Raw genomic sequence first — 70,518 nt, 5'->3', positions numbered from 1 at the left:
AAAAAGTACTAAAATATTGATCAATTAAAAAAAGGAAAAAAGAAATTAGGTTAGATTAAAGCTACAAAGAATCCAGACATGGACCAGAAGAGACAGTGTTGGTAAAGGTAGGTGTGAGTGGGGGGCTTTATAATGCAAATCCAGCTCATACAGCTCATACAGATCATACAAAAACTTAACAATTAACTGGATGCCAAGCACTAACAAATCAAGTGGGCAAACTGGGGTGCAATCATGAACATGAAGAACAGAGGACAATGGACCAATCTCTAGCAACAACTTAACACCTTATACTTCTCCAGCTGGGTAGCATTCTCTAGAGTTTTGTACCTGAATTTAGAGTACATTGCCGAGGCAAAAAGAAAGACATAAAAATAAAACTAAAATTTGAGTATGTCATCTGAAATGCTTACAAACAAAGTTCTGTGTTCTAGGTTTCAGTTCTATATTATGTGAATGTATGGTTTGTGTTCTCGCTTTGCAAACCTGAATTTTGATTGCATTACTTGGAAAGAGAAGATGCAAGTAAGAACCTGAATTTTGAGTATAAGACTGTAGTTAATTTCAACACCTAGATCATTCCATTGGTCAGTCATTTTTCATCTAATGATGGAATTACCTTCTATAAGCTATATAAGACTGTAGTTTAGGTAAGTTTTGCAAACTTTACCTGATCCATGGATTTGAGATTGTTTCCAGATGGTTTGCATTGTAAAATTACTTTTTTTTCTTGTGAATTATGTTTCCTTAGCCAAAGCTTTAGAATCAGGGCAGTTCTTGGCAGAAAGCGATGGGTCTCTATCACTCAGATAGGTAAGTCTTCACTTGGGCCTAGTAACAAGATAAGATGCCCAGATCTCATCTGCAGGCGGCGGTGGCTGAATCCAATGTCCTGGTATACGGCTGCATGTCAATTTCACCAAAATCAACAATTGTTAGCAAAGTTAACTAAAAAAAGAAACAAAATTCTTTTTCTTCTTTCGAAGGAAATTATAAAGGATAATCCCTGCTGTACCTTGTCCTCTTTTTAATATAAGTGGTTTATCCACTTTAAAAAAAACTATAAAGGATAAAATTAGAAAAATGGAAAGGAAGGAGCATGGAAAATGATGGACTGAAAAGGAAACATAATCTTATCCAGTCTCATTTTCTTTATTTAAAAAGGCACAACAAAACAATTTCTCCACTTGTGTTGTTTTCCTCTACTTCCGTCTCAGTGCAAAGATACCTTTCAGAAGATAGATTATTTATGCCATGCTACTAGTGTCAAAATTTGTTTTGTTTGATAACATATACAGTCTAGAGTAAGAACTCTTTTTTTATCTTGCTGCTGCTGCAGTAATGATAAAAAAGGAAAATAAGATACTCTAATGTTGTCATGTATATAAGTTAAACAGAAAAGTAAGTAACTACACACCTTCCACCAGGTCTAATATATGCATCCCACATTCTTCTGACCTGAAAATTACAGAGTATGTACATCATAATTGGCAAACTGTTGGAACAACATGAACGATTCAAACAAAATGATCTAATTAATAACAGGAGTAGAATAGTCAAGCGGATGAACATGAAATACCACTAACTAGAAAAAAGATACTGTGGAAAAGGATTCTGTTTACTGGACTCCTGCTTATTTACACCACTGAGCAAATGAACTAAAAGTTGTTTGTAAAATATTGCACGATTCCTGTTGAAAGATTTTTTTTTTTTTTCCTTCATAAATCAATGGATTATTCACTTTGAGGAAATAGGAATCCACAACAAAGGGAGAATCAACCATTTTCTGTTTACCAACAAATGAAAAAAAAACCTAGAACATAATGTAAGCATCATAGATTTAAGTAGGAAACTTTAATAGAAAAAGTAGAATAACCAGTGCATTCACTGTGAAGTATAACTTGCCTCGATTAGGGTTCCCATATCATTGTTGCTTCCGTGATAATAATGGTAGAACTCAAATGGTAAATTTGTCACAGAATCATAGCTTGCAGTTAGTCTTTCCTTTGGGTTCTCATCAGGTGCAGGGCGCACAAATTCATCTACATCTACGTTTCTTTCACTCCCTGTTGCATTGGACCTATCTTGCATAGTGGTTGAGTCACTCTTGTCATGGTTGATATCTTTTTCTTCAGTGATTGGATTCTGGTTAACTTTCCTTGATCCCTCAGCAGCAGCAATAGCATCCTTAGTAGCACACACTTCAGATAGAGCAGCAGCTTGCCGCTCCTCCTCCTCAACTGCAGCACGTACTCGTTCCAGAAATTTGTCATCCTCTTCCGGAAGAAAATGCCCTGCAAAAGAATAAGATTTTAAGAAACCTTATACATCTTCCAATATCCTTTACTGTGCACCACTCTTATGCCCGCATCCATGAGAAAGAGAATTTACAAGAAAAGCGTTTCCCTAATAAGAATTGCAGACAGTTAAAAGAAACAAAAATGAGACATGAAAGCCCTTTAAATGATTTATTATTTAAATCATGTGCACACATGAGTTTAATAAGAAACAATTTATTAGGTAGGCAATCAAGATGTTCAGTGCAATCACATTAATGGTAAAGCAAGAAAATTAGTATCTGATCAGACACCTGCACAAGTCATTTAATCTAGTGAATTGTGAACAATAAACAAATAAACAATAAAATTATTTTTTTTTTTTCAAACACAGTAAAAAAGAAAACTATATCATCCATTTATGAGTTAAATGACTCATCCAGAAAGTGGTGAAATCACATAGATCCTTCAGATACAAGAATTGCAGAGGTGGTGGAGGGATTGCAGATAGGAAAGGAGGAGTTGACACTAATTTGGAATAGGCTCAAATTGATTAAAAATGTATGGTAAATCATATATAGACTTGCACATATGGTTTTTGAAGTCAATCTTATCATAAATACAGAAGAGAACAGCTAATGTCCAATTACAAAGCATACATTACATATAATATAACTACTCCAGATATTAAAACTCAAGTTCGTTTCCAAGTGGCACACAGTTAATGGGCCTCACTCCATGTTTAATGGCACCCACTGGAGGCCTCTCAGATGCAAATTTGATATAAATCTAAACTCCATACACCCAATTGTATAATCAATGATACTATCATACTCATATAATTTCACCCAAAAAAAAAAGCAAGGAATACACAAACACACACACACACACACACACACACACACACACATATATATAACATTTTGGTTGCTGCCCAAGTAAAGAATAAGATCTAAGTTTTAAAATATAAACATAAAAACTTACCTTGTTTCTTCAATTTTTGAATCCTGATGGAACGAAGTTCTTGCAACTTCTCAATAACCAAGATCAGCTCAAGCTGCACATCAAGAATAACATGTCCATCAGGACTGTACAACCATTTGAAACTTCTTCCAAAAATAAACACATGTATAAGTAACCAAAACATTAATCAGATCATACAAATGGGCTCAATATGTTCTGTGACTAAATAAACTTAATTATCTTTGGAACAAGCAGGTCCATGAGAGAAAGCTGTACAAGCGTTCAGCACAAAAATGTGTGTGAAATAGTTCACGAGAACAAAAAACATTTTCCATAGAGGAAACTTACTGACATGAACCAGAAATTTAGCAAATTCTTCAATGACAATTACACACTACTAATATGCAGGTATAACTAAGAGCACACATGAAAAGGGAAGTGTAAAAGAATTTGAGTTCCTCTTTGGGTATGCAAAGATGGGAAAGCCAAAAGGAAGGTGATATAATAAGTTGCCATCAGTTATTTTGTCAAAGAGAAGAACTACTCATTATGGAATCTCCTCATGATTACTGCCATGAATCAAGCAATTTCCAGTCACAATGGGAAGATGTATAGAATGCATATTCAGTAAGACTAAAACCAAAATAGCACAGGCTTCTGCAGACAACTCTCTGTATGAAATTCGAACACAACGAAATTGATTGCTTGTCAACAGCAAGCACTGGAATACTATACAGCATGCCACATTAAAAAGCTTTTAAAAACATGTTAAATTGTCCCATAATACATAGGAGATCAATTATGAATTATAAAGGCCAAGAGAAAGGACCATCAAAAACCATACAGGATAGTCTCTTAGAAACAAATTCAAGATTATCAGACAAAGTGTTCAGGGGCTTAAGTCTCACCTCAGATTCAAGTCTCTTTTTCTCTTCATTAGCTTTAAGCTTCGCAATTGCCTTCATGTCCTCTACCTGGAATTCTCATCATCAGACATATGACAATAAAACAAATTCACAATAATGATGACTTCCGCCAATCAAAAGAAGTCATAGACCTAGGGATAACATGAAATGGAGAACACTAGCAAATTTTACACCGAAAAAACTAACAGCAATACATCTCATGAAATGCTTCTGATTATGGTACACCCAGATTTCTTTTATGTCTGCCTGTCCACATCAGGGACTCATTGACAAGATTAAAAGTAATTGGAAGGACTGTTTATTTTACATTATACGCCCATCCATCTCAACACAAACAGACTATTGATTACTCTTGAACTTTGTAATGTAATCGTTTCTTACTTGGTCCATTCTAACTTTTTCAATCAACCAATTTCACATTTATGATATATCCTATGCAATCATACAATCAACCCATCAAATAAGCCATTAACTCACTAAAAATCGCCCTAAAAGACTGAAGTTACTTATTTCAGCATGATCCAAATAAAAATGCTAGTAATTCTAGGTCATCTTACACAAGAAATACATATTGCATATGTAAAAGACAGTTTCTCATACCTTCCTCTTAGCAATGTCCTTGGCAATCTCCCTAGCCCTCCATTCAGCAACTTCCTTATCAGCTTTATCACAATTTTCACGCTCCTATAGGCAAATTAAAAATCACAGAAAAAGAAAAAAAAAACTCAGTAAATCATCATGAGCATGATTAAATTAAAATTATTTACAAGATGTTTCAATAGCAAACCAAAAGCCAAACATCTGAGAAACCTTGCGCAACATTTCAGCAACACGCTTCCTCTTTTTCTTCTTCCAATGCTTATTCCTCTTATACTTTTGGAATTTTTGCGCCAACTTAACTGTAGCCGATCTTTCTTCCCATGAAGCTAATCCACTAGCAATAGAACTGAAAGGTAGAAGCTGATTCTTCAGAGAGAAAAATAATGATTTTGCAGCATTCAACGAAAGAGATTCCTGAATATCTAAAGAAATCCTCTTTGCTTTAATTGTCTCAAATATTTGCAGATGCATGCCCTGCATCTCATCTCCCTCAGCATCATTTCCACTTAATCTTCGCATTTGATGAACTTCTTCCAGCTCTTTCTCCCTGCCTCAAAAAAGATTACTTTACTTAAAAATCAAAGACACCAATGCCAATACCAATCACAACAAGGTACGCACATTGCTTGTAATAAATCAATGGTTTCTCGCAAGCTCTTCACATGATCATGAACATTTCCAGACTCCCAGAACGAACTCACAACGGATTGAAAAGGTTGCATAGCTTGCAACTGTGGAGCTATTCCCGAAAACAATGGCGTAGGAATCATCCCAAACAATTCAAGCCACTGCAATAGAGAAAATTCCTCACTTCCAAGCAAACAATTCACATAAATCTCCCAATACATAACAGTCCAATCACTGAAGGATCGAGATCATCCATGAACTAAATAATTCGAATTATAATCTAAAAAAAAAAGATCGAAAGAGGAGATGAGAGAGAACTCACGGTGATCCTCACCGGCACCAATGGCGGTTCAAAGCCTCAATCTGGAACTCCCACGATGACGAAGAGGTAAAGCCCTGTTTTCACTCCTTATTGAATCCGACCCGATAATTCAAATCCGATAACGAGACTATCGGATCCTCATTTTACCCGCCCGAAACGAGTTAAACTATATATATATTGAAAAAATATCCACGTGTCCCTCTCTAAATTCTTCCACGTCACTACCTTCCCTCCAGCACCGCCATCCTCCCGCCTCGCAAGCCAAAGCTCAGTCTTTTCAAACCCTCAAATCCCTAGAATCACTGGAGAAGAGGATCGAAGCTTTGGCGGAGTAGAGATGGAGAAGAAGGACGTACTAATCTCGGCCCTCGGCGTTGGACTTGGTGTTGGCACTGGGCTCGGCTTGGCTTCCCGGAAGACTGTCGGTAATTGGACGGCCGCGGGTGATTCATCGCCGATTTTGATGCCGGAGATAGTAGAGGAGGAGCTGATGAGGATGGTCTTTGATGGAAGGGAGAGCAAAGTTGCCTTTCATGAGTTTCCTTGTTACTTGAGGTTATGTTTTCCTTCTTGTAGCTTGGGTGGACTTATTAGATTAGAATCGCTAGATGGTGGAAATGGAGCTTTTTTAGGTTTCTTGAACTTTCTTTGGTGTCACCGATGACTATGAATGCTAGGATTTTTGTTGCCATTCCGGAAACTATGACACTAGATTCCTAAAAAAGTTGGCTTTTTTTAAGGGTTTTTTTTTTAATTGGGATACTTGTTCTCTATTATTTGCTTCTCAGCTTACACTGAGTTGATTCTAATTCGGTGGTCTTTGTTTTTTGTTTTTCCCATTTTTTCCTATGAAGATAACATTCTTGATTTTGATGATAGTGAGCAAACGCGCGTATTATTGGTAAGTGCAGCTTATGTTCATTTGAAGAAAAGGGACTTTTCTAAGTTCACTCGAAATCTCTCTCCTGCTAGTCAGGCCATTTGGCTGTCAGGCTCTGCAGGTAGTTCATTTGGGGTGTCATCTATAAATATATTCTCTGTGCTTAGGACTAACTTTAAGAATCCCATCTAAAGAGCTTTACCAGCAGATGCTTGTGAAGGCTTTAGCACACTACTTCGAGGCCAAGTTTTTGTTGCTTGATGTGACTGAATTTTCACTCAAGGTGAGAAGATGATGTGACTGAATTTTCACTCAAGGTGAGAAGATGATGTGACTGAATTTTCACTCAAGGTGAGAAGATGACATATGGTTATTTGTATTTACTTTGATGGTTTTATTAGTATCATACTCAGTTTCAGTTATAAATTTTACAACAGATACAAAGAAAATATGGAAGTTCCAGCAAAGATACTGTAAGTTGTAGCTATAAGAAGAAATCTTCTTGCCTTGTACATCAAGTTGGGCATCTGCCTGCATTCTTGATGGGAACAAATGCTATTTGTCACAAATACATGGATAATGTCTGTTATTTACAATTATTCCTAGTTTGGATTATCTAGTTTATAATTAGAATGTCATTTGATATCTCTGTTTTGCCATCGTGGTGTATTTCCATGAATCACACTAATACATTGTTTTCTCTTCCAACTTAATTCTTTTACCTTTTTACCTGGGATAAATTTAAGCCTTTAAATGACGTTCCATCTTGAACGTCTCTCTGATTGGATTACTGGGATTTTGTTTTTTGATGCTTGGTATGCTTCATTTCTTAACAGAATCAGCATTCTGTACAAAAGAATATTCTCTGTGGGCTTTCAATAATTTTCATCAGCTAGTGCATCTGTTAAAGTGATTTACCTTCAGTAAAGATTTCTATCTATAAATTTTTCTTTGGCAGTCTTTTACAAGATCAATTTCTGCGGCAGCACTTGAGGGACTATTTAGCCTACTCGGGTCTTTTTCAATCCTTCCCCAGGCAGAACAACCTAAAGATTTTACTCTTGATCCTACATGAATTTGAAACATATATATTGCATGTATGTTTCTTGGTATTTACTTGCTCTGGATTGCCTGACAATTAACCTTTTGATGAACTTTGTGAGACTGATGGTTTTGTTGAATTACGCTATTTTTCTTTTGAACAGATATATGATTATAGAACATGTTATTGATGCAGTGGCACCCTGTAAAGTAAGTCTAATGTTCACGTCCATTTCATGGGTGAAGGGGTAAATGCTGCAAGATAAGATATTTCTATGGCTAGTTATCTGTCTTAAAAAAAGATAGAAAAATTACTTTCTTCATAAGATGGAGGATCTTAAGAAATGATCAAATATATTGGTGTTCAAGTAAACATTGTGGGCATTGTTGTGGCATAAGTGGCAAGTGATTTGCTCTTATGGAGTAGAAAGTCTTGATAGATGCCACATAAGTTGACTTCTTTGTGAATTATCAAGTCCCTCACCATCTAGAGCAGCATATAAGAACTAGCCTTGAATAAACTCATTCATTTAAATACTTCACTAACTGGATGTGATTATTCGATCATGTCTTAATTTTGCGACTAAAGAAAGGACTCTTTAAAGTTTTTATCATGCAAGGTCTTTTGGTGTGGTCATTTTCTGGTCTTTCCAGCTATGAAGAGCAAATCCAAGGCTTACGATGGTCTTGCCCCTCTTCATCCTTTTTATATTAACCTAAATTATGCTGGTGACTGTTGATCAATTGGCACTATAAATTTATTAAAAAAAAAATAAATAAATGTGATTATTTCTGTACAAGAAATGTTTGGATAAATAATATTCTATAATTTTTGCATGGATTTTAGGGGCCATCAGCTTGATCATGATCTTGGAAACCTATCCATCAAATTGCCTTTCAACCATGAATTGAAGATCTTGTATTCTTATCTCTATAACAAGTACTTGTTTGGCTAAATAATATACCTCGATTTTTCTTTTTTCTCACTGGCACTGGCAGGGTCATTGTGTAGGCAGGGTAGTAGTGCGGAAACAGTTTCTAGGTAGCATTCTCAGACAATCATAGATTACCAATTCTACTGTATTCAATCTCATGTATATTGGTGTTTCTTCAGTGGTTCAGAAAGAGTTATCATCGGCTCAAAACTTAGAAGATATGCCTCTGTCTCAACTGATATGAGTGACATTGTTTCACATAGACCTCCTGTGAATCCAGGTAGAATTGCCTCAACCTTTTTTCTCAAAGTATAGAAAAAAAAATTCCTTTTTGTTATTGATATTAATTGTAATTTTTATTCATGAAAACTGATTTTGCGGCTGTTTTTCCTGTTATATGAACTCTAGTTCTTTGAAGATTGACCCAATTTGTATTTATAATCAGGCACACAGGACAATCCAGTTAAGGACATCCGAAGAACTCTAGTTCTTTTTGAAGATTGACACAATTTGTATTTATATTCAGTCAAGGGACATCCACAGGACAATCCATTTTAATATGATGTTGTGTTTAGTTTTATTCCATCCAAACTGCAATAATCAATAGATTGCTGCCAGTTTTGCTGCAGAAGGGTCAATAATGAAGGAGCTGAAGCAGTGGAATGAATCATACAGCGCGGAGGGGGCTCAAGAAAACAACAGTGACTATCATACTTCCTTTAACCCGTATAATTGTATGATAAACAGAAAGATTGTCACGCCCCGAACCTGGCTCCCCAGGCTCAGTGCACTGACAAACGGCCACACACCAACCAAGCTGAGGCCCAGTAGGCATGTAAGGCCTCAAAACCTGTTCTCAATTAATCACAAAAAGTCTAACAGAGGAAAGGCTAGAAACAAGAATGGAGTTCAACACTAAAAAGAAATAACTAAGTTGTCTCTGCACGATTGCTACAAATTTAATCACATAAAAAAACTATGCCCACAACAAACGGGACTTACTACATGCTAAGAAGATTGACGGTGGTCCCAACGATCCCTACTAAAGCTTATCCGTCACCGACCTCTACTCCCCGATCCGAAAGAAAAATAACAACAAAATTTATGAGCTGACAGATTCAAAGTAAGCATCCACTAAAAATATAGGGATCACTTATCAAAAATCATAATTTAATGATTTGCAAAAACCAACCATAAGTTTAATTCACATAACATAGATGTCAAAAAAATTAAGCATATAGGTCCCCAAACAACTATTGCCCAAAACAAATCACAAAAATTCATATATTTACCCTCGTGACCCGAGATAAAACAAAAGTCATATTTTTTTACCCTCGATGACCCGAGCCAAAAATTAACAAAGGCCGATATTCTCGACCGACGGCAAGCAGTGGGAAACTATAGTTTCTAGAACAAAATACGTGTCGACACGGTCAGTGTTTAACCCCCAGTGACAGGGTTGTTGCAAAGTTAGTTGGGGACTAATTTCTATATCAAAGTACCTTGTTCACAAAACGATGAACTAACAAAATTCAAAACAAGCAAAGTATAAAAATTTACAGTAACATGATCCCATTTTTTTGTCATATCAAAATACACCAGTTAATGGAATACAAACATGAACAGATAATAAAAATAATAATACTCTTTAATCAAAAATTAAATAAATACCTGAAATTCAAAATAAATAAATAATACATAATCTGGACTTTAAACCCAAGAATTATTCACAATTTAAACAAATTTCCAAAATTAAGAAATTTTAAATAATTATAATTCAATCACGAGTATGTAAAATTTCGGAAGATATGAAATTTTTAGAAAAAAAGAAAAATTCAGAATTTAAATGAATTATCTTGAAATTCAAAAATTTAAATAAAAATCAAGATTCCACTCGCACATGTAAACACTTCGATTCAAAAGAAGATCATCAATTTGAAATATTAAATAAATTAAAAATAATTTCAAAAAAATAATATTAATTATATAAACAACATTTGAATAGTAAATAGAAACCCTAATTATCACAAAAATAAATAAATTAAATATTGATTTTTCACAAATTTATCTAGTTTCAAAAGGTCTATATACGTATTATAATTTATATGTGGATACTTACCTAAATGTTTCACAACTCCAAGACTCCAAATCAGATTATCCAAAATCAAGCACTCGAAGGATGCCCTAACAAACATAAATCATGTGCATAAATGAATGAATAAACACAAACGTTGGTGAACACATATCAAATTCCTTACGGGTGAAAACTAAGGATGAGAATAAGTAAGATCTCACAACCACAATAAAATTCAAGCACCTACCTTGGATCTTTCGTCACAAAATTCAACGAGAAACAAAATATCAAGAGCCTGCCGCCAAGGTCACCACACGACACAAGAAGAGATAGGGTTTCCTCCGGTTTTCTACTCTCCTCTAATTTTTAAACCAAAACAAATATCGTGTGAGGATCCTCGCTCGGGTGTTACGGAACGATAAATCAGATCTGGGAGGCTGGGATAAGATAAGGGTCTCCTTTTAAAATATAAATAAGTAGATAGATTTAACTAAAAATAATTTAAAATTAATTAAGAGGTTGGGGTCCACAAACTCCTCCCTCCTTTAAAGGAGTTTAGTCCTCTAAACTCTTACCTGAAGTATCATAAAGATACGGATATCTCTCTTTTATCTCAGACTCTAACTCCCAAGTTGCTTCACGCTCTGAATGATTGCTCCATTGAACCTTGACATAAGAAATGACCCGCCTTCTCAATGTTTGCTCCTTAAAATCCACAATCTTTATACGTCGCTCCTCATACGTCAAATCATTGCTAAGCTCAAAGTCATAAAACTGTATCACATGGTCAGGATTCGGAATGAACTTCTTCAGCATAGAAACATGGAACACATCATGTACCCGAGACAATGAAGGTGGTAATGCAAGTCGATATGCCACCTCACCAATGCGTTCTAAGATCTCAAACGGACCAATAAACCGAGGGCTGAGCTTCCCTCTCACACCAAAACGAATAACTCCTTTAGTGGGAGCTACTCTTAGGAACACATGATCACCCACCTGGAACTCCAAGCTTCTTCTCCTATTATCTGCATAACTTTTCTGCCTGCTCTGAGCTATTCGCAGACGATCTCTGATAAGACGAACTTTCTCCACTGTCAACTGCACAATCTCTGACCCTAACAATTTACGTTCTCCTACATCATCCCAACAAATTGGTGACCTACATCTCCTGCCATACAGTGCCTCATAAGGAGTCATTTGAATACTTGACTAATAACTGTTATTATAAGAAAACTCTATCAATGGCAAATGTCGATCCCAAGAAGGCCCAAAATCAAGCATACAAGCCCGAAGCATATCCTCCAGAATCTGAATTGTTCTCTCAGACTGCCCATCAGTTTGCGGATGAAAAGCTGTGCTGAACGTCAATTTGGTTCCTAAGGCCTTATGTAGACTCCTCCAGAAGTGTGCCACGAACCGCGTATCCCGATCAGACACAATAGTAACAGGAACACCATGAAGTCTCACCACCTGATCAATGTACAACTCAGCTAACTTCTCTAAAGTCATGCCAGTCCTGACAGCCAAGAAGTGAGCAGACTTGGTCAGCCTGTCCACCACCACCCACACACTGTCGAAGCCTTTACTGGTTCGAGGAAACCCAGACACAAAATCCATAGCAATGTTCTCCCACTTCCACTCAGGAATGGGAAGAGGGTGCAGAAGTCCCGCTGGCCTCTAATGCTACACCTTGACCTGCTGACAGGTCAAGCACTGTGCCACGAACTGTGCGACATCTCTCTTCATGTTGTTCCACCAAAAGATATCCTTCAAATCCTTGTACATTTTGGTGCTTCCAGGATGCACTGAGTAGCTGGTATAATGAGCTTCCTCCATGATTTCCTTTTTCAATTCTGAATTATTTGGAACACAAATCCGATCACCGAATCTTACTGAGCCATCTTCATGAATTCTAAACTGAACTTGGGTGCCCCTTTCCACTTCTTGCCGAATCTTCTGCAGATAACCATCCACTTCTTGTGCTGCTTTAATCCTCTCAGATAGAGTAGGTCTCACCACTAAACCTGCCAAATACACGCCGGGTGTCCTTTAACACCACTTGTAGGTCCATTCGTCTCAAATCCTCCAAGATAGGCTTCGGGAGGTGATTAATGTAGCAACACTCATCGAAAGATTTCCTACTAAGGGCATCGCCTACCACATTTGCCTTTCCGGGATGATAGCCGATGGTCAAATCATAGTCTTTCAATAACTCCAACCATCTCCTCCTGCTCTCATATTCGACTCCTTACGGTGAAAAATGTATTTAAGGCTCTTGTGATCCAGTAAACACCTCACAAGTCTCCCCATACAGGTAATGCCTCCATATCTTCAGGGCAAAAATCACTGCAGCTAACTCCAGATCATGAGTAGGATAGTTCACCTAGAATGGTTTCAACTGTCTAGAAGCATAAGCCACCACATGACCATTCTGCATCAAAACACACCCAAGACCAGTTTTACAAGCATCGCTATAAATGGTAAACCTTTTACCAGGAGATGGAAGTGTGAGAATAGGTGCAGACACCAACCGGTGTTTCAACTCTTGGAAACTTTGTTCACACTTATCTGACCACTGAAAACTTGCTCCTTTCCTAGTGAGTTTGGTCAATGGTGCCGCCAACACTGAAAACCCTTCCACAAATCGTCTATAATAACCGGCTAGCCCCAGGAAACTGCGAATCTCTGCCACATTAGTAGGTCTCTTCCACTCAACAAAAGCTTCTATCTTCTTGGGATCAACAGAAATCCCATCCTTAGTTATCACATGACCAAGGAAAGCTACCCTGTCCAACCAGAACTAACACTTAGAGAATTTCTCAAACAGTTTCTTCTCTCTCAAGATGCCTAGCACAATCCTCAAGTGCTCTTCATGCTCTTCCCGACTCTTCGAATATACCAAAATATCATCAATAAAAACCACTACGAACCTATCCAAGAAAGGTTTAAATGTTCTATTCATCGGATCCATAAAAAGCATGTACCGGCGTTCGTCGACCCAAAAAGGCATTACAAGAAACTCATAATACCCATAATGAGTCCAAATGCGGACTTTCGACACATCCCCGCTTTGATCTTCATTTGGTGATATCTTGACTCGAGATCAATTTTTGAAAAACACCGAGAACCACGCATTGATCAAAAGGTCATCGATCCGAGGCAATGGATATCGATTCTTTACTGTTACCTTGTTCAACTCTCGGTAGTCAATGCATAATCGCATACTGCCATCCTTCTTCTTCACGAACAAAACTGGAGCGCCCCACGGAGAAACACTTGGGCGAATAAATCCCTTCTCAAGCAGTTCCTCAAGTTGCTTCTTTAACTCCTTAAGTTCTGCAGGTGCCATCCTGTAAGGAGCCTTAGATATGTGGCTCGCTCCCAGAATCAAATCAATAGTAAATTCAACTTCTCTATCTGGTGGCAAACCAGGAAGATCTTTAGGGAAAACATCAGAAAATTCATTGACCACCTGAATATCCTTTAACACTGGCCCTTCTGATTCAACTTCCACCAATGTTGCAAGAAACCCCGAGCACCCACCCAAGAGTAATTTCCAAGCTTGTAAAGCGGAAATCACACAAGGCGGTGATACAGACTCATTTCCCTGAAAGGTGAACTCAGCTTCACCAGGGATTTTAAATAATACCCTTTTTGTATAACAATCAACTACAGCATGAAATCTAGACAGAAAATCCATTCCCAAAATGACATCATAGTCAGTCATACCCATAACATGAAGACAAGCTAGCAACTCATGACCGGCAACAATAATGGGACAGTTCTCACATACTCTACTAAGAACAATATCAACTCCCAATGGGGTGGCAACACACAAATCATACTCAAAAGTAGTAACAGGCAAAACATGCTTCCGAATAAAAGTAAACGAGATAAACGAATGTGTAGCTCCAGAATCAAATAAGACACAGGCATATGTGGAATAAACTGATAGTATACCTGACACTACTGCATTTGAGGCATGAGCATCCTCTTGAGTCAATGCATAAACTCGTCCTTGTGTCTTCGGCCTTTCAACTTTATGCTGAGTGGAGGATGAGGGTTGCTCACTGACCCACAGAACCCTGAGGTTTAGGTGTTGGTTCATGCCTAGAATTTTGAACTGTAGAGGATCTTTGTGCTCCAGAAAACTGCATCTGTGGACACTCAGCAATATGGTGCTCCAGACTGCCACACTTGTAACATGCCCTTGTAACCCGCCTGCAATCCTTAGAGTCATGCACACCACCACAAGTAGAGCATTTCTTCTGGCCAGAACGAGAAGAAGCAGGTGGCAATCCTCGAGATCTCTGAGCTGGCGGCTCACCCACTGTTTGAGACTTATTCGCAACCACATCGGACTTGGATCTTCCTCCATTCCCAGTATTACGGTCTCCCTTGTTATCAAAACTTCTATCTCTCTTCTTCTGAAATCTTCTACTTTGATCCCTGGTGTCACCCCAAACGAGTGTCCAATGACTTAGCGCCCTACCACCTCTGCAGATAGTCGGGTCGGTAAAGCGGCTAAACCCCTCCGAATATGTGCCTGCAAGCCTCCCTCAAAGCGTCGGGCCCTGCTTTGATCATCATCAACCAACTTCGGAGCATACCTAGAAAGCCTGTCGAATTCCATCTCATACTCATCAGCGACATACTCCCTCGCGTCAAGTTAATGAATTTTCTCTCAAACTGCACCATCTTGTCTCTGGTGAAGTATTTACAAAAATGGGCTTTCCTCAGCTGCTCCCAAGATTCAAACTCCTTTCCCTGACGAATGCGAAGTTCTCCTCTGTACCAGTGGTTTGCCGGTCCCTTGAGCATGTACACTGCGAACCTAAGCTTTTCTTCTTCATTACACTTCATCACACGCAAAAGCTTTCTCCATTTCTTCTACCCAAACCTCCACATCATCAGGATTGGTAGTGCCCTCAAACCAGTAACGGACCCGCATCTTTTGAATTCCATAATAGTCTTCTCCTTAAGCTCCCAGGGAAGTAGGCGGAGCAAGAGGAGGCGGCGCCAGTGGGGGGTGGTGCTTGCTTATCGCCTCTCGGTCACGCACTCATCCCTACCACCTCTCGAACCAACTCCATCATAGCTTCATCTCTATCCACCCTTCCCGCCTCCTCGGGTGGGGCATCCGCAGGTCGATGCCCGCCCAAACAACTCTCCAACACTCCCATCTGGGCGACTCTGACGGGGTGCCATTCTGCGAGGCAAACCCAATCAAAATTAGGCAAAACTCTAAAAGTTTAACTAGCTCTTGAGAATGTAAAGCAAACACATAAGTCATCCTAGCAGTCTAAAATCGGAAAGGTCTATCAGAATACTAGGATCAAGATTAATCGAGAACTCTCGATAACACTAAATTTGTCACGCCCGAACCCCGGCTCCCCGGTGCTCATCATGACCGACAAACGGCCACACACCAACCAAGTCGAGGCCCAAGAGGGCATGTAAGGCCTCAAAACCTGTTCTCAATGAATCACAAAAAAAAAAGTCTAACAGAGAGCAAAGGCTAGAAACAAGAATGGAGTTCAACACTAAAAGAAATAACTAAGTGTCTTGCAGATACTACAAATTTAATCACATAAAAACTATGCCCACAACAAACGGGACTTACTACATGCTAAGAAGATTGACGGTGGTCCAACGATCCCTACTAAGCTATCCGTCACTGACCTCTACTCCCCGATCCGAAAAGATAACAACAAAATTTATGAGCTCGATGACCCGAAAGTAAGCACCCACTAAAAATATAGGGATCACTTATCAAAAATCATAATTTAATGATTTGCAAAAACCAACCATAAGTTTAATTCACATAACATAGATGTCAAAAATTAAGCATATAGGTCCCCAAACAACTATTGCCCAAAACAAATCACAAAATTCATATATTTACCCTCGGTGACCCGAGACAAAAACAAAAAGTCATATTTTTTTACCCTCAGTGACCCGAGCCAAAAATTAACAAAGGCCGATATTCTGCACCGACGGCAAGCGTGGGAAACTATAGTTTCTAGAACAAAAATACGTGTCGACACTGACTGTTTAACCCCCAAATGACAAAGGTTGTCTGCAAAGTTAGTTGGGGACTAATTTCTATATCAAAAGTACCTTGTTCACAAAAAGCGATGAACTAACAAAAATTCAAAAACAAGCAAAAGTATAAAAAAATTTACGATAACATGATCCCATTTTTTTGTCATATCAAAATACACCAGTTAATGGAATACAAACATGAGACAGATAATAAAAATAATAATACTCTTTAATCAAAAATTAAATAAATACCTGAAATTCAAAATAAATAAATAATACATAATCTGGACTTTAAACCCAAGAATTATTCACAATTTAAACAAATTTCCAAAAATTAAGAAATTTTTAAATAATTATAATTCAACACGAGTATATAAAATTTTGGAAGATATGAAATTTTAGAAAAAGATTCGAATTTAAATGAATTATCTTGAAATTCAAAATTTAAATAAAATCAAGATTCCACTGCACATGTAAACACTTCAGATTCTAAAGAAGATCATCAATTTGAAATATTAAATAAATTAAAATAATTCTAAAAATAATATTAATTATATAAACAACATTTGAATAGTAAATAGAAACCTAATTATCACAAAATAAATAAATTAAATATTGATTTTCACAAATTTATCTAGTTTCAAAAGGTCTATATACGTATTATAATTTATATGTGGATACTTACCTAAATGTTTCACAACTCCAAGACTCCAAATCAGATTATCCAAAATCAAGCACTCGAAGGATGCCCTAACAAACATAAATCATGTGCATAAATGAATGAATAAACACAAACGTTGGTGAACACATATCAAATTCCTTACGGGTGAAAACTAAGGATGAGAATAAGTAAGATCTCACAACCACAATAAAATTCAAGCACCTACCTTGGATCTTTCGTCACAAAATTCAATGAGGAACAAAATATCAAGAGCCTGCCGCCAAGGTCACCACACGACACAAGAAGAGATAGATTTCCTCCGGTTTTCTACTCTCCTCTAATTTTTAAACCAAAACAAATATCGTGTGAGGATCCTCGCTCGGGTGTTACGGAACGATAAATCAGATCCGAGAGGCTGGGATAAGATAAAGGTCTCCTTTTAAAATATAAATAAGTAGATAGATTTAACTAAAAGTAATTTAAAATTAATTAAAAAGATGGGGTCCACAAAGATCTTGTGTGATGAAGGCGGCACTCATCAATCTAAATTATTACATTTACAGTGAATAATATGTGTGTGAGTTTTGTAATCTAACTGCACAAGATTTGTTTAAGAGAATAAAGGATAGCAGCTAGTTACCTTTTGTTTTGCCATTGTCTTCAAGCTGTAACTCAAATTTTATTCTGCTAAATTCTAATGTCTTAAGTATTAAAACGGTTTCTATTCGAAAGAAGCTAGTTTAACTGAATGTTTTTTTTTTTTGTTTGTTTGTATGATTTATTCCATACAATTATTTGAAAGAAAAAAAATTGTAAATATAGTACAATGGAAAAACAAGAATTACGTGGCCCTATTTAAAGGGCGTGGGTAGGTGGGTTGGGGTGAAGTAATTCTGGTTCTTGTTTATAACGCTACTTTTCAGACTCGAGAGGACTTTCGGCCAAGACCCAGAAGTCATTTATTAGGATTTTGCTTTCCAGAGAGAAATAAAGACTTTGAAAAAATGTCAACAGTGACCAATTTTCTCTCAGTCGTCAGTATTCACATTGACGTACCAGTGCCGTGAAAACAGAATTTATTCAGGCTTGTCTTGGGACGTGGTGTGTACACAGTTTGGAATCAGAAACAATTAACATAAACTATTAAAAGCATCTTAGTACACTAAATTAAGGACACTCGACCAAAGGAAAATGTAAAGTTAACATTGACGCGGCCATGCCACATCAGTCACCAGGAAAGATAATCTTTCACTAATCTTTCACCTGTCCAGTTTTTGAAAGTATATATATACATAATCTGAATCTACAACCGTCTCTTACGAAATTCACACAAATTGTGAAAGATTGAATGATCTTTAAAAAATATGAAAAGATTACCACACAAAAAACGTCTCATAAACTCATCATAAAAGCAAGACCAAACCTTCTGTATGCGTTAAAGAAAGAACCTCCCTAACCATAAGCATGATTTCCTATTCATATTCCGCCTAGCATGAACCAGTACTCTGCATGTATTTAACCAACAACGCTATCACAAGCCTGGAATTTTGCTTTGTCCCCAGTTTTACCAGGCATAAGAAACACATCTTTTAATCTTTAATTGCAAATGGTCTGACTTTAAGATCATCTACAAAGGAAAGTTCAATGTCCAATAAATCTTTGATATATGACAGCTATGAATAGACAAATAAAGTTGAGTAACACTATTGAGACACAAGACATCATTAAAGATACAAAGAAGCATGTTTGTGAATGATATGAGTAACATGATTGGCTAAAGAAGAACATCAACATAATTATCACTGTTTGATACAGGACTTTAACAAATTCTGCATCTCCCACACAAAGCATTAGAACTGCATTTATCTAGAAGGAATCTCTATTTAAGATTTTCCAGGCTCCAATAATTACCACAGCTTATGTTCTGGATGATGTGCACATACCCATGTTTGTGCAGAACAAAAGTTGATTAGTGATCCAGACCATAATTTAATTAAAGATTTGTTGCCCTATCTGAATAAGAGAATAAGATATGCAAAAATAAAGGCCCAATAAATATAAAATGCAAAAGAAAAGCATGAAAACAGCATATGAAAGTGACATATGAACCTTAAGGCAGGGAATACTATGTTGTTGCTCAGCTTGTTCAGCACGTTCCACCTATCAGAAGTCAGCTATGAGAACCCTTCTAACCAAATATTCATGTTAAAGGTAACATTGAAGTCTTTCCTTCACAAATTCTTCCCTTGCCCTATTTTCCTACCAACCTCTCCACCTAGCATGGGCTACTCTGCTTAATCAGGGCAGCTTTCTTGTGATCGTAACCATCTCAGCCCAAAAATCTCACCATCCTATAAAATATAAATTCGTACATAGAACTACCACAATTGCCCAAAAATAAAATGTTTTATAGCAAGGAAATGTGCAACTATTAATTTCTCAAAGCAATAGTATGCCTAGCGTACCCCAAGGCATCAAAAATCAAATACATTATATCTACAGTTATACATAAAAGCGAAGATATTTCACTGCTTCTTGCATAGAATAAACTCATAGACCACAAAATGAATTAAATGCATATTTGTATCACATGGCTAGAAGAGAGGCCAATTTTCTCATACCCCAAAATAGGTAAGCATGTATTCTTGTGGCTGAAGACCACCTCGAAATCACAAAAAAGATTACAATTTCTATCATCTTTACCATGCAGTGTAAAACACCTCATGACAACTCAGAAATAAGACAAAGCTTGTGCATAATAAAACTAATACAATTTATAAGTAAAATTCCCAGGTAATCAGCCATACACAAGAACACACACACTACACATAAGTATGTGCAACATAATTCCACATAACCCAAAAATAAAAAAAGAAAAAGGAGAACAGATCCTACAAAAGTATGCTAGATTTCAAACACATCAAACTAAAAACACAAACGCATCACATCAAAGGATGAGACAAGTTCCAACCAGTAAACCAGTAACCAGCCACGATGAAAAGCACATTCAGCAGTAAATTATCAGAGCCCACAACCACAGAATACCTTCTCCCTTTCTAATGCTTCTTATCTTTCAAAGGGCCCCTTGGGATTTTACTTAGAACCTTGGCATCAAAGACAGCATATTGTTTCTTAATCTCGATCATGGCCTTCTCAGCAAATGCATCAACCTTGTCCTCATATTTTTCATAGAGAAAAGGCAATGTGTGCATCAAAACAAACACTGCATTCATGCAACAAACAGAACATAAAGCAGCATGAAACATTTAGAGTTTTGTACATCCAATTATAAGTGAGCATGAATAGACTAGGAAGCAAGAATAGATATATACCAATATAAAACAAGGTCAGGAAGTTGCAGCAACCGCCAAAGACTGAAACCAGCCACAGGCCAGCAATCGCCTGAGAAAAACATGAATGCATTCAATACAGCAAACACGCATAAACTCATGGCAAGGATCATATCAACCATATGAACCCAAAATGACTTACACCAAGGAACTTTTTGAGATCCCGTCCCAAAGCAATCTCCCTTAGAACAGCAAGGGCCATGTTGATCTCATACCTCAGAGAACGCGCAATCTTCACAGCCATGTCTTCAGAGATGCTAACCTCTGGAATGCGTGGAGGAGACCTGAAGGCAAAATACCATTTTGATCAATGAGTCAAGCAATCATATACAGCTCAACTAACAGAGCAAATATTGTGACATGAATGAAAGTGCTAACTTGTTGATGAACGTGGAGGCATTGGAGTAGAGGAAGAGGATGGCCAGGGTGAGAATAACGCCATGGCATACAAGAGTCAGAAGATGGTATTCCATCAGCTCAAACAAGACCCAGATCGCCGTGGCCCCACCAAGAACCATGGAAGTCGCCTTCTTGTCCCTCCATAAGAAGACATCAGCAGCTGAAAACATGGATTCTTGTAAACATCTTCAAATCTTAAATTTTATATCAAAAGCCAGATATCTAAATCAAGCTCAAGATTTAGGATTTTTCCCTAACAGAGTAAAAAGCTCCTCTTTTTTCAAACAAAAAGGTATGCAATAACCCAAACTACGTGCGAAATAAATCAAATACACAAGAATAATTTTAGCTACCATTTCTATCACTCAAACAAAAGCCCTAAATCTTATATTTGTATTGAAAGAAATACTGAGATATTGACTAGATCTTGATCAGAAAACCAGAATCAAACTAAATAGAACACCAAATAGATCCGATCTACATCCAAATAGTTCTTCACACGAATTAATCCAGAAAAAAAAAGCCTCAGATAAATAAATCAAAACTCATTAAAAAAAAAAAGAAGGAAATATTAGAAGAAAACGAAAACCCTACCTTTTCCACCGCCAAAGACTCTGTGCACGGGCTGCTCGCGGCCAAACAAATGATAGATCTTGGCTTTGATAGCCGACGAAGACGACTCAGACTTCTCGTGGTCCGAATCCGATGAAGAAGAGTCACCATGCAGCTCCCCCTTGATCTTCTCCACCAACTGATCCACCTTCGATTCCTCCGAATGCTCCGCCATGACCGACCTCGAAGAAGTTCCTGCTTATCCTGCTCCACAAGCACACTATACCACTCACCCCTATCTGAACTTCTAGACGCTTCTCCCTTTCAAAATCCCTCCCACAAAGTGCCTTTATATACTTCACCAGATGAAATCCTGACCCTCCAATTCAAACGTCCCGATTAACGGCGTTAGTCTAATTTGGACGGCGTTTCATGACGGTGACGTCTGAGTCCGTGGCCGGCACCGCTATTTTCTCTTTAAACACGACTACAGATTACGATCGTGACGTGGCAGATCACCATTGGTTGGTTGATGTTGGGTTCCATTCTGAACGAAGAGTTGGGCGCCGCTAACCTGTTCCAAAACAAAAGGCCGGTTAATTTTTCACAAAAATCCTTGAAAATCTATCTATTTTCAGAAGCTCATATGCTTCTTCATTAAAATATAAACTAAATTTAAAGTTTCCGTAAGTGAAGTCACGTCTTGCGAATATAGTAATATATATCTTTATAATAAGTCTATATATAAAAAGATGGTTCTTAATATTTCTTTCAGAAAACAACTATGATTTAAGATTATCAATAGTTTAGTTTATTAAAAAATTAAAAATATAATCTTTTGTTGGTAACTTATCTCTAAATTTTTAAGTTTACTTATGTTTTCGTATGCCACGACATATGTTTTATATATAATTTATCAATGACTATCCCGTCACGCAGTGTGTTGGCTTCACAAATAAATTTACATTTGAATTTATATGGAAAAAATAATAAATGCAAATACGAAAGAAATGAGGGAGTTATTTGAAAATTTTGAGAATCATATATGAAGTCAAACAAAGTTGGGGACTGGGCCGCAATGGATCCAAATAAGGAAACTGTATTACTTCTAGGTGAAGTACATATGGGAACAAGGTCCATGGTCCATCCTTCTAGAACTGCATGTTTGTGGAAAATTAATAATCAAATAAATATTAATTTATATTGGTTTTCATTTTTTTAGACTGCACTGTATGGAAAATGGGAAGCATGTATTCATAATTGATTGGACCTTGGGTTCAGGGTTGCTGTTTATTGGCTCATTAATCTTCTCAATAAATGTGTTTTTATTTATAATTTTTACTTGTCTTGGAAATTTTAATTGGAAATATGACTAGTTCCAATATGCTAAATATTTCCATTCATTATTATTATTATTATTAATTTATTTTTGGTATAAGTTTCTGGTTAAAAAGCTATGTCGAAGTATATAGACATGATAGCGTCAACATATTTAGTTGTGGAATATGTAATAATACAAGGGAATAGTTCTCTTAATTCCACCCATGCAATTTTAAAATAAATTAAATAAAATAGTAAGATTAGTATATTAGATAAAAATCATTCAGTGATAATAATAAATAATAATATAATATGGGTAGTGAAATTTGTATTAATTTTAAATTTAAAATATTAAATATTTTTTTATTGAATTTGTCAATTTATAATTATTAATTAATTTTAAAAAAATAATATAATAAAAAAATAAAAATGCAACCACTATTTTAAAAATATGGTGGACTAATTAGTTTCCCAATTGGGTCGATTGATAAGCTTTTTTTAGCTCAATCTGTTTAGTTTTCTAAATTTATCTTATATATATAATTTACTTTGTTCCATTGGTTGTTTGATTATTTTTTTATGAAAAGTATTTTTATAGATTATTATTCTAATATTAAATTTGAATTAATAGAATTGTTTAAATTTTATAATTTTTTAAAATTTAAAATTCAGAACTTTAAATTTTATTTCTAGTTTCATGACTGTTCACACAACCGATATTACCTAACTAACCCCTCAACAGTGGATCTAAACATAATGCTTAACTCCTCCCAATGCATTTAAGATAAATAATGCCCTTAATCGTTTTTTAAGGTGCGACAGGTGCCACTATGTCTCCCACTAGGTTAATGTTCTCCTTTGGTTAAGCTCTACTCTACTATTAATGGATATGTGGCACATTTCTATACCGCAAGTTTACTTGTTTTCTCACGTTTATGTCTTATAACAACCCCACTAATGTTTTAAATATTTTCAGGTATAAATATCAAACGGTTTCTTCTATTTTTTGTTTTCTATTTTTTTAGTCTTTTTAATATAAAATCCATCATTTTGATCCTTGTATTTGTACATTTTCGTTCTTTAGTTGTAAAATCCACCATTTTGATCCTCAGTATTTACACATTTTCATCATTTTGGAGTCCCTCTAATTTATCAACTGGAAAGATCAAAAGGACAGATCCGTCAATCAAAGGGACAAAAAAAGACAAAAAATGTAAAAATATGAAAACAAGAAAAGACGGATTTTATATTAGAGGGACTAAAAGGGTAGAAAAAGCAAAATCAAAGGACAATTTTTATATTTTGACCAATATTTTATAATAATAATGATGATGATGATGATACAACCCAAAAAGATATTTAATATAATTTGGTAAAAGAGTCCCTAACTGTGAGAGTAGGTTCAATGACAGACTTAGGAATTTGATCCAACCTTGACTTCCCTAGCCCAACCACGGTTTCTCCTCAGCGGTGGCGGGAATTTAGTTCAGTCCGAGCTTAAATAAAAGTCAATATTCTCATATTCATTATCCTTTAATTTTCCGGCATTCATAGCCCAACCATGGCCTCTCCTCAATCCAACTATGAGCAGTGACAGAACTAGAACTACATTGGTAAGGGGGTTGAAGTCAACTACTATCATTCTGAGGGATGCTTTAAACAATTTCTCAAATTTAATTAAAACTTAAAATTTTAATAATTTTTAAATAAGAAAAAAATTTTCATTACAAAAATTTTTTTACATTTGTCATGCCATATTATCAATTTATTTTTTAATTATTAAAAAAATTCTAAAGTTTAGAACATTATTTTTTTTTATAATTTTTAAAATGTCCACAATTTTTTTGAAAAAAACAACCCTTGTTTTTAATTACTAAAATTATTAATAATTTAACATTGCAAACTCTTGGATTTGAACCATGGTAGGTGTCAAGGCACTCCCGATACAGTAGGCTCCTATCATCCAACTCCCACAAACCACTCAAGGACTAATTATAAACAAAATATTATTAAACATTAAAATTCATATAAAAAATCTTATGCCTAACCTTCCTCGGACATGGTTCTTCTAAGGTTTTTTGGCCGTTCAGCCAACCCGGGCGCCACTCATGTGGGTTCGCCCTTGCTCCTCAGTCCAACGATGGCTCCATCTTGAATTTTTTTTTCTTCAATCCAGGTTTAAATCTCGCTAGACGGAATTCTTCTAAGGCTTTTCACCCGGCCAATTCGGGCTTCAATTTTTATTGGGTGAGTGTGAACAACTGAATAATCAATTTTTGCTTATTTGCACACACGCGTGTTATCCGTTTTATAAAAATAAAAAATAAAAATTGTTAGTGTTGCTTTCAAGGCCCACCCATACTAGCCTGGCTCAGACTCAAGCCCAATTCGTGGTCTCAAGGCTGTAAGATGTTGATGGCTAACCACTATTCCAATATTGTCTTCCGACAAAAGATAATTATGCATTGGGGGTAACAATTATTCAGTGTAATTATTCAGAATACTCACCATTATAAATAAATAATATCTTTCTTGTTAATGATTATTCAAGTATATATGCATTGACATACAATCCTCTATTAATTTCAAAAATAATTATATTCCGCATGATAAATGGCACATGACATGGTTGGACAAACCCTAACAAATATAAAACAAATATTTTAAAGTACACAATCACAAAATAACAATTAGAGGTTTTTTTATAAATACACAGTAAATGCTAACCCATAATACAGTGTCAAAATAAAAAGTTAATACAATAATGCATTAGGCAACTTAACGATTTTTTATAAATTTATTAATTAGGTCAGATGTCACATAAGTAATTAAAATCTCATCATATGCATAACTAAAAAGATATTTTAAAAAATAAAATAAAATTAATAAATTTTTTTAATATATAATCTTAGAGAGAAAAAAATAATATTCTCTCATACACTATTTATGAATAATAAATAAATAGTATCATTACACTATAACATTGTTTTTACAATGTGTATAGTACTATAACAATATTATCGATCAAAAGATTCAACTTTGAGTATACCAATTCACCATTCACGTGACATTCCACTGCATAAAGTAGCTTTTGTTAGGTATTGTTTATACTATTTTTAATCTTATAGTTCAAAGATATTTAAATGCATTTAATCAAGAGGGTATGGTTGCACTTTGGTCTAAATTAAATGGCACCACATGCATACACGTATAACATTCAAAATCCAAAAAAATCTAACCAATTAATTCAGACTCAGCCACACCAAGCCCAAGCCCAAGCCGAGTCCGGGCACGATCACCACAAACGTGGCTACATCCGTGACTCATGACTTGGACCTGAAACGGAACACACTAATGGCATGCATCGTGTCCATATTAAATGCGTTAGCTGAGACAGAGAGAGAGAGAGAAAAAAATAGAAAATTATCATTCACTCCCTCTTCTTTCTTTCTCTCTCTTTTTCCACCTTCTTCTCCGCACCATGCCCAAACCCCTCTTCAATGTCCTCCTCCTTCTCCTCCCCCGGCGCCACCACCCCTTCCTCCCATCTCTCTCAAACCCTTTCCCCTCTCTCCCATACCTACACCGCCGCCATTGCCGTCTCCGTCCTTCTCGTTCTCTCCGCCCTCCTTCTCGTCTCCTACCTCTGCTACCGCTCCGCTTCCCGCCAACCCATCCCCAACCCTAACCCTAACTCTAACTCTAACTCTAATCCTTCTAATGGTGTTACGCTTCCTCGTATCATCTTCGTCACGGAGGACGACGATGGCGATGGCAACGGCGGCCAACATAGCCCTGTACCGGGGCTTGACCCGGCGGCGATCAATTCGTACCCTAAGTTTCCTTTCTCGGCTGAGAAGGGTGGGGATGTAGTTTGCTCGATTTGCTTGTGTGAGTATCGTGATGGTGAGATGCTAAGGATGATGCCTGATTGCCGGCACTACTTCCATTTGATGTGTATTGACGCTTGGCTTCGGCTCAATGCCTCGTGTCCGGTTTGTAGGACTTCTCCCATGCCGACGCCTTTGTCCACGCCACTGTCGGAGCTCGTCCCACTCTCTCAGTTCCCGGCCGGCCGGCGGAGGAGCTGACTTCTGTTTGATGGGTTTTTTTTTCAGGTGCTGGACCTTGCTTCTCTTTGCTATATTATATTTCTGGTGTTTTTTAAAATGTTTTATTATTGTGTTGGAGAAGAACTATGTTTTGTTAGTGAAGCTTATAGATAGGACATAGCTCTACAACAGTAGCAGGCTTGTCAGATTACTGAATGTTTATTAGAAGCATAGTTCATAGAAAATGAGATTAGTGGAAAGTTTTATGCTGATAGAAGGCTAGTCTGATTTTAAAAAGTTTGCATTTTTTTAAAAAAAAAATTAGACTTTTTGACAGTTTTGTCACTGGGATGATGGTGTTTTGCAATCTGAAATATTCATGGTTTTGGTAAATAGATTCTTGGGGACGTTTGGGTATTACTTATCTGTTGCACATTGGATACTCAGCATATTGATTTTATCCTGGCTTCACAAGAGTATTTCTGTGTTCTTTTCTCTCAAAATGTCAACAAAGTCTGCTTGTTGAGAACCTTTTAATGTTTTGTGATGTTTTTGGAGCTAATTTAGATGTTTTTATTTGATACTCTCTGTTCAAGCAACTGTATGAATGCTTAAATAGGACAAGCAGCAAAGGCGGCAAAACCCCCAAAACTTTCCAGGTTTGAAATTGTAGTCAGAATGATATCCGAAGTTAGGAGATGGATGACCATGACTTGATAAGAGGAATAAAATTGTGTGTTAAGTAGGGACTTGCTTCCTGAGCGTATGTATATTTTTGCTGGTTGATACCAAGATTTCAATGAATTTCATAATACTAAAAAAGTCATGCTAGTAAATTGTTGTTATGGGTAAGTAAAGAAGGCTGAACTACATGACAATTACATAGGTGGATGATTTATTGGAGAAAAAAGGAGATACTCTTGATATTCTTGTAAAATCCTCTAAATAAAAAGTTTAGGATTTCTCTACCATCTTGATACCATAAGATTGACATCTGTAACCTTGTGGAGTTGCACTGTACAACCATACAGGTGAGCTTTTCCTTACTAGTATAAGCTGGACATTATCAACAAGAAGATACTAGTGCCCAACCAGTAAAACAAAATATCACACCTTTTTTCTGCATTGCTTTTGCTTTTCTCTAATCATCCTTCATTTGAGGAACACTGATGATTTTATACGGATGTTCCTCATCTGCATGATTACATGCAATGAGAGATCATGTTACTGCATCTTGTTCTTTTTTTAAGGCTTTTCATAATTCTGGTGGTTATTGGCCATTTCCTTTCATGTCAGCCTTAAATTTCTAAGCATTAGTGTAAAAGGTTTTAACCTTTGGATAGAATCAGGAAATTGATACTTTAAGCTTTTGGATGCATGAGGGGTGCTTTTTCTGTAACATAAACATTGAGCCTGTCAGTGATCCAAGCTGTCTGATGTAGTTGTTACAGATTCCTCTTCTTCAAGAGGACGGTGTGGGATTTGGTATCTACTCTAGGGAATCACAAGATTAATTAATCAAGCTTGTACAGTATAGAAGATTAAGTCTGAATTTGGTACTGAGGATCAGTAAAGTGTTGTCCATTTGACCACCCAAGTTTTCCAAGGCCTAATCTATCATGTATGTGCCTGTCCAGACAGAAAGCATCTTGTCTAGTTGAGGCCCATGTTCAACATCAGAAAGCCTTCTTTAATCTTCTTTTCTTTGTTAATATTTTTGTGTTCCAACAGGTCCTTCACTCCTGTTGCTAATTCCATGAATTAGTTAGAGTTGCAAAAATGAGCAGAGCATACAAGTAGAACATACAAGAACACATTAAGAAGAAATTTTGAGGTTTTTTTTTGGGGTGATGCACTTGTATGCCGGAATCCATTCGAGTACTTGTTATCATTAAAATATGACGGTTGGAAAGAACGGTAATCCATTACCGTGGGAGAATGGATAGGATGTCTTCTATATTATTATTATTATTTTTATTTTTCATATTCAATATTTTATGTTTTTATATATTATATAAGTTACATTTTGGTTTATTCATTTTATTTGTTGTGGTTCTAGGATTGTCACACCGCTGATGTTGTACTTTTTTTTAACTCTTTTGTCCTTGTTGTTTTCTGGTTTTGATTTTTATTTTCACGTTTTTGTTGTTAGTTACTTGTGTTATTTGTTCGTTGTTTGCTATTCCAGTTTTTTCCAATAAATTTATAGTTTATCCATCTTATTAAAAAAAAATTATTTTATAATGATTTATTTATACATCAATAACATAGTTGAGAAGTAAATTTCTATGGCATTTAAATGATTGAGAAAAAATCCTTTTTGTTTTTTTTTAAAGCAATGTAGTAACCCATGGTTAACTAGAAGGAATATTTTGCTCAAAAAAAAAAAAAAACAGCAAGAATTTTCTTTTCTTAGAATTAACTTGTATCTGCCAACAAATATGTATGTGTAGCTTGGTTTTTTTTTTAAAAAAAAAAATACATGTGAGAAATTAAACTTAAACAAATATCATAAAAAGAAAACTTAATAACAATTAATATACATTAACTGATCATCCCAATAGGACATGCTTGAATAGTTATATTAACAGAAGATAGAGTGGCTTTTGTCTGTTTTCACCCGCCAGCAACTTCTAAGTATTTGAAGCGTCTCTTTCAATAAATATATATATATATATATAAGAGAAGAAAAATAATACACTTTTTCGGCTTATATACAGCAATCCAGACGGCAGGCTTTGACTGTAGAAAAAAGTTAACACCTTCAGAAACAAAAAAACCAACTCACATACAAACACAAACACACACATACACACACACACACACACACACACACACACTTTCCAATAAGTTAAAAGGAAATAAAAATGAAAACAAATAAACAATGAAATTTATTTTTTTTTAAAAAAAGGTCTTTTCCCCACCTGTGAAGATGGGGTTTGATGCCCTTTTCATCGGCGTCTCTGTCTCACTCCCAGAAAGAAGTAATAAAAGGCACTGCTGCTGCTGCTGCGACTACGACTGCGACTGCGAGAGAGAGAGCGACTGCTTCCACTGAGAAAAAGAAACAAGCCCTTCCACTCTACTACCCCAACTCCCCTCCCCAAACATCGTACCAAAAGCGCTCCTCAAGCCCACTGGCTCTCCCCACCATGGACTCCTTCAGCCTCCTCTCCTACTGGCGCGCTGCCCTCTCTTCCCACCCCACCAACAACCCCGACCTTATCGCTACTGAAGACGACGATGACGACGATGATGATGATGCCTCTTTCTTCGATCTTGAGTTCTCTCAAGCCGTTGCTGATGCTGATGCTGAAGTCGACGACGAGGCCTCTGACGATGAGAATGCGTTCGGCCTCGATCTTGCCTCCGATGCCTCCTCCCCACCCCACGACCTTTTCCTCAAACCCTCGTCCACCATCGTCTTCGAGACTGACTCCAAGCCCAGCCAGTTCCCCGCTTCTCTCCTCAAATCCGCCACTAAACTCCGCGTCCTTATGCTCGCTTTCAAGAAGGCGAAAGGCTCCACCGCTGCCGCGTCGGCCCCGTCGTCACCTAAGCTCGGTAAGTATTTTATCAAGTTCAAGGTCGAGGAGGTGCCCATAGTGTCCTTCTTCACTCGTGACAGTAGCGCCAAGACCAAACCAGAGGTCACCACCACGGCGGACAGCGACGAGAAGAAGCTCTCCAAGGACGTCGTCCTCAAGTACCTCAACAAGATCAAACCTTTGTACATGAGAGTATCTAGGCGATACCTCGAGAAGCTCATCGGAGAACGCAGCTCATCAGAGAACCCACAAGCGCCACTCACCAACGTCGAAAAGGACAGCACCGGTGTCATCCCTACAGGCCTAAGAGTGGTCCGCAAGAAGCTCAAAAAGAGCAGATCAGCATCATCAGCGACAGCACCACCATCACCTCCTCGCCGGCGAGACGACTCACTGATCGAGCAACAAGATGGGATCCAGAACGCCATCGCGCACTGCAAGCTCTCCTTCAACAAAGAGTCTCAATCATCCCGCTCACAAGGTGTTTGATTTTTTTCCCCATATTTCCCTTTTCCGCTCTCGAGCTGTTCGATCTATTGCTTCAATGAACTCTTTTAACTCATCATCTTTGTCGCACGCGTGCAGGGTCCGAGTCACCGCTGATCCGGTCACTGAGCGACCCAGGCGAGTGTTAGTTAATGCTCGAGCTTTGGAACCAAGCCAATGAAATGTAATGAAACGTAGTGTAATGATGTTATCCATCTTAATCTTTTAATCCTCTTATTAAGCTTTGTAAATCATGCTTTTAATTTTTTTTTAACTAATTAGTTACTAAAAGAAAAATAAGAAAGGAATTGATGGTGATATGATGGAGAATGAGAGAGAGTGTGTGTGTGTGTAACTGGAGATGGTTTTCACTGGGGAGTGGGGGTTGAGTCTTGAGTGGGTTTGATAGTATCATCGGTTACTGTGAAACTTTTGCTTTTCTTTTTTATTGGATGGACTGGGGAGGGAGGTACGTAGCAGAGGTAAAATTGTCAGCATGTTGCATGGTTGGTTATGTGTTTTGTGTATGTGTTTGTGGGGCCTACTCAGGAGGAGGGTGTGAGAGGCCTCTGCATCTTGATACGCTTGTTTGTGGTTGGGGCCAGCGAATCCGATGCTGCTGCTGCTGCTTTCTCTTTGCATGGCTTTGTGCTTTGCTTCCTCTTCTCTTGTGGTTTTTCGTTTTATTTGAATGCTAACTTTTAATGAAAGAGTTAATACTGGCTTTTTTTAAAAAACTCTTGGAAATTGTGTTTCTTCAATATATGAACCTTTTTATTGTCTTTTGTTGTAAAATTTTTTTTAAACTTGTTTAACTTGGAAGTTAAATGTGCTTGTTTTCTTGTCTGATTGCATTCTTATAATGGGAAATGAGAATGAAGTGAAATGAGCTTGAAAAGAAAGTTCAGCAGAAATTGTCCATTCATTACAAGTTGATTATGGACATGCATTTGGCGGCATGAATATTTTAAAAAGAGTAGTATATAGCTTATCAATAACAGAATATGATTCTATTTTATTGCAATGTTAATTATGAATATAAAGTGGCACGGTATTTGTTTATTTTTAGTATGGATGTATCAAAAGATTTCATTTACTTGATTTAATTGGTTTATGAAAACAAAATTTAATCTAATTGAAGTATCATGGAGTGTTTTGTCCTACTTCAAATAAAATAAAATTTAATAAATATAACGGTCGGATGACAATGGAATTAATAATATAAGAGTGATGCTTGGGAAGGAACTAATCCATATGCATAGGGTTGGAGGTTCATTAACTAATTGTTCTGTTATTAATTTAAGCAGGCCTCTTAACGATGCATGAATCCCATTAATTAATTGTACGTGGTCCACAGCATAGGGGAGACACCACACTTAAAAGTTTATACTTTTTTATTTGTTATTTAGCAGGCATAACCCCCAAAAAAATTGTAATTGCATTTCCTAAGTCAAAAGTTCTACAACTCTATGTTATATCATATGTGATCATAAGTAACATTTCTTTTCTTTTTTGCATTGTATTATTATTAAATTATTGAGAAAATTGCTTATCTACACTTGTGCAAAATTAGATGTTACATTTGATGTGAGAACAATATTTGTTTTTTTGCCCAAATACTCCTCTGATTTATTTTATGGGTTATCGACCATTTCATTAGCATTCAATTATAATTAAAAATAAATTAGTAAATCAAATAAAAGCAAAAATATTTTAGAGAAAAAATATTACTACATCTGCAATAAGAAAGTTAGTATTTTATTTTTTTAATTTAAAAATAAAAAATTAAGTAGTCCATTCCATAAAGTGTTTATATTTGTAAAAAAGAGTTTTATGGATATATAAGAATGAATTATTTTTTTTTAAATAACTGAATTATTATTATTTTTTCACAAATGCACATCCGAAAATAAAAATAGTTATATAATTTTTTCTTTAAAATAATATATAAATATTTACAATATTTGGAGGAGTGTTGGATTTTTAAAAAAACACGAAGATTTATTTTTTATTTTTTAAGATTATTTATCATGAGTATAAGAGTACAATTAAACTGGTTATAGAAGCACTAAGAAAGTAGATAAGTGGGCGGTACTTAAAATTTTTTTTATTATTATTTTTTTCTCAAGTTTCAAGTTCCAACCCTAATGCGGTTAGTGAATCATGAAAGTAACTTTAGCCTAATACCACTCAACCTTTAATTATTTTGATTATATATTTGTCTTGACCAAGGACAAATGGGCCCGGGCAATATAAATAAGAGTGATTTATTTATTAATTAATTCATTTTCATGTTTAAGACCTTCTGGTTGTGATTGGATGCTTCAACTCATTGGGATGTGTAGTGGAGGTTTTCAAGGAACCACTTCAATCCAAATCTTGTCCTTCACTGAATGAAATTCAAGACTTTGAAGCCATGAATGACTCTATCAACTTTTGAATATTATTCTTAATTAACGTCCTAATATTATACTCCTAATTCACAGTGATGGAATTTATTTAAAAATAATTTTTTAATATGATAAAATGTATATTGCATTCAATGTTTGGAATTTATTTTTTTCCTTACATGTCGAGTTTAAGTACTTAAGTAATTAATATACTTATTAATATATATATATATATACTTATTAAAAATAATTAACGTCATAATTTGATGAATGCAAGATACATTCTCGAAGAAGATTCACTTTACGTCCAGAGGTCTTCTTAGACCCTGGCACTACTTTGTTGTATTAATATTAATCTAGTGCACTCATATTATGTATTTTTTGTTACTTGCTATCTTTATTCTAGTAATTTTTTTTTGTATTTCATGTTTTGTATCTTTTAAATTTATTGTATTATCTTAATTTTTTTTTTTTCAAAAGTGGATAAATTATATATATTAAAAAAAACAATAACAAAATAGTCTACAAAAAATGAAAGCTGACAAAGTACAAAAGAAATACAAACACCAAACAAAGAATCAAAATAAAAGAACAAAGATAAAAGTTTCCTAGGAGCCCAAAGACCCCAACCTGCTAGCAAAGCAAAGAAGTCCGCTCTTTATTAATTAATTTGATCATTTGTTTTAGTATACTATTTCTCAAATTAAACAAATTTTAGTTTTTTTATATGCTTGCTAACTAACTGGACCATATTCATATTCATTAAACTCAAAACTCAAAGCAACAAAAAAGAAAAAATTTTTAAAATGAAATGACCTAGAGCCCAAGTAATTCAGTTGAAATTATCCCAAGATAGTTGTAATAGGTTCATGTACTAATGCATAGATTGAGACAAAAGAATAAAGAGAGGATCTTATGTTTTGTGTCTTCATCAAGGGACAAAACAAAGACCAAAAGTAAAAATGTATTTATATCTTGTGAACTACTTTCAAGGTCACATAAATCCAAAAAGAAAAAAAGGAAAAAAACCCAAAATAAGTGATGCATTGCATGCCATACATGCATTGAAGGAGATGAACAAACAAGTTTGAGGTTTTAATGGGGAAGAAAGGTAAAGTGTAGGGGAATCTGTAGGCATTCTCAATACCAATGCATGGATGTGTTTGTGTGATGGGTGCTTTGAACTTGAATTGTGAGTTAAATTGAGTCGAACCAATTGAGTTTATAATGAACATCATTAGTTTAGTTAGTTTATACTTTATAGTTGGTCTCAGTGGCGGACCTAGGAATTTAGTTCAGCCCGGGCTTAAATAAAAGTCAATATTTTCATATTCATCACCCTTTTAATTTTTTCAGATTTTTAACTCAACCACGACCTCTCCTCGATCCAACTACGACCCGTGGGCAGAAACCAAAACTCATCGATAGAAAGGGGTTGAAGTCAACTACTATAATTGTGAGGGATGTTTTGAAACAATTTTTTTCAAACTTTATTTAAACTTAAAAAAAATTAGTAATTTTTAAATAAGAAAAAATTTTCAATGCCACATTATTAATTTAATTTTTTGTTGATTATTAAAAAAATCATAAAGTTTAGATCATTATTTTTTTGTTATATAATTTTTAAAAATTTCCACAATTTTTTTGAAAGAAAAAACCTTGTTTTTAATTACTAAAAATTAATAAAAAAACTTACAATTCGAAACTCCAAGATTTTGAACCACTGGTGAGCTCCTATCATTCAACTCCCATAAACCACTCAAGCACATACCCATTACATGTTAACTAAACACAAACAAAATATTATTAAACATTAATATTCATATAAAAAAATATTATTAGACACGGTTCTTCTAAAGTTTTCCGGCCGGCCAGCCCGGGCTGGCCCCCATGTGGGTCCGCCCCTGGTTGGTCGGTCTTATATTTTGACTCTTTGGTACATTACATTTGAGTTCACAACGGAATTAGCTAGCCAGCACCGGCATATATGAGCAAATAGACTAGAATATATATATATATATATATATATATATATTTGAAACAAAGTGTTTACTTGATTAAATTAATTTGATTGAATGACCTAGGAAGTTTACCGATCGAAAATGATCAGGTGGAGGACTTAATGATAATAATCAAACACAACTAAATCTTTTTATGCAATACTTTTAGTACTAGTGCGTGTTTTTTTACTGTACGCTGTGAATTTAACTAAAAGAGATCTAATAGTCACTGCTATAGACGGAGGATCTCCACCAACTATTATCTTTTGGGAGTATTATACAACTATCACTATTCCTCTTATTTGTTTTTTTATTTATCCCTCGCCCTCTTTTTAACTAAAACTTCATTCATTTACTACCTCGTTGTCTGTAGATTCATTCATTCACTACTTGTGACTTTAGTCCACCATGTATCTTATCACTTTATATATTATATTTACGATATTATATGTTCTTTTTTTGTAAATATGATGATTTATTATTTTTTATAAAATAATATGAACATGTAATTATAAAAAAAAAAACATAAAATAAAATATAAACAAAATTTTTTCAAGATAATTTATGGTTGTCTCTCGTTTAAATTTAAATTATATATATATATATGTATTTATTACGTTATTGTCTTTATTTAATGGCTTATTATAATCCATTGACCACAAATAAGACATTGTTTCACATGAGCTAAGACATAAATTCAAGACAAATCAATATATATTAAAAAAAATGTTCCCTGTAACACAACAATCAGTACTCAACTCACTAATTCATGAATACTTTGTGAATTACGAAAGGTGGAAAAAAGAAAATTTGAATACATATAACTAAAAATAAAATTTTTACAAAGAAATAGCTTAGAATAGATAATAGTTTGTCATGTCAAAATACATAAGATAAAAATTTATCTATATAATACAAATTAAATTATATAAAAGGAATATATTTTGGGTTTAATTTATATTTTGGGAGAGTGGCCACCATGGGCTTTGTTTTGAGAGAGCCCAAAGGCCCATCTTAGAATTTCAGTAAGAGCCCTTTTAAAGAATGGGCTGTTTGATTTTGTAATCGAAGGCCTTTAAATGAACTTCATCTTCAAGGATATTACTAGGATTGATTTCTAGCTAACATTTTGTAGTCACTTACAGATAGAGAACCATTGTTTCTTGTTTATATCCAAATGTATTACATTATAATATGGGTGAAATTTTTTCTGCATTATAATAAGTCAGATCTCCATTTCTTTTTAATTTGTTTCTAATATCTTTCTTAAGCTTGGTTAGATGATAGATCAAGTGACAGTGAGTCATAATTGTAGATTTTATTAGTAAATGTGATAGACAAAAAGAGTGACTCACTAAAACTCGTTAGCATAATATGTGTAGCTGAGCAACCATGCATGAAATGCTAAAGTTTAGCTTTATATAATCCAAACAAAAGAAATAGAACTTGTATTCAAATTCAACCAAATTTATTTTTACTTTATCTATAATGAACCTAGTTATGCTCAATGCACAGGCACACATTTTATATATCCTCCTTTCTTAAATTCAACTATTTTTATTGATTTAAAAGAATAAGATAAATCAATACAAATAAGTAATAACATATCTACATAAAGTAATAACTAACCAAATATTGTGACCTATCAAAAATAATAAAACTCAAAATGCAGCTTAGCCATAAGTTGTGATTAAAAATTATCCTGACAAGTTTTGACACCCCTTGTGGGCGACTTTTGTTGCTTTCATAAAATATATATATATATATATATATTCTGGCAAGTAAATGAAAACTATACAGAAAAATAAATAGACTCCATGTAGCATCATCTTTCCATGATTATTTTGTCAGACCAATTCTCACATTAAATCCAACTAAATTTATAACTAATCACAAATTTTCCTTCAATTTATTTTTCTCGAATTTTCAAGTATATCACTAGTCCGATTTCATTTTCTTAAAAAAAAAAAATTACAGTAAAAAAATTAACTTCAAGTAACACAAACAATCAAGAAAGCCTTCTCCACAACTAATTAACAATCAAATAATTTAATCACCCATACTCTCCTCATCCTTTTGTGTCACACTCCCCACTCATCATCATGCATAAGCCAGCTCACATGCTCACCCATTCCAATCTTCACTCTTCTTCTTCCTCTTCCTCTTCCTCTTCCTCTTCACCACCATCCCAATCCAAACCTCCTCCTTCATTACCATGTCCAACCTCAACCATCATCAACAACAACAACAACAACAACAACAACAACAACAACAAGATCATTATCATGAACCTCCAAAAACCTACACACTAACAGCACACTCCATCTCCTATACCAAACAATCAGCTTCTTCTCCACTCCACCTCCTCCACTCACTCCACGTCCACCACCTTCCTCCATTCTCCACAACATCTCCTTCACTGCCTACCCTTCCCAACTCCTTGCCATCGTCGGCCCAAGCGGCGCCGGCAAGTCTACTCTCCTTGACATCCTCTCCGCCCGCACCTCCCCCACCTCCGGCCATCTCCTCCTCAACTCCACCCCACTCCGTCCTTCCCTCTTCCGTCGCATCTCCTCCCACGTCCCTCAACACGACCTCTTCCTCCCTCTCCTCACTGTCTCCGAGACCTTCACTTTCACTGCTTCTCTTCTCCTCCCCTCCTCCTCCTCTCCTTCCTCCATCTCCTCCACCGTCTCCTCCCTCCTCTCCTCTCTCCACCTCTCCCATCTCTCCCACTCCCTTCTCTCCTCCTCTCTCTCCGGCGGTGAACGCCGCCGCATCTCCATCGGCCTCAGCCTTCTCTCCGACCCTTCCATTCTCCTCCTCGATGAACCTACCTCCGGTCTCGACAGCTCCACCGCCTTCTCTCTTCTCCTCACTCTCCGCTCCCTCTCCCTCTCCCGCCACCGCACCATCATCCTCTCCATCCACCAACCCAGCTCCAAACTCCTCTCCACCATCGACTCCATTCTCCTCCTCTCCAACGGCTCTCTCCTCCACCATGGCGACCTCCATTCCCTCTCCTCCCTCCTCCTTTCTTCCGGCTTCCCTCTCCCCTCCCAACTCAACCCTTTAGAGTACGCCATGGAACTCCTCTCTCATCTCCACTCTTCTTCTTCTTCTTCTCCCCCTGATCCTCCATTAACTAATATACCTTCTCATAATCACAACCGCCACCTTTGCATGTCCGTCACCTACACCAGCTCTCGTCCCCACGAGATCCTCACACTCTATTCTCGTTCTTGGAAACTCATCTACCGAACTCGCCAGCTTCTCCTCACCAACACCATCGAAGCACTTGGCGTCGGCTTCCTTCTCGGCACTATTTACATTAACATGGGCTACACCAAACAAGGCATTGACAAACGTCTGGGTCTCTTCGCTTTCACTCTAACTTTTCTCCTCTCTTCCACCACTGAAACTCTCCCTATCTTCGTCGGTGAGAGGCCCATTCTCCTCCGTGAGGCTTCTTCCGGTCTCTACCGTCTCTCTTCTCATCTCTTTGCTACTACAATGGTCTTCATCCCTTACCTTCTCTGCATTTCATTGTTGTACTCCGCCTCTGTTTACTTTTTAGTTGGTCTTTGCTTCACTTGGGAGGCATTCTCATGCTTTGTGCTTATAGTTTGGGTGGTAGTGCTCACAGCCAACTCCTTCGTTCTCTTCGTTAGTTCTCTAGCGCCGGATTACATCGCCGGAACGTCACTGGTGATGGTGTCATTGGCCGGATTCTTTCTTTTCTCCGGCTACTTCATCTCAATGGGAAGCATGCCTTCGTACTGGTTGTTCGCACATTACTTGTCACCGTATAAGTATGCGCTTGATGCGCTGCTGGAGAATGAGTATGGGTGTGCGGCGGCAAGGTGCTTTGAGAGAGAGGATGGAGTGTCGACGTGCATGGTGACCGGCGCCGACGTGCTGGCTCGCCGGGGGTTAAAGGAGGGACAGAGGTGGGTGTGCATTGAGGTCTTGTTTGGGTTTTTCTTCGTCTATCGTTTGCTCTATTGGCTTGTGCTTTCTCGGCGGGCCTCCATGTGTAAGAAATAAATTATTATTATTATTATTATTATTATTATTTAATAATAATGGAATAATAATAATGATATTATTAATTATTAATTATCTTTTTTGTTTGCATTTATTTGTTTATTTTCTTGTTTTATTAACACTATTATTGTTACGTGTGGGACATGCATAACCTTTGCCTTTGGTGGACTGTTCAGACTTCTGCCTAAATCACGTCAAACAGTAAAAAGAGATGATTGGAGAAATACAAACACTAGAGACAAGACAACATGTATTTTCATGGGTTTAATTGAAAAATCCAAAAAATTGTTCAAGATTTAATAAATAATGAGTTGATGTTTTATTGATCAAATTCTTTAACATGTAATGAAGAAGTTCTGCTTTTATACCATTTAGTCTCTTAATTATATATATATATGTAAAGTTCATATGCGAGTAGACGTACATGCACACATATAATGCATAAGTGTTGTTTATTCATAAGAAATTCTTTGATTGATTTAGAGCAGTATAAAGTCACCACCAAATTGGTTGGTGAGTTGGTACCTTATGTTTTGAGTGGATATATATATATATGATATATAGCGAAGCGAACAATAAGATAAAATAAGTTTGGGAGTTGTGCTTGAGCATGTGTTCACGGGCGCTTATGGGCTCTTTGGACGGTTTCGGATTCACGTGAACTCTTGTTTGTCCGGAGTGTCTGGAAATCGGAATGAAGCTGGTCTGACCTGGACTTTGGGTCCTGCCAACCTACTTGGCATTAGCCTTTTCATTATTTGCAATTAGGCTCGCCCACATATCATTCAAATTACCATTACCATTTTGAGGATTTATTAATAACTAGTGCTTGTCTACATGTTCTAAAGAAATAAACAGGTTGATGAACCCATAACCCTTTAATTTTTGTATCCTTGGTTCTTTTTCTTCTAAATGTCTATAAATCCATAAAAGGTAATAAAATAATAATCAAATAACCCTAAAAAGAGGCAAGAAATCATATATATAGATAGATAGATAGAGAGAGAGAGAGAGAGGAAAAAGAGCTACTACAAACTTGCACATAACCCCAACTGCTGCATGATTAAACACATACAAACAAAGAAAACCTAAGCTTTCCAGGTAGATTGCCAGTTAATCAGGACAGCTGATGGCAAATGCAATCATAAACCATCTGTTTTTGCCATTAATAAAAACTGAATTATGATAATTAAGCAACTGATTTTGTTTGGTATGGCCTTTTAAGCTGAAACAATAATATACAATCAGAATCTCTTACTCCCCCGGCTCCAATCCTTGATAAAAATCCCTCCAAAGCTCCTTAATTTCTGCTTACTCTCACCGTCTCTCTCAAATCTTGTCGGAGAACGTACTGACAGACCTAATGGTCGTACTGAACTGCCGAGCAAAGGCTTCCGGCTGATTGGGATCTCTCTTTCAGGTTTGCCGGAGGATGCACCATCTGCGGAAACTGACCATCTCACAGGACTTCTAGAAGTGCTGTCGATGAGGTTGGAATTCTTTTCACCAACAAGCTTATGTCTGGTGGATGGTACACCTGCACTTCTAATCGGATCGTTGTGTCTAGTTGCAAGAAATGGTTCATCTGTTTTCCCTGTGGGAAACATAGACTTGCGAGCTTTCATGGTCTTCTGTGAAGGAGCCTTTGGCCACTTGAAATTATTATTGCCTGGGTCTCCTATCCTGATGGCACTGAAACAGTTAGCCATCTCACAGAGTATCTCAGCAGCAGCCACAGCCCTTGGAGAATACCCTGATCACAAATAATTGCATAAATGAGATCTTAAAAGATTGAGTTTCACATTACAATGCTGGAAATGCTACTTTAGCAATCCCACTTGGTATTTAACTTAATAATGCTGGCAAGTTGATAAGAATGGATTACAAGTTGGTGAAACAAGCAAAATCGATCATGAAGAATGTTGCTATAATAAGTGAAGAAAAAAGGAAGAAAAGCAGCATGCATCCATAATTCATAAACTCAGGCACTAGCGGGTAGATTCTGACTACCAATATATTTCCAACGTATCGGTCTCCTCGACATCAGATGCTTTTTATTCATTTCGTAATTCATGCCAGATTCCATTGTTCATAGGATCCTCAACTTCTGTCTTAATTAAAAACACAAATTATTAAAGTGTACCATCCAATCATTTCTGGAAAATTTTCTCATACAAAAATTTAATGGAACTGTACTTGAAGCCAAAGAAACGTCACTAACCAACCAAGTCGTGACAAAACTTAAGCATATAAGTTTAACCACAAAGGCCAACCTTAAGGGATTAATTACCAGAAACAGGATGAAATTCCGGAAGGTGATTGACTGTCATAGATCAGACTGTTTGCTCAAACTCTAACGACAATCACACGACAATGGTAGCTCTAGTCACAAACTCAGACCTAGCGACCATCACCAAAAGATTTTTTACCACAACTGACCCTTAAGAGGTTTACAAGGATTTTCAATTTATTACGATTATATGAGAGGGATGGAAACCAGTGATAACACCTAGTAAACTTCCAGTGCTCGTTCTCAGAGATGAATTGCAATTGCACACCAAGTGCATTACACATGATGTCATCTGGTATAACTTTTCGGCAAGTTTTACAAGTCTCTACAACCTACGACCTAATAGCCAAGATAATTTTTTTGTTGAAAATCATGGTATCAAGTGTATAGACCCCATGCAAGGAGAATATAGCAATGATAAAAATACTGCATGGAGCGAATGAAACAGATAGAACTTCACACACAAACAACAGAAGAGATCCCTAGAAGTTTGATCATGAATTCAACTAGGGTTTCCACAACAAGAATGCTTGACAGACACAGGAACAAAGACGCATACCTTAATCATAAGATTCTACATGCCTATATATGTCACAAAATGAAACAGCATTAAGCGCCCATAGGTTTCATGCTTCTTCCACAGCCAATCTAGCTGTTTCAAATTTTTCAGCAAATCACCATAAGACAAAATCTGCATGTACATTTCTGGTCCAATTTCATAGTAGAAGACCAAATAAAACTGAACCAGTAATACTATGACAGCAGAATTATACCAAACCAAGGAACCAAACTGAAAAAACCCACCTAGAACATATTGGGTCTTCTAATACTTGGTCAATTGGGTAAATGAAGAGAGAAGTGTCAATCTCATGAGCCAAGTTCCAAACTCTCATTCAAAAATAAGGTCATTTGGTGTAACCATTATTAGTCTATTTTCACCAATACAACTTTCCTAGCGATGATATGGCAACTGAATTTACCTTGAACACAAAATCATGCAAAATCAAGTAGCACAATGACTAAATCTAGATGCATTTTCAAGGAAAACACATTCATTGAATGCCAAAAAGGACTTAAAGAACAAATTATAGCTGGTTTTCCCTAAATAAGACAGCATCATAATTTTAATTTTACCTTCAAATCCAGCATATTAAGACATAAGATTTGAATACAGCAGATAACCTACTTCAGAATGCAACGTCACAATTTATTTGTAGATAGCAGAACCATGATTCTTCTAGAATGCAAAAAAAAATCTTACATAAATGCATTAATTTATTTTAAGTAAGGGATATCAAAAGTACAAGCAGATACCAAATTGTCACCTGATTGAAACCCCTCTGAAATAGACGAACACCATGAGTTTTGGCTGCAGTCCACACCAGAGCTTTTACAAGGGTAGCAATTATCTGAGAATCCCTTCGAGCTACAAGCGATAGGATCTTTATGGCCAGCAACATTCCCCACATATCTTATTTCACTTTCAAAAGGACCATCAAAGTTTGTTAGTTTTTCTTGACACCTAAAATCTCCTTCAGCAAATTGTGATCCTGAAGCCTCTGCATGTTCCTGCATCAAACTGTGCTTCAAAGAGTTACATGGCTCCAGAGCACCAGATGGTCCATTTGAGGTGGGGATATTGAGAGTTTGGCTTCCTCTGGATCATAGGAAGTATGTAATGTGTCTTCAGAAGGATTAATAGATGGAGACAACGCATTTACATATTGCACAAGATCATCTATCATTTTGCCTGTTCCGGTCTGATTGTTTTTCCCCATTATCACATTTCCCAGCATCTGACACTAATGGAAAACAGCAATCTTTAATGGAAGGAGAATTGTTCCATAGTCGAAGCCATCTACCTTGGCACGTGATCCTTGTTGAGGATAATTTTGAGTCAGTACTAGTTTTGAAGACTCCATTATGACCAACTGACCACGAGAAAGGGGGCAAGCTATCACTCCGAAGAGTTGTCATATGTGTAGCAGACTGCAAGGAAAATGAGGGCATGTTTGAATCCAACAAAAGAGCATCAAGGGTATGGATAGGAGAAAGTGCCAAACGATCCAGGATCTCCTTGGGATGACAAAGGGCCTTTCGAGTTTACTTGACCAAGATTCTCCCCCTTAAGAATAGCCAATATAGGGAAAAAGAAAAAATAAGAAAGAAGAGAACATCTTCATCAAAAATGCAAAATACAAAACTAAGGAGAAACTCATGCTTTTAAGCTCACCTTGCTTGGTTCTGATTCTTCAATGGTTTTGAGCATGCTGTCAGAATCAGACATTCTCCCTGAGCACTCATTAAGGTTGATAATGCTTGTGGAAGCTTTTCTACTGCCACCGCTATCAACTGAACTATGGGGCATAAGTATACTACAAGCCTTTCTAACAGAGACTAGAATACTTTCACTGGAGTTTCCAGTTTTCTTCCCTTTATCTGGGCATAACTTGGGATAGGTGTAACTTCCATCAAGAAGTTCGCTCAAGGACACCTCATCCACAAGTTCAACAACATCATGAGGGTCTGACTTCAGACCATACAGTCCTGAAAAAGAGAGGTTTATGCATCAATACAAAAGCTACATAAGGGCAAAAACACAACCATCAAAAACTATCAACAGCAATAAGTTACTATAAAGTATATAACTAGAGTATCAAAAGGCAGACTGTTAAATGAAACATTAAATATCACAGCACTTTGGAATTGGGAAAAATCATTTCAATTTGACTATCTACTTGTGATGACACAACTATGAAATTGAACATAAAGGCCTATAGTTTTTTATTTAAAAAAAAAAAAACAGACGAAGTTAAAAGACTGGCGGTATTCAGTTTGTTTGGGATAAGTTGGGCAATGTTGGATTTGGGGTTTAACTGTTCAAACTTGTTTTAGGGGGAAAAATTTTCAACTAAAATTGACCAAGATACTATTAATATTTAGCACTGCATACATCTAGCATTAATATTGAGTGCTGTATATGTGCCATCTCTAGCCTTAGTATTTCGTGCATCTCTCAGTTTTCATGTCATACACTGACACATCAACACAGGTACATTACTGGACTAAGCTATCATTATACATCAAACACAAAATGAAGCAACAGCTCCATTATTGTTAATGTGTTTCAATAAAGCCCATGCAGAATTTCTACATTTAGAAAAGCAAGTGCAAAATTTTGATATTGCGATGATCAGGGATTAAGGGTAACAACAAGCTACCATGCAAATTTTTCAAGAAATAAAAGTGAATGGCTCAGAATGCATCCAATAGCACCTTTGGTTGTCAGCAAATATTATGTGAACATTATTGAAGTGAATTTTCAAGCTGTTGGAGTGAATTAGATAATTATGGCATTTGTTTTTACCAGGAAAAAAGCTGTGTTGAAAATGCATATCCATGGATAACAAAACACTTACAACTTAAATTTCTGCAGGCCAAAAACTCAACAAACAGACACATTGACATTAAGAACTTCACGAGCAAGTTAAATTCTGTAATACTTATAAACCAGATAAGACAAATCAGAGAACACTTGAAATAATACCAAAATATTGTATCTGCGCAGTTATTTCATACCATGTATATTGTTGGCTCCACAAGTCAAATCTGAGCCGACTAAACCAGCCTCGTATTTCAACCTCCCACATGCCCTCAAGTTCTTCTTCTCAGTTCTCTTGGTATCCAGACAACGCTTTGGCTTGGTCATCCGTGATCTCTCTGGATAAGTATATTTCTTCTATTAATATAAAATAAGCATATGATATCTTGCTGAATTACCAATTACTCAGTGAAATAAAAAAATAAAAAAAAAGGAGCAAGTTCAAGCACCGTTTGAACTAAGAGAATTGTCAATATGCATATTTTTTTTATCTGCAGACAAATATATAAGAATTTTACTCTGGGCCTGATAATCACAAGAGAAGCTTTGTAGAAAGTAGAATGACAAAAGATGCCAAGGAGTATTGACAGCCAAGCAAACAAATAGAACTAAAAGTGGCAGATTTTTTCTAGCCAAACATGATAAAGTCAAGGTGATAATAAAATATCCATGAAACAGGCTCACAGCTGTACCTGACAAAAACTTCACAAAGGAAACTTTTCTTGAAACTATTAGTTAAAAATAAAAATACTTCACTGATGGCAAGCAATTCAGAGATTCATATTACCTGTATAGTTGCATCTTATGAGGTCAAGGCCCATTTTGATGGAAGTATCATCACAGGCATCAGAAACAATTGTTTTAGAGGAATGCTCTGGTTGATCTGTTCTTAATCGCTTAGAGCAAGGGAGAATACTTGGATTCTTAATAGTTTTCCTGTTTGACTGTTTACCATCATTATCAAGGGGTACCTTCTCAGGCCTATCTGTCTCTCCAGGATGATGCCTTTTACTATCATTCTCCACACATCTGAAACTTGGAAGCTTGTCATGTTTATTGAAATCTGCATCAGATCTTTTGTTTCTGGAAATGGAGCTATACTCTGGAGCTGCAACCATACATTTGTCAAATAACTAATACAAAAACAATCGAAATAATATAATGTACTCCATAAAGTAAGGACCTTTTTTTTAAAAAAGCAAGGCAAGTTTTAAATATGAGTTAGTTTCAGACTCCAAAGATAAATATGAAAATACAGAGGACTATAAATATATTGAAGCACTTAAAATAAATTGTTGGTTGAGAAAGAAAAAAAATTGATATTAAATGAAAAAAAAAGTGAAATATGGGCAAATAAAATTTTTTGCCCTGGTTTTGACATCCAACTCAAGGATAATTCCACTACAGGTGTTCTCACAGCAACTCTAGGTGCAAGAGCTCAGACCCTGATTCTCAAAAATTAAATCATGTATTGAAAGAGCTCCATTCAGTATCCAATCAAACTTTAGGCAGGTAAGTTGAGGGAAAGCTCAACTAGCAAGCGATAATCAACATCCACAAAAGATAAATTTTACAACTTCAATGGATTCAAAAGTTTTAGTAAAAGAACTAGTAGAATTTAGTCATAAACTCTACAATGGCATATTAAATTTAGAGGAAAAAGAAAGAATTGAAAATTAAAAAAAAAAACATCAAAGACAAACCATTTTAACACATTTCCTACCATTTTCCTGTCCATTTTATGTTCTTCAGGCAACCAAATACAAGAAAAGATTTTTCTTTGTTGTTTTCTCTCCTTCACAATTTTCAAAAATCCAAATAGAAGATCAACGACTAGAAAAAAGGAACAAGAAAATTTTGCATAAATCGAACATCTCCAATAACCGGATCAAGTAAAGAACCAAAAATAAAATAAAATCAAATACATATAACAAAACCCTAAAAACCACAAATCACTCCAACCTCCAACTCCACAAAACCATACCTTTATGATAAGATCCGCAACCAGAGGGCCTATGGGTGCCAAAAACCGAGGAACCCGGGCCCTTCTCCGATTCCCTAACCCTAGGGAACCCATCAGGCGTTGGCGACAGCAGCTTCGAAACTCCAACAGACGCAGTCAAAGGCAACTCCACAGCATCCATACCCTTCCAAGGAGGATGAAAAAGCCCTAAATGCTCCGATCCAGAGTCTCTCTCATCGATCAGCCACCAAAATCCGATCGAGCTCCTCCATCTCCGCCTGAATCCATGGATCTCCAAGCCCTCAACATTGAATTACACGCAGATAATCCAAGAGCTAGAGATTGGGGCAAGAGATCAAGGGAAAGAAAGAGAAAGAGAAGGGATTGGGGCGTTCTAGGGCTGAGACATGGGCGATCGAGAGAGAGAGGAAGGGGTTTATATAGTTTTCGGGAAAATCCAAAGCTCTGAAGTGACGACAGAATATTCCGGCGTGAGTGGATGATGTGGCCGTTTGCTGTTCGGGCTTCGTAGCTGTTTCTTGACCATTTGGTGTCCACGGGCTTTTAATGGGCCGGCTTCGCTTTACTTATGTGGCTGCTTTGTGTGAAAATGCCATTCAAGTTTCAGACTTTCCAATTTAAAAAAAATATATATGTATTTTTTTAAAAAAATAATACACTCTAATAAACTATTTAGTTCATAACTCTATAGAAAATATTAAATTGCAGACTTGCAGTTAAAAATAAAAAATAAATAAATTTCAAAATCAATGTATATGATATAGCGAAAAAGAATCCACACAACCTGATATGTTGTTTTTATTAAAGATTTAATAATATATATATACATATATGATACAGTGGTTCAATTACAGAAGATTTGGTTATAATATATATACGCATGTACAGTGATCCAATTACAATTACAGAAGATTTAGCACGTGCAACGCTCATGGCCCGGATTTAAAACCACATTGTCTTTAAGATTTCCCAGATTTAAAATCTATAATAAAATTACTTAGATTTAAAACTACAAACGGTCATTGTCCAGATTTAAAACCCGTTGTTTTAAAATTGCCCGGATTTAAAATTTATAATATAATTTCCTCGGATTGACTTGACATATAAACTTAGTTTAGTTTATAGAACATTGATAGTATGAAAATGCGCTGGATTTAATGATGCCGGATTTACACCCAAATATCAAGGTGAATGGTTTAAGACATCGGTTAAACCGTTAAAAAAAATAAAATAAAATATTATGAGAAAAAACACAAATTCCAACAAAACAGTTATCAAGGTGAATGGTTTAAGACATCGGTTAAACCGTTAAAAAAATAAAATAAAATATTATGAGAAAAAGCACAAATTCCAACAAAAGTAGAGATTTACATCGTGTTCATTTCACTCATAAACATTTATACTTTATAGTCACAAATTTTTTCTTTAATAACATAAAATTATTTAAATTTGCTCTAATTGTATCTGTGATTATAATGATCTGTAATGACCTATTTTAAAATTAAAATATTGATGTAGCGTTAACAGCTGGAAAACCACTGTGATCGATGTAATAAAAAAAGTTATGACCATTTTTTTAATGTTATAAAATAAAAATATTTATGATCAACAGTGAAATAAATCTAACTTACACTCAATTCCGGCATCAGCGGCATCAGTGGCATCAGTGAAATAAATTTAACTTACACCCAATTCCATACCTGACAATAATTATCCTTCTCGCACTAATTGAAAAATTAATTAATAAATAAATAAACCACTGGAGGAGTATTATATAAGACCAGACCAGATAAAGAAAACTAATACATAACAATCCTTCAAAACTAAAACAAACTATAACAATACATACAGTAAGCATAGACAGTAACTATGCCGTAGATATTAGTGCACTTTACATAGGCATCAAATTAAACACCACCACCCATTTCTAACCTTTACAAAGTATTTATTTGGATAAGATATACATATAGTAAAACAAAACATTTAACCACAAAGCAGGTGATTAAAGTAAAAAAAGGCACAACAAAGATAACAAAATTTTAAAAGATATCAGAGAGTGTAGGAAGCTTGAGCTCCCCTTTTTTAGAGAGAGGAATGGTGAAGTTCCCAAAAATAGGGATATCCACAGTCAATCCCAGGCAAAGCTCATAGTCCACATCCCAATCCCTCCCAACATCCTTCATAAGGCTAATCAAGAAATCATAGGGCACTTTTCATTGGTACATCCACCTTTGTGTTCTTCTCTGCTTCTATAGATCCAGGATCATCCATCTTCCCAGACACCACCACCCTATAAATAATATTATCATTATTTATTCAACAATTAATCATCTACTTTTAATTGGTTTTTGGGAGGAATCAGAGGAGAGAGATCACCTGCCGGCGCTCTTGAGAGTGTAGGAGATCTCGCAGATGGGGAGATTGTGGCTGTAAGGGTTGTGGATGGAGATGGCGGCGTTGAAGATAGCGGCCTCGCGGGAGACGTTGTGGAGGGAGACGTCGTCTACGTCGGCTTCGGGTTTCTTCATCTTTGCGATCTTTTCGGCAACGAATTCCTTGGCTTTGTCCATCAGGTACGCCATTGTTTCAGCTTCGAGATCAAAGAGCGAGAGCGAGAGCGAGAGAGAGAGAGAGAGAGTTGTTGTGATTGTGTGATTCGTTTGATTCTTTAGAGGAAATGAATGATAAGTAAGGGGGCGGTTAGGGATTTAAGAAGGGGAGCTATCGAGGGAGCGCGTGTCGTTGTCTCAAACGTCTTTGCAGTGGTGGTAGCGTTTTGCCAACGCGTGGAGAACGTTGATGACTCACTACTGGGATCGTTATAAATGGGATTCCGATGCTTTTTTTATTTATTAAAAAAAAATTGAATTTTTTATTGTTCTAGGAAAGGAAATTGACATTATTTTCTGTATAACTTTGATGAAAAATTTAAATCTCTTTTCTTTTCTTTAATGAAAGTGGTCCACCTTTTCAAATAAATAAATAAATAATAGAATCTGAAGAAACAATTTTTTTAGAGTTAATTATGCTCACGCATTTGTATGCTGTGGTTAAAGCATCCTTATAAATTTATATAAGAAATAATAATAGAATAAAATTACTTTAGTAAATCTCATTCACGTTAAAAGAATATTTGAATTTTAATCAGAAAAGTAAAATTTTAGAGTCTATTTGCATACATAATTGTTTCTGCAACGATAAGTGAAAATATCTTCAGAAAAGCGTCCAGTTTCTCCCCTTTATTTTCTTTTCTTCAATTCTAAGCATTGTAAGTAGTAGATCATATCTATTTTCGTTTTAAATTCTTAAAAAGCTTGACTCATGGGCTGGTTATGCACCCATAATAGCAAGAGACGCAGCAGAGTATTCCTCAGTCTTCAGTTCATCCAATTTCTTTTAACCATAATCAGTAAGTTAAGTGCAATAAATAGCAAGTCAGCGAGAAAAGAGATTTAATGATATACCGCACTAGAGAAAACCACCAATATTCCCAAACTAAAGCAAAACTCAAAGAACAGTAAAAAGAAAAAAAAAAATTACAGAATCTTCATAAACAAAGCAGCCGCTAAATAAAGAAGGTAATAACACACGGATCAACACAACAAGTATTAGACATTGATAATCAGGTCATTTCTACCATTTCTTCAACTCCATTCCATCTGGTGGGCTCCCAGCAACCTTCTTAGATCCCACATCCTTCCAATTTGTGGACAAAACTGTGCCATTAGATTCCACCTGTTTTGCAGGAAAGAAACCAAATTGTTAAATTCAATGTACAAATTGAAGTTACAGTGACAAACAAAAAGCTCCTTTTCGTGGTTTGCTAATATGTCTTACAAACGATTTGCTCATTGCTCGTCTGGTGTCTTCATCAGCATTTCGGTATATATCCTGGAATAGCTTGTTTAAAGCTGCATCACCATCCAGCTTCTCTGCTTTTTCCTATGAACAAAATTGACAATTAACAACATGCAGCTTGAAATGAAAAGCATGTCCACAGAATAACATGAACAAAGAAGTTGGGCAGTTCTTTAACCCCCAATACCTCCTCCTTTACTTTGGCTTCAAGTTTGTCCCAGTCTACTTTTGTTTTAGAAGATGGATAGGAGGGTCTGTCCGATTTTGAGGCTGCAGATTCAAGAGTAAAAAGAAACCAAAAGACTTAGAGCATCAAGATTGCATGAACATGTCAGTGTTCTGACTCAATATTCCACACCACATTTTATTTCAACTGGAGAAACAAGCCACATAGCTATGGAATCAACTTTTTCAGAGATAATATGAACGATGAAAAGAAATGGTGAAGAACTTAGTCTGCATCAAGAACAAAATTTGTCACTCCTTTTACTCCAAACAAAATATTATGGGGGTATTTTAACAAATCGACCATCAGATCAAGCCATCAAGAAATTTCAAACAAAAAACATTCTATATACATAACAAGTAGCCAAACCTGATGGTACATGTGTCCTCTGCAAAGGTGTTTTATCTTTCCTGAATTCCAGAGATGGCCATGTAACAGCCTCAGCCTTAGCAAGATGAATTTCAATTTTTGAAGACAGCACCAGATATCTGCACTTATCAGGAATAATCTGCCAATTGGACAATCAAGAAGAAGAAGCACACAATTAACACAGCAATTATGTAAAATAAACAAGTCTACTCAGCTAGAAAATGACAAGGAACTGCAGTGAATTGTAAAAGCAATTTTCCACAATGACAATTTTAGAAAGTAATTGAAAAGGCAAATTGTTTTTGTCCATACCAATGGTAAATTAAAATTTAAGACCGTACATATCCACTGACAGTCAAAACAAGAAAACAGGAACTGCATCAGCAGCCATACTATAGGTCATTGAACTGATATATAAAATTCCCAGCAGATTGGTATCTCCCATGATATACCCAAATGAGACAGGCTTGTAGGTGAAGCCTTAAGCTGAATTAGCATGTAATATGAACTTTGTATATTAAAATCCTGTATTTAAAATGAAAGTCGAAACAAAAAAAAAAATACTTTTCATAAGAAATTTTTGACAACAATGATTGTTGACACCTTATAAAGTCCTAATGATAATAACAATTGCTTGATGAATGATAATGCCAGCATAGGCACACACCTTCCCAAACAGACGCGGTTGAAAATGGTAGATTTCATCACCAGGAATGCTAATGGTGACGCTCAACTGAAAAGAAAACAGTGAATTGTTGCCATGATTTCACAGAAAATATAGAAGTGCAGCAAAGAAAGAGTTCAAATACCAGAAGAGACAAGGTTAAATGAAGCTTACAATTTGTTCGCCAAAGTCAATAAGCACATTGTTTTTTGGAACACCCTTGGCGAAGATGGTCAACACTACTTCTGTAGGAGAATTGTAGTAGTCGTGTCTGCATAAAAAAATCAATTTAAATTACCATATAAAAGTAACTCCCTATAGAATTCACAGGTCGCAATTATTCACTTCATCTATTTGGTTTAGATTTTTTTCAACAAGTGTCCATAGCATACCAATTGATGTTGACTACTCTTCAAATAACGCATAAATGATAAATACCAAATAGTATAAACACCAAGTGATGAATAAATATATTGCAAGCTATGGTTTTTTTCAGAGAGTACAAAAGCATCACAACTTAGTGCATGACCAATTAGCTTAGCTCTCCATAGATCTGATTGTTGGGTTCAAAATTTGTTTATATACATGAGGCCTGAGCTTCACAAAGGCTCACTGTTTTAGCTCTAAAATGGTAAAACCTCAATTTGAGCTTGGATCATTCCTAAATTTTAAAACTTGAGCTCAGGCGATCTGAAAAAATATAATAAGACACCCAAGCTCAAGAACTTGGGAAGGTCAAACTCGTATATTACTTTTCTCATTACCAACATGTGCATATATATGATTTTTTTAAATATATATATATATATGCAAACCAAAATCAAGCTAATTCAGCTAACAGAGCTTGAATATGAACTGTAGCTTAGATTTTAAATAAGCAAACCTAGTTTTAACTATACTTCAGCTTGGTTGTTTTCACCCCTACTCACTGCCAATAATAAAGAAGCTGACCTTTTTTATATCCAAAGATCAACATATCAGCAAACAAGAATAAGAAACCAATTATTTGATTATCAGTAATCCATAAAATGGATGATCTATTTCTAAAGTCCTATTAAATGAAATAGTAATGTTGAAATTAGTTTGGTGGATGGACTAATTAATGACACATATCATTGTCATTATGAAATAAGTTATACGGGGGGTCAATTCAAGATTTTACAGTTCCATTCGACAGTATTCCTTCCCAGAGTTGCCTGAAAACAAAGGACAGAAACATAAAATATTCATCTCATGGCAATTGAATATAACAATGCTTTGTTAGGAAAAAAAAGTAAGCAGGACAACATGAGCCCATAATATATCATGTATCACGACAACAAAAGGATGGATCTTTTGATGCACATGAACTACTACAACACATGACAATAATCTGCAATAAGTCATTGACCAGTCATTTCAAAGGAAATTAGAATTTACCGGTATTTTGGTTTCTTAGGAATCAAATCTTCAGGTTGACTTGCAACATCAGGTTTAGAGCTAGCATCGGTTTCATTGACATTGACATTGGTTGTATTTGATGACACTATAAATTCCGGAGTACCAGGCATCACTGTCTTTGTGAGACCCAAGGTTTCCTCTGCACATACACATGGTAAAAAAAAGAGTGGTGTTGCTGACAAGAGAGAATATCCTACTTAAAAACTCAATTAATAACACCACTGTGTTATTAGGACATGGAGGTGTTGCGTACGCAAGTAACAAAAAGTATTCATCACTAGAATTTATTGAACAATGGATACATGGATACGACCATATATGTATACACATATCCATAAATATATGTGTGCATATGTGTATATAGATATGTGAACCGCATTGTTTTTAAAGTTGTGGTGAACATTATAGTAAAACAAAATGTTTTTAAAGAAAAAAATACATATGGCAAGAAAATTAGATTGTGTTAAAATTTAAAGTAAAATAAATTCTTAAAATCATGAAATATCATGAAAATCAATATAAAAAATTAGAAAAATAAAAATCAATTTCTAAAGATTAAAACGATTTAAAAAAAAAAGGAGTTTAAAAAGATAAGGTAATTTTAAAAAAAAACACAAAATTGAAGATTGAAGTTGAAAACAAAAGAAAAATTAAGATAAGTGTGAAAATACAATAAGAAGATAAACAAAATCAAAATCCAATTATCAAAATAAACTATTAGAAACTATGATTTTATGAGGAACATGAATTCTAAATGTGCCCCAGACTAATCATAGGGGCAGCCAATGTAAGGAGAAGTATAGTTGCTTTCTCAGCTAAAAAATCAAGTATGGCCATGTCACGTCGTCATTATCATTTTCAATCTAAATTTAGCATGAAGCTAAATGCTTTAACTCCAAAAGTACCTGCAATCAGCTTATCACATTCCTCTATAAGTCTTGAGAATCTGGAATCCCCTGGTGTAACCGTTGAAACCTGCTTTCAAGAGCTGCCTTAGCAGTCTGATATTCCTCGAGCTTCATGCAAGCAGCGCTGTTACCAGAAACACCAAGGCATTCAAGATAATGGATTGAAAATGACTCTCTTGAATATTTACATGTTTGCCATTAAAATATCCCACACCTCTATGGCATAAAAAGAGGCAAACGTCTTTAAAAGGTAGAAAGATTTTTTAAAAAAATTTGCAAAGACAAATATAATTCATGCAGATTGAGGTGAAGACTAGAACTATAGCATCCCTAAGCTCTGTTTACCTACCTTCTTCCTCCCTTTAGTTATCCAAATTTTAGGAGAATATGACTCAAGGATTCTATTATAAATTCTTTAGACCATGCAATCATCTCATTACGAGTCCCATGAGTTCTATGATACATTTGTAGAGAACTAATTACCAGGGAGGGTATGTGACTTAGGAAGATTGTACATTCCAATCAAACATGTGAGCATCAGTCACCCATTAAACAGCAATAATCATGGGAACTAGGCTGCATACATTATAACTAGGTGCACGTATATGTATGCTGTATAGTTCTTGACTAGACCGGGACTACAGTTCCAGGCCTATGAACCAAGCGTCACACCCCAGCTTGAGAAAAGAACAACTCATACGTGAGCATGCAAATGAATTATTTCAGAGATATTTATAGACAATTGAAATACTGCTAAAGCCCACTCTCCATCTATGGACAGGGGATCAGGGAAATCCTGCTACTACGAGAATTGCATAGAAATTATAGAATCACATCACAATTTATGCAATTTGGTAATCTCTCCAACAAAGATATCAACTAGAGCATAAAAGCATCTGCTGCACTAAACATAAGGAGAAAGCATCACGATATCATAATCTAAACTGAGAAACAGGAGTATGTATAACAAAACAAGAGCAAAGTAACTACCCCTTGCGCAGATAAGCCTTGGACATCGAAGGATTCAACTCGATCGCTCTATTCGCATCAGCAACAGCTTCTGCATATCGAACAGGGGACAAGAAACGCCATTAACGCATAGGATCACGGAAAGATCAAGTAAGAAGGGGTGAATGGATGACTACCAGTGTAATTCTGGAGCTTGATGTTGGCCTGGGCACGGTCGGCAAAGAGATCGGCGTTGTTAGGGTCCATATCGAGAGCCTGCGTGTAAAGATCCACAGCGAGGTCGAATTCGTCATCCAAGAAGGCATCCTTGGCCCGGTGATCTAGATTCAGCGCCATTGGAGAGGGAGAGAGAGGCAAAGAAGAGAGGAGATGGGGAGGATGTAGGGAGAGGAAGTGCAGGGTTTGGGGGTTCAAAGGATTCGATGATGGCGGATTGAATTCGGGGTTTCAGCGCGCGGGAGCGCGAGAGTGGAGGGGGTTAGGCGGCGAGTGCTACCTGGCGCTCGGAGGGAGATCAGATAAGGCTTTGCCGAGGGCTTGTTTGCAGTTGCGGATGCGGATCTTTTGTTTTCTGGTTTGTCAAACCCGTTAGCATTTGGGGATCCGGAATCCGATAAGAGAAAGGGCATTTATCATCTATCTTATTATTATTATACAGTTTGTAGCCTCCGACATAATCCATCATAGTGATAGTTTTTTTAACAACAAGATTTTTTAATTAATATAAATTATGGACGGACCATCACAGTGATTCATTTGTGGACACATTCTATTCACAAATTATTTTTTTTCTAATGGTTTTTTCCATTTTATTCATTAAAAAAAAAAAAAAACTATTCACAAATGCTATATTGAAGATGTGAAAAAAAAAACCAAGTATATTTCTTGAAGATGATATTGATTTCTAAATGAATCATTTATTTATGATTTTGTGATTGTGATTTTTTTTAAAAGATGGATAAATCATTTTAATTTTTTTAAAAAAACCTACGTATATTCAATAAATAAGAGTATAAAAAGGGAGATCATTAAGAGATTCAAAACAAGAGAAAATATAAAGAAAAGTATGAGTCGAGGTAAAAAAAAATATAAAAAACTACAAAAGAATTCCACTAATAGTGGAATCAGGCAAGACATCATAATAAAGCAACATGAGAAGGAATTTTTTAACGATGGGAATTCACCACATCATCAACTAATCAATGCATGAGTGTGTTCTAGCTCCTTTAGGGTTTCTCCCACCATGAGCGTGAAGTGAAGCCCCAAAAATGCTCCTAGATATGTTATTTGAAGTTGAGTGTTGATAATAAAGTAACGCTAATTTTTTAAAAAAACGAATAAACAATGTATATTCAATATATAAGTGTACAAAAAGGAGAACCTTAGAATTCGAAATAAGAAAAAATACAAGGAAAAATATGAATCAAGGTACAAAAAAAGAGCTAATAATTATAGGATAAATCAAGATATCATAAAAAAACAAAACAGGAGAAGGAACTTTTCGAAGAATTTTTTCAGCCGGAGGAATCCACCACATTACAAATTAATCCATGTATGGATGTGTTCTCGCTTCTCTAATGTTTCTCCCTCTATTTTTTTAATATTTATTTTATTTTATTGCTATTAGATGAAATCAAAGCTTCCACTTCATTAAAACTTTTTTTTTGTTGCCTCCTCAAATCATTCACAAAGGGGGAAGATTGAATTGAAAAACTTAGATCAAAACAAGTCATGAAATTATCAACAATTAAAGTATGCGAGTAGATTAACTAAAATTAATCGACTTTTTAATATTTAATTTAATAACAATTCTTCATTATTTTAAAATATGATTATTAATAATTTTTAAAAACAAGATCAATTAACTGAAATAAATATTAAGGATGGTCCCTTAAAATTAAATATCCTTCCAGAAAATACAAGAAACTCTCGTTCGCGGGCTTGGTATAGAACCACCGCGCCATGGCCCACCCCTTCTTCTCCGGCGAGCTTATAGCCGGAGAATTTGCCCCCACGGTCGTCAACGGTCATGATTCCCCTTCTCTGCCGACCTCTCACTCTCAGGTAATCTAATTGTCGTCCTCCTTCATGGTTGATTCCAAATTGTGTGTGTGTTTGCTTGGAGAATCAACGCAGTTGGTGGTCTCGGCTTCGAGGGTTTTAGTGGTGTGGCGAAGGGCATCTCGGAAGAAGGGATTGCTGTCATGATGGTTTACATTGGTTGTTGCATTGGATGGGATTGGAGCCCTAGTCCATGTAAATCCATCCCCAAAAATTATTAGCAAGACTCTATTTTTGCACATAAATTAGTTTTCTATGGTTTTGGTTTGGAATTTTTTGTGTTAGAAACTTAGAAAAACAATTAGATTTTGTTCATGGATATCTACAATATGTTCTCTATGTTGTTGATTGGATTTATAAATTTCATTGGCCTGAGTTTTATAATCATTCTATACCATGCAGAACTTTCACTTTGAATTTGATAAATGTATTGCTTGTAAGGTATGTTTTCATGAACATGCATTAGTGAAATCATATTAGTGTTCTGCATTTATAGTCCTCTGTTATTTCATATTAATTTTTCTTGAAGGGAACTTTTAGAAAATCTCAATATGGTCTTTGTGCATTATAGGTATTGTTTGTTTTTATCATTCTTGTATATTATAAGCCATGTGAATGTTGTTTATCTTGTCCACATGGATGATGACATGGAATCTCAATCCTATTGGACAAGCCACATCACCATCCATGTTTGGCCAAACTGGTACATCATTAGGAAACAATTTAATAAAAAACCTGGATTTTGTTTTGTATCCCATATGGATGCCACATCAACTACATGGATGAAAAATGAGCAAAATTTACAAGGTCTAATAATAGCTGCGATGAATGAACAATATGATCTGGAACAATGGTAAAGATGGTATTTATCCAAAAAATTATACTCAAGTGCATCACATGCACCTGTACAGTAGTACATATGACAATGATGATTTTCTGATGGCAAGTATGCCTCTGCAGCAGAGCTGCAATGCTGCAATGCTGCCCCCCCCACCCCACCAAGTGTGCTGAGGTCTGTATTAGTCATTACCGGATTCTTTTTTCCTTACTTACAAACTTACAATGATATTTTGAAATGGGAAAAAACTAGCAATTCTTAAGCGATTTAATAAACTTATACAATATTAATGCCACTTGGTATCATTAGTTCTGTTCTTGTGTATATAATATGGTTTGCGAATTTTCTATGCTTTAACTTTATCTTGTTATGCATTCATTCTTGAATATGAATAAAAGTATATCTATATATTTTGCTTCTCTGTTGGAATTGTTGACCAATGGCCATGAGATTTGTTAAAGAATCTGAAGGAAATATGCATCTTATCCATCCTTAAGGTCAACCAATTCCATGTCACATAATAGTTGATTTGTTGATGTTCTGATCATTATGCTAAGTTGGTGTTCCATCAGAGAGGATAGAGGATAATTAGAAAATGAAAAATGATGAAAGAAAACAGAACATCAGTTTCACAAGTGTGCTGAGGTCTGTATTAGTCATTACCGAATTCTTTTTTCCTTACTTACAATGATATTTTGAAATGGGGGAAAAAGCTAGCAATTCTTAGCGATTTAATAAACTTATACAATATTAATGCCACTTGGTATCATTAGTTCCATTCTTGAGTATATAAATGGTTTTGGAATTTTCTATACTTTAACTTTATCTTGTTATGCATTCATTTTTGAATATGAGTAAAAGTATATCTTTATATTTTGCTTCTCTGTTGGAATTGTTGACCAATGGCCATGAGATTTGTTAAAGAATCTGAAGGAAATATGGATCTTATCCATCCTTCAGGTCAACCAATTCCATGTCATATAATAGTTGATTTGTTGATGTTCTGTTCATTATGCTAAGTTGGTGCTCCATCAGGGAGGATAGAGGATAATTAGAAAAAGAAAAATGATGAAAGAAAACAGAACATCAGTTTCGTCAGTTGGTTTCCTTCCATTTGCTTATCTTGTTTCTTTTTCTTTTGCTTTTTCATTCAATTGAATATGATGATGAAATTTTCTTTCTAAACACTTCCAGCTGTTTCTATCAAGATCAGCTTCTTCATCATTATAGACGTTGAATACATGAGACTGTGAGTGATGTTTTCATGTTGTCGAAAGTTATCTTGCAATGTTTTCTGTGAGGGTCACTGTCCTTCTCTACTGGCCGCATCTCAGATCAGCTTATTCATCATTATAAACGTTGAATGGGTGAGGTTGACAGTGCTGTTTTCATATTCTCGAAGGTTCTCTGGAATGTTTTCTGTATGGGTCACTGTCCTACTCTTTACTGGCCACATTTTGGTTCTCGGTGACTCAAAATTACAATTTCCTTATCATGCTTTTTCTAAATCAGTGGTGGAGGTGTTTTAGATATTGAGCTAACTGCTATTTTTTATCCTGAAAGATAATTCAGATAATATGCTTTAGTGTTTCCCTCCTTTCAGGTTAACTGGATGGAGAATTATGATGTGGCTGAAAACAAAGCAAGTTATTTGTGATTGTTCAATGTTTATCAGGGACCATGGATAGCTGTACAGGGTGGCACTTTAGTGGAATATCTTTACATCCACGGCTGAAGATTTGTGCATGCACATTGCCAGTCTGGTGGAACTAGACCCAACATAAACTGCTTTTCTGTAAGTGCTGAACTCAGAGGATCTCACAATCTATCTCCTATTACGCCTTTCAAATTACTGCAGCCTAATATGGATAGGCACCATAAATTGAAATAAAGTAAATCTCTACTTGTTATTTTGCTAATCAGTGGACCAACAAAATTCTATCTTTCTTGGTTTGTAACTGTGCATTGCTGACAAGACCAAGATATAGTGGAGTTCATATGTACGATTGCGTGGTATATTGCCTGTACATTTGTGTGTTGGCTGTCTGTCACAAACACGACCGCATGAGATGGTGAGAGAAATGTGCCAAAGCTATGTTCTGGTAATAACTAGATCTTGTGTTATGGTTCTTATGGTTGATAATATCTGTTGCATGATCTCTTCAACCAGATATCCTTCTTGAATTACTGAAACAACATGATGATTTTCTTTCTCCCAGAAATAATGATAGTTGCTTCAAATTTCTTTGCAAAAGCTGTTTTTATATCTACCCGCAATGGAAATTGATGCTTTAGTCAGCTCCTTTATTCATCCCTAATGACCAGACCTTGATGTTTTGCCCTGTGTAGCATCTTCTAATTTCACTTTCATCAAGATTTCAAAGCACTTAATCTGAGCAAAGGGCATGTAGCAACTAGCAAGGGCTCATAAATTTATCAGTAAATATATTTTTCAGTTGAATCATACATAGAAGTTCTGCACAATGAGAGAGGTATTGTAAATCTTAACTATTGTACCAATTCCTCATCTCCCTTAAGAGTACCTTTTGTCTCACCCCTTCTGTTAGGAACCTTGGGATCTTGTTGACAAAGTATTCCTGGTCTTTGCTGTGTACTTGGTTACCTCAAGACCAAGGCATATCCTTTTGCCAGCCAGCCAATGCCAGCATCTACATTTGGGGTCATGACCACTCTAACTTGGGTGATTTGTTATACATTGCCTCCTTATGGGTACTTACCCATTTCTTAGTTTGCCTTTTATGTAGCCTTTTATTTGACTTTTTAGTTTTTAGTCCTTTCTTACGTTAAGACTTTTCCTTTTATGTAAAAATGGTTTCGGTTGAATGAAATAAACAAATAGTTATGTAAATTGTTTTATTTTGCAGTACCATTTATTTAGGATGTGGGATTAACTGCAAAAGAAAAAGTAGGAACACCTCACTTCTTGGCTTGTGGGTAAATATGAAAGACAATTTTGCAGTGCCTAATCCTTCTATTATATTGCCCTTGTTTTGCCGCGTTGACTATTCGCTCGCATGGAATCCATGATCTCGGCTTAAAAAGTCAATCCATTCCGACTAAATTAAAAAAAAGAAAAAGAAAAAGAAAATACTAATACATTAACAAATTAAACAAAACCATCTTTTCACACAACCCACTTAAGTTTATATATAAAATTTTAAAAAAAGAACAGAATTGGTATCTAAGTCAATTACAATCTGAACTAGAGAAAGGAAATTAATTACATGTTTTTCTTCAACCCTTTTTCTATAAACCCCAAGAAACACCAAAAACACTGAAATTGTTAGAAAGGACAAAGATTCAACGCCCCCCTAATCTCCTTACGGTCACACCCCGCCGGCGGCGGCGGTGGCGGTGGCGGTGTTGTTATTACTGTTGTTGTTTGGATCATTACCAAACCAAGGAAGCGGCGGCGGAAAGCTCTGATCCTGGAAAGCGGTGTTGTTGTTTGGATCATTACCCAACCAAGGCAACGGCGGCGGAAAGCTCTGATCCTGGAAAAACCTAGAAACTTCATCATCCTCCGCCGCCATATCACCGCCGTCCACCACCTCATTCAACCCCATGAACACCAAATCATCATCACCCATAACCTCCATATCCTCCACCAAGAGTTCCGTTTCCTCCTCCATCGATGAAGTTATCGGGGTCGTCGGCGAGTGCCCAACCACTGATGTTGGTGGTGATACCGGTGCCGCATCACCACCAGCGCCAGCACCGGCGGCTGGTGAGAGCTTGGAGCGAGTGCTACCTGCGAGTGAGTTCCGATGGGTGGGCACTGGGTGGTTGTGCTCTCCTGTGTACGTGATTATGAGCACGCCCGGGTCTTCCCTGCTCCTCTCCACCTGCTTTCTTGCTTGGCATCCCTTTGAACTACTGCATCTGTAGTAACCCCTGTGTTTCCATTTCCAAATATTAATTTGTTAATTAAAAAAATATTTATATATATAAAGTTGACTGAGAAAATAAAAACATAATATGAAGCTCACCGGGGATAAGGTGACCCTTTGATGGGTTTCTGGCCGTACTTCCTCCAAGCCCACATATCAGAAGCTAAACCATCAGCCGGAACATGGCATACCACCCTCTTTTGCTGGTTCTTTCTGTCCAAAATAAATAAATAAATAAATAAATAAAATAAATCTTTAATTTAAAATTCCAGTACCATTAACTGAAGAAATGGAGGTTGTATCTAAACTCACCTTCTTTTGGACCGAGGGATCTGGGCCATCCTGGGCCGTATCTGGGCCGGAGAAGGAGAAGGAGAAGGGATCGGATGGTGTTGCAGAATAGGCTTTGGGAAGAAAGGCTTACAAAGCTCTTCAAGCAGTGCTCCATCTCTAGAAGAACCCCCAGCAAGATCCGGGAAACAAGTTCCACATCCAAGAACCACCTCTTCCTTCACGGGGGAGGGAAACACGGAGGGAACCTCCGGAGGAAACGGAGAACAAAAGAACGAGAAGGCATCCCTTGTCGGCGCAGGAGGTTGAGTTCGCCGGCAGCTCCTCACAACTGCAAACAGGTCCCAGTCGTTGTCGCTCTCTTCCATCTCACCACTGAAACTAGCTTTGGGATTCGTGCTCAGCTAGATCAGTACAGGCGTTATTCTCGCCATCAAGAAGAGGGAGAGTCAGAGAAGGCGCTGACTTTTTCGGTGGGAGAGATAACAGAGGAGAAGAGAAGAGAAGAAGGAGAGAAGAGAAACAAAAAAAAGAATAGCAGGAATGGTGGTTTTGGGAGATGTGGGGATAAATGGTAAATGAAGTGGTTTTAAAGGTGGGGGCATAGGATACTTCTAAAACCACTCTGGTTTTCAGTTTCTTGTTTGGTTTACCGCTTGACTTTTCGACAAAAGTCAAAGGGGATCAAAGTCAGCCTCCACGTCGGCGCTGGCGCGCTAAAAGTCGCGTCCACCCACTTCCACGCGCACACGTTCGCCCGGTCTCAACAAGAAAGATGAGAATATTAATTGATGCCTAATTGTTTTTTTTTAAAAGAAAATTTAAGAAAATAAATTTTAGTTAATTAATAATTTTTTTAAATATATAATACAGGCGTTATACATTAAGGGTGTAGACTTTTTACTGGCCCAGTTTGACAGATGTTATATGATCGTTGATTCTGTTAAAATTTTAAAAACCTTATTTATTATGTGATTTGTCTAATCTGATCTCGAGTGTTTTATCCTGAGTTATTAGTCAATGCCAAAAATCCATTAAAAAAAAAATCACTGGTCAATGTAAAAATACAAAAAAAAAACATCTGTTATTATGTAGATTGACAAATGTCATCGTAATTGGTTGGTCAATGTAAAAATACAAAAATTGTATTTACTTTATAGTTAGGGTAGTCTGACATGTATTGGATGATTAGATGTTTGGTTGTTATAACCAAACATCTATTTATTTGGTGATTATCAGAAAAATCTGAAAGGTTGATCAATGTGAAAAGCTAAAACCTTCCGTGTCAATTGGATAGATATTAGCCAGACCTATATTAAGGATTAGCCAAGTGAGTTGTTAATGTAAAAAATTAGAGAAATCATTTATTGTATCGTTGGTTCAATCAAATAAGTGTTGTGCAAAATTAAAAAATAAATGGTGCATCAAGTGTTAATTAGGTATAATTGTTTAGTTTATGATTATTTTTGCTTAATGCCTTCAAACAAGTATTTATCTAGTGATTAATTCGACAAATGTTATTAGGTTATCCACATTATTATAGAGTTAGTGTATCGTAACAAACAGTATAATGTTAGAGGATGAAATTTTTAATTATAAAAATTATCTTTTGATAGTTTGAGATAATGCAACATATTTTAACTTTTTAAATATCATATATTTACAATTTTGTCTTTATATATATATATTTCAATTGTTTTTTAGAATTTTATCAAATGATAAATTTGTGGTTATCTTTTCCAAAGAAAAGGACAATGCTGAGATTTTATATTAATCATAATTTTCAATTTAGAGTTAACAAGATTCTTTAAATTATTTAAAATTTTAAACAATAATTAAAAAGATTCTTTAAAGTCACATGGTTATCATCCCTTCAGTTTTCCATTATTTAAATTTTTAAACAATAATTAATTAGACACAATTGCACCCGTGTACAATAAGCGATTGTACATTGCTCTACCCCCATTTTGTTGAGGACGACCAATCACCAAAAAGAGATTTATTTCTATATAATAAAATAAATGATATATATACATATATAATTGCACCCACATACACAACTCTCTCTTACATGAACCAGCCATTTTTTTTAATTACTTTTATATTTCATTTGTTTATAAAATGTAAACGGTCATGCCCTCATTATACTGTGAGCGTAAGTTCGAACACAACTGTTTACTGAGAATATAAGCATCTATATAGAACCCAATAATGATAGATAAAAATTATTAACACCAATCATTATGTTAACATATATTGGATTGTTTCAGCGGGCAAAAGACTCACTTGTTATGCAATACCTTCTTTTACTAAAAATATACAATTAACAAAAACTGTTTTTCTCCTCCGAATTTAAAATTTTGTGTGTGTATTTTATATAATTTTATTATGACCTATAGACCAACTAGACATCTGTTTGACTTCATGAACTAGCCACTCCATGAAATAACATAGTATGTTTCTGTTTAATTTTCTATTTTTTAAATTTTATATTTATAAAATAAATTTGTGATCCATCATTAATGTTGATAATTTAACAAATTGTAGTTTTTTTATTTAATATAAAAATTACAATGAGTGCAAATTTTCAATGCAATCTTTTAAAAGCAAACTCATAGATATACAGTGGATATATTTACAAGTATTTTTAAATCTATAATTTTTTAATTTGAGAATTGGAAAGAAGAATAATTATTCATTTGATTCAAAAATCACAATGAATGCAAAATAATAATATTATTATATTTTAAAAGCAATCTCATGTATATATTCAAAAGATTGTATTTTCAAAACTATAATTTTTAAGTGAAAAAAAACCAATTATAGATAAACATAAAGTTAAAAAAAAACACACACACACACACAAAAGTAAAAACACACACACACACACACAAATCATCATAAGCAAAAAAACTCAAAATATCAATAAATTAAAAAAATCCATAGAAATAAATATATTAAAATAAAAATTTTCACAAAAAAAAATGCGCATATTAAAATTATTTTAACAATAAATTTACACTATATTATCTTATTAGAATATTAATAAAAAAAGGAGATTTGTTAGTTACAATTATTTTAAACAATTTTCTCTCCAAAGTGTGAGTAAAGATGTGTTAGACAACATTTTTTTTTTTTTTTGAATAAAAGTGGATAAACCACTGATTTATTAAAAGGAGAACAAAAGTACAAAGTGTTAAATCCTCTCACCAGAAGTGAGGGGAAAAAAGTACAGAGGAGAAAGCAAAGAGGCAAAAAGTAGAGGGAAGTCTAATCAGGCGGAAGACACCGTCTGGCATCTCAGGCCTTATTAGAGAAGTAGTAGGAGTAACTATGCCGGAGCAGTGTCGTGGTCGAGATCGCCATTAGGATTTGAGGCTCTAGCGCTAAAAAAGTTGAGCGAGCGCTTGATTGATTGTGAAGCTTCATTGAGGCTTTGTTGATGTCTGTCGGCTGCTGTTGAGAACCAGGAAAGAAGCATGTTAGCAGTTTTATAAATAATATTGAGATGCGAAGATGCGGTCAATTGAAAGATGCGAATAGTTCTTTCAAGCCGGATATTCCACGAGGATTGCACGGGACGTGAGGTCCCGGAGGATTCGGTCTTTCGAGGGGCTAAGGATGGTATCCAAATGGTCCACGAGTGAGGGGATTGTCCGTGGAAGAGAGTTTGCTTCTAAAAATTTGTGAAAAGAGTGCCCGAGATCGTTTAGAAAAATTCACAATCGATGAAGAGGTGTTGAAGATTTTTTTCGGATGCATTGTGGCAAAGGACACGGTGTCGGTGGAATTTTTGGAAATTGTAACCTTTTTTTGAAGAGATTTGAGAGAGTGAGGATTTTGTCCTCCCCGCAAATGACCAACGAAGAGAGTAATTTTGCTTGGGCGTTGATTTTTTTCGAGAAAAGGGGATAAAAGCGGCTGCGTGTTCCACCATCAATGAGAAATTTATAAAAGGATTTTACAGTGAATGTGCCACTTCTATCAAGAGTCCAAGTGTGAACATCATCTTGAGTCTGGGAGCAATCAGGGATAATATCAAGAAGGGCAGATAACATGTTGGGGGTGGAAGTGGGAAATAAGAGTTCGGTGTTGTTTAGATAATGCGTGAATTGTTTGATGGTTATCCATGGAGCAGTGCAATCAATGAATAGATCGGGCCAACAATCTTTAAGACGAAGTCCAGCATGCCAACGATCATACCAAAGTGAAGTGTTAGAGCCGTTTCTGATGGATTTCGTTATGCAAGAACGGAAGGGAGGTAATGTGGAAGTCACCCCTGCCCAAAAAAAGGATTTGTTTCTGGGTGGGGTATGAGATAGCACTCCAACAGTGTCACTTATGGAATAATTAGCGTGGATGATTTTGGCCCAACTGCTATTAGGATTACAAGTTAATTTCCACCACCACTTTCCAAGTAAAGCGTTATTGAAGGTCTGAAGGTTAAGGATTCCCCAGCCTCCCATATCCCGAGGTCTAGTGATCCTACTCCAGGCAATCAATCTGACTCCTTTGGGTCCCAGATTGGGGCCTTTCCAAAGGAAATCTCTCCGGATTTTATCAATATCTTTGATCACCCAAGCGGGGAGCTTGAAAACTGACATCCAGTAAACAGGGACGGTTGAGAGAATAGAGTTAAGGAGCGTTAAGCGTCCACCAAGTGAGAGGTAATTTGCATTCCAAGAGGTGAGCCTGGAGCGAACCATGTTAATGAGTTTCGCCCAATCGATACGTTTGGGTCTACGACCAGAAAGAGGTACACCTAAGTAGGTGATTGGGGAGGCACTCACGTGTGCAGGTTTAGGATTCTAGGCGAGGAGTGATGGGGTTGATAGCCATAGTTAGAGGAGTAGAGCGACTTTTTGAAAAAAATTGATGGATAAGCCAGAAGAGCCTTCATAAAGATACAGTATAAGTTTAATGATATGAAGATCTTCCTGTCCTCCAGTAGTGAAGATAAGAAGATCATCAGCATATTGGAGGTGGCAGATGTTATCAGAATGGTTCAAGGGGATCCCCACCAGAACTTTGGATTTGAGAGCATGGGAGAACATAGCGCTCAGAACATCAGTGGCAAGGGCAAAGAGCAGAGGAGAGAGGGGATCACCTTGCCTCAAACCTCTTTTGCAACGAATGTAGTCCTGAGTGGATCCGTTGATAAGGAATTGGGCCTTGGCAGTGCTAAGTATGGAATGAACCCAGGAGATCCATTTAGGTCCAAAGCCTCTAGCAGCAAGAATTTCGAGAAGGAAATTCCAATCAAGAGAATCGAAGGCTTCAGCGAAGTCCACTTTAAAGATATGTCCAAGACGTTTGTGTTTTTGTAAGTTGAAAATTATTTCTTGTGCACCAACAATGTTGTCCGCAATACATCTGCCTTTAATAAATCCGGATTGAGATTCATCGACAAGCAAACCGATAACAGTATTGAGACGATTAGCAAGTATTTTGGAGATAATTTTACAAGTGGAATTGATAAGACTGATGGGTCGGAAGTCCTTTACTTCGCCAGGCGAATTATTTTTTGCAATAAGAGCAATATGTATCCAGTTAATGCGCTCAAGGTTGATTGTGCCTTCGAAGAAGTCCTCGCAAAGTTTAACAAGTGTGTCTTGGAGGATGGTCCAATGTTTTTGGAAGAAGAAAATAGGGAATCCATCAGGACCAGGAGCTTTGTCAGGGTTAAGGCCAAAAACAGCTTGTTTGATTTCTTCAGTGGTGAAAGGTAGTTCAAGCTGGGAGAGATCAATTCTAACCTTGTAATCGAAAAGAAAGTGCCAATCCAGGAGAAATCTATTTGGCAAAGGAGTGCCAAAGATAGAGCGATAATGATCGGTAAAAATTCTACCAATATGAGCGTTGTCGTCAAACCAAAAGCCATTATGAAGAATACGAGGTATGTGGTTTCTATTTCTCCTGCCATTTGCGATTTGGTGAAAAAATTTAGTGTTCGAATCTCCCTCTCTAAGCCAAGTGATCCTGGAGCGTTGTTTCCAGTAAATTTCTTCCTGGTTTAAGATATTGTAGAGTTCAGAGCGAATTTGGGAAAGGCGGTTGGATTCATCCTCTAAGAGGGGTCTACATTCACTAATAATGTCAAAGGAGTGTAATTCTGCGAGGAGATTGCTTTTAAGAATCTTTGAAGCACAAAAATTGTTCTTGGCCCAAATGCGAAGGTTGGCTTTTAAATGTGCAAGTTTTTTGGAAAAGATGAACGCACCACAGCCAACAGGGCTAGGATCCAACCACCATTCTTGAATAAGATTGATGATATTAGGGTTGGTATACCAGAATTTCTCAAATTTGAAGATTCGGGATCTATTTTGGTGCAGTCCAAAATCGAGACAAATGGGAGAATGATCCGATCCAAATCTGGGGAGATCAAATTGAGAAGTTCTCGGATATAAGGAGGTCCAATCATGAGAGTAAAGGAATCGGTCAAGTCGGACCCAGATAGGGTTAGATTGCCCATTGGACCATGTGAATTTTCTTCCACAAATGGGAGGGTCAATAAGATCCAGTTCAGTTAGAAAGCATTGGGATTCAGTGATATCTCTAGGATTAAAGATACCGTTATTTTTGTCTTCTAAGGAGAAAATCGTGTTGAAATCGCCACAAATAACCCATGGAGTTGTGATGAGATTTTTTAGGGTTCTGAGCTCATTCCAAAAATCAGGCCGAAAAGATCTGGAGTTTGGCCCGTAGACGCTGGTGCAAGACCAAGTGGAGTTATCAAGGCGATTAGTAAATTTAATGGAAATGGTAAAGGATCCCTTATAAATTAAATGTCCAGTAAGTTGCGAGCTGTCCCAAGCAAGGATAATACCACCAGCAGTGCCTTGGGCCGGTAGGAAATCAAAAGAGTCAATGTGTTTGCCTTCGATTAATCTCCATAGGGAACTATGAAGGTTTTGAAGTTTAGTTTCTTGAAAACAAACAATATCAGCTTTGCAATTAGAAATAACTTCTTTGACTAAGTGGCATTTAGAGGGTCTGCATTTTATATTTTATTTGGTGGCATGCCTTCAACTAGAATTGGTTCCTCTGCATTAAAAAAATAATTATTATTTCAATAGAAATGTAAAATAAATTTCTAAAATTTCAACTCATTATCATAACTATGTAAGGAAAAAAAACCTAAAAAATAAAATCTATAAAATATAAATAATAGGTGAATATCAACAAGTAACTAGCCTTTATTAAGAAAATATATATATATATATATATATATATATATATATATAACAACAACAACTACCCTACGTCTTAAACCAAAGATGTACTTTGTTTTCCAATGATATAATACAACATACATTAGGTCCTAATGAAAATAAAAAAACATGATAAACATGTTTTAAAATCTTGATTAAAATTAAGTAAAATTAAATGTAAAAATTCATAATTTAAATAATTTTCTATGTGCATATATCATCCTCGTGTGTATGGATATTAAAATCATCATTTTTAAAAAGGTTAAATAAAGAAAATGAGGGTAGATGATAAAGTTAAATAGTAGAATAAACTCTCTTCTTTTTTTATTCTTTATTTAATTTGATTATTAATATTAATAATTTTCTCATTTATTCAAAACAAAGGTTCAAATAAAATACACCCAATTAGATGTGCACATCTTTTCTCAAATGGTCAAGCCATGACATGGAGATAAAAGCCAAGAAAATTGCAAGTCCAATGACTCTACACTTGGATCTATCCACACAAGAACCACATAAGCATTCTTTTAAAAAAACTATTTATTTAAATCAAGTTTGCACTTTGCCTTTTGATGAAAATATTATTATAAACCTAACAGTGGATATTAGATGTGTTATT

The 70,518-nt window shown here is 36.0% G+C and overlaps 10 protein-coding genes and 1 long non-coding RNA gene across 13 annotated transcripts in view; 4 read left to right on the top strand and 7 right to left on the bottom strand.

Annotated features, from left to right (window-relative positions):
* Positions 1–5,857, bottom strand: part of LOC120259871 (U11/U12 small nuclear ribonucleoprotein 59 kDa protein) — a 6,131-nt gene extending 274 nt beyond the window's left edge. Inside the window, exons 1-9 of the mRNA XM_039267324.1 lie at positions 5,715–5,857; positions 5,387–5,553; positions 4,976–5,312; positions 4,766–4,849; positions 4,148–4,213; positions 3,261–3,333; positions 1,906–2,294; positions 1,418–1,458; positions 671–903 (exon numbers count right to left, since the gene is read on the bottom strand). Coding sequence (XP_039123258.1) covers positions 822–903; positions 1,418–1,458; positions 1,906–2,294; positions 3,261–3,333; positions 4,148–4,213; positions 4,766–4,849; positions 4,976–5,312; positions 5,387–5,535 — 1,221 coding nt within the window. The 5' untranslated portion in view covers positions 5,536–5,553; positions 5,715–5,857 and the 3' untranslated portion in view covers positions 671–821. The remainder of the gene's footprint in view (positions 1–670; positions 904–1,417; positions 1,459–1,905; positions 2,295–3,260; positions 3,334–4,147; positions 4,214–4,765; positions 4,850–4,975; positions 5,313–5,386; positions 5,554–5,714) is intronic.
* Positions 5,858–6,912: 1,055 nt separating this feature from the next.
* On the top strand, positions 6,913–7,588 carry LOC120260952. The gene is made up of 3 exons (XR_005536532.1): positions 6,913–6,945; positions 7,032–7,067; positions 7,553–7,588. It is a non-coding gene; the product is annotated as an uncharacterized LOC120260952 (long non-coding RNA).
* Positions 7,589–11,047: 3,459 nt separating this feature from the next.
* On the bottom strand, positions 11,048–15,025 carry LOC120260141. Its single transcript, XM_039267582.1, is given in 5 exon segments — positions 11,048–12,324; positions 12,370–12,671; positions 12,867–12,976; positions 13,095–13,433; positions 13,776–15,025. Coding segments are annotated over 5 exon segments (3,126 nt in total). The 3' UTR covers positions 11,048–11,199.
* A 5,066-nt stretch (positions 15,026–20,091) lies between these two features.
* On the bottom strand, positions 20,092–21,986 carry LOC120262231 (reticulon-like protein B2). Its single transcript, XM_039270314.1, has 5 exons — positions 21,697–21,986; positions 21,082–21,262; positions 20,846–20,987; positions 20,686–20,755; positions 20,092–20,576 (listed from the first exon to the last, which is right to left on the bottom strand). The coding sequence occupies exons 1-5, from the start codon at positions 21,887–21,889 to the stop codon at positions 20,410–20,412; spliced, it is 753 nt and encodes a 250-aa protein (XP_039126248.1). The 5' UTR covers positions 21,890–21,986; the 3' UTR covers positions 20,092–20,409.
* Positions 21,987–26,389: 4,403 nt separating this feature from the next.
* LOC120262140 (RING-H2 finger protein ATL67-like) lies at positions 26,390–28,988 on the top strand. Its single transcript, XM_039270204.1, has one exon. It carries the CDS (start codon positions 26,475–26,477, stop codon positions 27,063–27,065), a length of 591 nt encoding a protein of 196 aa, XP_039126138.1. The 5' UTR covers positions 26,390–26,474; the 3' UTR covers positions 27,066–28,988.
* LOC120262139 (probable membrane-associated kinase regulator 2) lies at positions 27,018–31,353 on the top strand. Its single transcript, XM_039270203.1, has 3 exons — positions 27,018–27,092; positions 29,938–31,055; positions 31,160–31,353. The coding sequence occupies exons 2-3, from the start codon at positions 29,969–29,971 to the stop codon at positions 31,207–31,209; spliced, it is 1,137 nt and encodes a 378-aa protein (XP_039126137.1). The 5' UTR covers positions 27,018–27,092; positions 29,938–29,968; the 3' UTR covers positions 31,210–31,353.
* Positions 31,354–37,739: 6,386 nt separating this feature from the next.
* On the top strand, positions 37,740–39,536 carry LOC120260140 (ABC transporter G family member 4-like; the record flags this gene model as incomplete). Its single annotated transcript, XM_039267581.1, has 1 exon — positions 37,740–39,536. A coding segment is annotated over one exon (1,758 nt), but the record flags the coding sequence as incomplete, so codon positions are not given.
* A 972-nt stretch (positions 39,537–40,508) lies between these two features.
* On the bottom strand, positions 40,509–47,659 carry LOC120261341. 3 transcript variants are annotated; one of them, XM_039269202.1, is made up of 6 exons: positions 47,154–47,659; positions 45,957–46,277; positions 45,367–45,507; positions 44,021–44,334; positions 43,102–43,924; positions 40,509–41,250 (listed from the first exon to the last, which is right to left on the bottom strand). In XM_039269202.1, the coding sequence occupies exons 1-5, from the start codon at positions 47,311–47,313 to the stop codon at positions 43,820–43,822; spliced, it is 1,041 nt and encodes a 346-aa protein (XP_039125136.1). In that variant the 5' UTR covers positions 47,314–47,659; the 3' UTR covers positions 40,509–41,250; positions 43,102–43,819. The 3 variants fall into 3 exon arrangements, with proteins under 3 accessions (XP_039125136.1, XP_039125135.1, XP_039125137.1); XM_039269201.1 differs by having other exon boundaries at positions 43,113–43,924; XM_039269203.1 differs by having other exon boundaries at positions 43,113–43,912; positions 47,154–47,655.
* A 1,284-nt stretch (positions 47,660–48,943) lies between these two features.
* Positions 48,944–49,832, bottom strand: LOC120261617 (late embryogenesis abundant protein Lea14-A-like). The gene is given in 3 exon segments (XM_039269566.1): positions 48,944–49,366; positions 49,368–49,443; positions 49,530–49,832. Coding segments are annotated over 3 exon segments (456 nt in total). The 5' UTR covers positions 49,736–49,832; the 3' UTR covers positions 48,944–49,192.
* A 756-nt stretch (positions 49,833–50,588) lies between these two features.
* LOC120260139 (protein SGT1 homolog) lies at positions 50,589–56,129 on the bottom strand. The gene is given in 11 exon segments (XM_039267579.1): positions 50,589–50,888; positions 50,991–51,095; positions 51,199–51,281; positions 51,607–51,745; positions 52,274–52,339; positions 52,445–52,541; positions 53,690–53,849; positions 54,616–54,688; positions 54,691–54,742; positions 55,609–55,678; positions 55,764–56,129. Coding segments are annotated over 11 exon segments (1,107 nt in total). The 5' UTR covers positions 55,924–56,129; the 3' UTR covers positions 50,589–50,786.
* Positions 56,130–61,773: 5,644 nt separating this feature from the next.
* LOC120260677 (WRKY transcription factor 22-like) lies at positions 61,774–63,237 on the bottom strand. Its single transcript, XM_039268215.1, has 3 exons — positions 62,710–63,237; positions 62,497–62,610; positions 61,774–62,401 (listed from the first exon to the last, which is right to left on the bottom strand). Exons 1-3 carry the CDS (start codon positions 63,054–63,056, stop codon positions 61,834–61,836), a joined length of 1,029 nt encoding a protein of 342 aa, XP_039124149.1. The 5' UTR covers positions 63,057–63,237; the 3' UTR covers positions 61,774–61,833.
* Between the last annotated feature and the right edge of the window lie 7,281 nt (positions 63,238–70,518).

The sequence above is a fragment of the Dioscorea cayenensis genome, chromosome 5, assembly GCF_009730915.1.
Source record: "Dioscorea cayenensis subsp. rotundata cultivar TDr96_F1 chromosome 5, TDr96_F1_v2_PseudoChromosome.rev07_lg8_w22 25.fasta, whole genome shotgun sequence".
In the NCBI taxonomy this organism is placed as follows: Eukaryota; Viridiplantae; Streptophyta; class Magnoliopsida; order Dioscoreales; family Dioscoreaceae; genus Dioscorea; species Dioscorea cayenensis.
This window is presented reverse-complemented; position numbering and strand designations above follow the sequence as displayed.

Bases quoted from the DNA above. Each gene is read 5' to 3' on its own strand.
- LOC120262231 (XM_039270314.1), bottom strand. From the start codon at position 21,889: ATGGCGGAGCATTCGGAGGAATCGAAGGTGGATCAGTTGGTGGAGAAG. The intron at 21,263-21,696 runs GTAGGGTTTTCG...CCATGTTTTCAG, and splicing joins AGTCTTTGGCGGTGGAAAAG to CTGCTGATGTCTTCTTATGG. The intron at 20,577-20,685 runs GTATATATCTAT...GCATGAATGCAG, and splicing joins CCTGACCTTGTTTTATATTG to TGTTTGTTTTGATGCACACA.
- LOC120262140 (XM_039270204.1), top strand. From the start codon at position 26,475: ATGTCCTCCTCCTTCTCCTCCCCCGGCGCCACCACCCCTTCCTCCCAT.
- LOC120262139 (XM_039270203.1), top strand. From the start codon at position 29,969: ATGCCCTTTTCATCGGCGTCTCTGTCTCACTCCCAGAAAGAAGTAATA. The intron at 31,056-31,159 runs GTGTTTGATTTT...GCACGCGTGCAG, and splicing joins TCAATCATCCCGCTCACAAG to GGTCCGAGTCACCGCTGATC.
- LOC120261341 (XM_039269202.1), bottom strand. From the start codon at position 47,313: ATGGATGCTGTGGAGTTGCCTTTGACTGCGTCTGTTGGAGTTTCGAAG. The intron at 46,278-47,153 runs GTATGGTTTTGT...GTATGGTTGCAG, and splicing joins TTGCGGATCTTATCATAAAG to CTCCAGAGTATAGCTCCATT. The intron at 44,335-45,366 runs GTATGAAATAAC...TCTCTTTTTCAG, and splicing joins TGGAGCCAACAATATACATG to GACTGTATGGTCTGAAGTCA.
- LOC120260677 (XM_039268215.1), bottom strand. From the start codon at position 63,056: ATGGAAGAGAGCGACAACGACTGGGACCTGTTTGCAGTTGTGAGGAGC. The intron at 62,611-62,709 runs GTGAGTTTAGAT...TATTTTGGACAG, and splicing joins ATCCCTCGGTCCAAAAGAAG to AAAGAACCAGCAAAAGAGGG. The intron at 62,402-62,496 runs GTGAGCTTCATA...ATGGAAACACAG, and splicing joins AAAGGGTCACCTTATCCCCG to GGGTTACTACAGATGCAGTA.